The 63,220-nt window shown below is 34.2% G+C and overlaps 3 protein-coding genes across 3 annotated transcripts; all 3 read right to left on the bottom strand.

Annotated features, from left to right (window-relative positions):
• Positions 1-11,400: 11,400 nt before the first annotated feature.
• On the bottom strand, positions 11,401-12,122 carry LOC133284364 (NDR1/HIN1-like protein 1). Its single transcript, XM_061481365.1, has one exon. It carries the CDS (start codon positions 12,061-12,063, stop codon positions 11,401-11,403), a length of 663 nt encoding a protein of 220 aa, XP_061337349.1. The 5' UTR covers positions 12,064-12,122.
• Positions 12,123-34,548: 22,426 nt separating this feature from the next.
• LOC133284366 (NDR1/HIN1-like protein 1) lies at positions 34,549-35,190 on the bottom strand. The gene has a single exon (XM_061481366.1). It carries the CDS (start codon positions 35,188-35,190, stop codon positions 34,549-34,551), a length of 642 nt encoding a protein of 213 aa, XP_061337350.1.
• Positions 35,191-35,893: 703 nt separating this feature from the next.
• Positions 35,894-43,120, bottom strand: LOC133284363 (serine/threonine-protein kinase Nek5). Its single transcript, XM_061481364.1, has 14 exons — positions 42,736-43,120; positions 42,549-42,615; positions 42,362-42,427; positions 42,152-42,198; positions 42,004-42,049; positions 41,805-41,885; positions 41,663-41,705; positions 41,489-41,538; positions 39,602-39,683; positions 39,475-39,524; positions 39,159-39,232; positions 38,623-38,674; positions 37,901-38,533; positions 35,894-37,816 (listed from the first exon to the last, which is right to left on the bottom strand). The coding sequence occupies exons 1-14, from the start codon at positions 42,831-42,833 to the stop codon at positions 36,092-36,094; spliced, it is 3,114 nt and encodes a 1,037-aa protein (XP_061337348.1). The 5' UTR covers positions 42,834-43,120; the 3' UTR covers positions 35,894-36,091.
• Between the last annotated feature and the right edge of the window lie 20,100 nt (positions 43,121-63,220).

Here is a 63,220-nt window from a genome sequence, read left to right as displayed (position 1 = left end):
TCATATTGCTAAATTTTGAAAAATCAAAGTAGAAATTTTTTGCGACGCGCTGGGCGTGAAAACGTCAAACCTGACCGTTTTAGCGTCCCAAGAGTTCCATCATTATGAAACTCTCTGGTTGTGCGCGCTAAGACATTCATTATGAGCGTTTTAGCGTTCACTAACAACACCAATCCATGCACTCTGGCCAACAACGCTAAAACGCTCAGTCTAACCGTTTTAGCGCTGTGCTGCACAAAGTGTGCATTTTTCTCTGGACAAGGACGCTAAAGCGCTGGTAAGTCAACGTTTTAGCACCCTGTCACTAATTCGATATAACAGAGTTCCTCTTCTCTTTTACTCTTACATTCGTATACTTTGCCTCTGTTTTCCACAACGCACTCCTTATCTCACATTTGTATCTTCCATCTTCGTAGTTTCTTCCACATCCTCTCATCAACATCACGGTATGTAACTCATCTCATTTCCCTCCATCACATATCATATCTGAAGCATGCAATTATTGGGCATTTTCTAGGGCATTTCACATGTTGATTGCCTATATCATTCGTAGGAGATACTGAAGCTGAGCCTACCCCACAGTTTGATGCTCACTTTTGGAAAAGTGAGAAACATGAGAAACGGTATACTGACAAGACTTCCAAGAGGCCATTTGTGAGAGAAAGAAAATTTGTTCTAGAACAGGATGAATATCCTCAGTTTCAGTCTCAGCTGAAGACCAGGGATTGGGCAACTTTTGGAAGAATATTGGGTGATAACAGTCCTAACACAGCAAGGGAATTCTTTGCTAATGCATTTAGTGGAGTTCAAGGAGGCCAGAGGACCTTCACTAGCTGGGTGAGGGGAAAGAAAGTGAAGTATGATGCTCACACCATCCAAAAGCTGCTGAAGATAAGGTTCTGTGACTATATCCACAATGCCAGTTGTGAGTTCAGGAGAAACTGGCAGAATATTGAAATTCCACCAAGGAGGAGTGACCCAAACTTTGACACCTGGACCAAGATGGGGGCAGCTGAGCCTATTTTGCAGACTATAGCCAAACCTGGTGAAACTTGGGAGTTAACCAAGGATAAGGTTGCTCCTAAGTTGATTTGGTTGAGGCATTTAAATGGTGAGGCTAGAGTCTGGTTTCACTTTGTAATCTCAAATGTCATGCCCTCTTCCAACCAGGCAGAGGTTATCCTGAAGAGAGCTGTCCTGATTCACACTATCATGACAAGGGCGAAGGTGAAACTTCCTATTCTCCTTCAGGACAGCATTTATGATATGGCTCACTCTGACAGTGACTCTGCTGCTTTGGGTCACTGTTCTTTGATTCAGTTGCTTTGTCAGAAAGCTGGTGTAGATGTTACTGATAATGGGGCACCAACTAAATTGCACCCTACAATTGATGCCGCAATGATAACAAAGCAATTGAAGATAGGAGGAGGGGAGGTCACAGGATTGACTCTTGGTAGGAAATCTACAACTCAGAGTGATGATGAATTCGAAGAGAGGCTAAGGTCAGGGGAGCAATGGACGGTGAACACTGACTTCCGAATGAGACATTTGCGCAGGTGTCTCCGGTTTATGCAGTCCATCCAGCACTCATTTCAGACATATATGGTGACGATGTTGAAATCTATATGTGAGGCTCAGGGCTTAGATGTCATTGATTACCAGCCTGTTGTATACCCTCATTCTGATGAGGAGGAAGCCTTTGAGGCAATGGCTCGGACTCACTATGCTGATCATGTGGATGGAGCTGCGCTTGCTGATGGTGCTACATCTTCCCATGCTGCACCCACTCCAGAGAGACAGCCTGGTGTTGATGCTACTACCACAGAGACCACTGCTGCTGCTGCTGCTGATACTGGTGCTATGGATGAGGACAGGGGTATTGATCCTGAGTACAACCCCTTGCCTACTGCTGATCCAGGCTCATATTTGGTGTTTAGTGATGATGAAGAGTCTACTGACTAGACTTCTCATTTTGTTTTTATACATTTTCTGTTTTTATGGTTTTATTTTGGATATTTTTAGTTGCTTGTGGTATTATTTTCATTTTGTATATTTGTTAGTACATTGCGATTCTCTGTTTGAATGATGCACTTTTGAAATAGTACTGATGCTATTTGTTGATATGTGAATGTGTTTCAGAATTTGTCAACTGCTTTTTAGATTTAAATTAGTTGCTGGGGACAGCAACGTTTAAATCTGGGAATGAGGTGTGAATGAATGACATGATTATGGTGGTATCACACAGTTGATGATGACACACAGTTGATGAGCCACAAACAGGGAAACATCTCAATCCTTTCTTTTAAATTCTTGTGAATATAGTTTTAGGTAGTTTAGGAAGTGTTTTATATGTACAAAGGTTGGATTTAGAGTTGAGATGATGTGAATTTTATGAGGATAGGATGATCAAAGTTTTACATGATGGATTAAACATTTTTGATGCAATTTGAAATCCTTGCATATGTGCTAAATGATATGTTTGCATGACTCATGTTATGTGAGGAGTAGAGAGATCAGGTTGATGTATATAGAGGAATTCAAGCATGCACTCTGAACTGTGAGACATTGAGCCTATACAGAAAATTTTTTGTTCAGAGAGCACTTCACTGTATGAGTAACTCTAGAACTTGCCCTGTTTCTAACTTGAAATAGTTCATGGTTTGTAAAGTAGAGCTCATTGAGGCATTTTTCTTTTGAACCAAATTTTCTTATTGCATGGAAGCCTTAAGCCAAAATTTTTGTGATAAAACTAAGAGCCCTGCACTTATTCCAGATCCTAAATTTTCAGATTATATGTTCAGATAAGGGGTAAGGAGGAAAGCTCTGTAGGAGAAAAGTGTTTCTGCAATGAACAAAAATATTAAGTGTTGGAAATTTGGAGAAAAAAGAAGAATGCAATAAAAAAAAGGGAAATGAGGAAGTAAAGGCACAAAGTGCTTGGTTTGGAAAAGGAAAAGGAAAAGAAAAAGGAAATGAGGAAAAAGGGAAATCAAAACAACACAAAGTGTTGAAAGTTGGAAGAAAAGGAGGAAGGAAGTTCAAGAAAAAGAAAAGTTGTAGAAAAGGTGGTGAAAAGAGTAAATGAAAAGGAAGAAGAGAATGAGAAGGATTAAGGAGTACATAGATAAATTCAATAGTGATCCTCCTCTTATCTGAATCTGATACATCTATCTAACCTTCTGCAACATCAAATCCTACCTTTAGCCAACTACGTGCCAAGCCATTTTTCCTTCTTCTATACAGAATCCTATTCCTAGTCAAGTCATACCACCAAAGCCTCTTTTGTTCTGCTTATGAATCACTGTAACTATGGAAAGTGAGAAGATGGGCAAGCTTATAGTAGTTTGAGTGCAGTGGAGATTGAGTGATGAGTACACCCTTAGACACTAGAGTGCAAGAGAGTTTATTCTCACAATTTTTGAGAAGTTCCAAGTGAGGGGGTGTTTTGTGTTGAAGGTCTCTGCATTTCATCTTACTGATCTGTTGAAAGTCATTGTAATGAGGTTAAGCAAGTCATAGTAAAAGATAGATTGCTGGGTTGTTAGATTGTATCTTGGAAAGTTGATCTGTCATATTTTAATTCAACCTCATAAATTTCACGTGTAAAGAATCTCAAGTCTTTCTCTGTCTTTAAAGTTATTGCTGAGGACAGCAATATTCAAATCTGAGAATTGTGATGAACCCTTAGTCCATCATGGTTTTTAGCAGGAATTAGGATCAAATTGTGTGATTAAATGATGAAAAACAAGGTTAATGTCCTAAGATGTCCTCAATTACAAGTTCAAGAGCTTTATTGGAAATTTGTATGATTCTTGTAGGAAAAGCAAGCTTGAAAGACAACTGGAGAAGGAAGAAGATTCTGAAGCTCAAGAGGAGAAAAATTGCCTAAGTGTTGAGCGCTAAAACGTCCACACTGAGCGTTTTAGCGCCCTGTTACAGGAAGAGGCCAAAACTTGCTGGTGATGAGCGCTAAAACGTCCACACAGAGCGTTTTAGCGCGATGCTACACTAAGAAGATGAAAAATTGCTGGTCTTGGGCGCTAAAACGGCCTGCAATATGCGTTTTAGCGCCCTAAAGTGGAAAAAGATTTTGGTCTTCACCGCTAAAATGTCCAAATCAAACGTTTTAGCGTTGGAGTCAGTTAAAGTTAGTTGAGCATTCACCAAGTTTGGACGCTAAAACGGTCATTCCTTAACGTTTTAGCGTTGAAATCAGTTAAAAGCAGTTGAGCATACGTAAAGCATGGACGCTAAAATGGCAACTTATGGACGTTTTAGCGCCCACATCAGTTTTCTGTTTTTAATTGTAACACTATATAAGGCAAAGCCTTGACATTTAGATCAGAATCTGGGGGATCCGAACTCTCTCTCTCTCTTAAACTTAGTCTGACTTCTCTCTAAATTCTCTTAGTTTTTGTATTAGGATTTCCTTGTAATAGTTTGGAGATTGAAGACTTTCAACATGGAAATGAAGTTTGTTTCTTCTTCTCTTATTTATTCCTTAGTCATGTCTGAGTAGAGTCTTTGTAGTCTGAATGCAATGGAACTCCATGATAATATTATGTTGATTTGATCAATATGATGAAGTATTTTTTATGTGTTGATTTGAGATTTTCTGAGTTAATTATTTTTATCAAAGAAGTAGTATAGAACAGGGATGTTTATATGACTTCTATATTTGATAATCTCAACATCAGAATTCTAGTACTCAAGGGATTGATGCTAGAATTCTGATGTAATCTTAAAACCTTAGTAATTCATGCATGTATTAAGAAAGAGATCACTAAGGGATTGGGGTTTCTGATTAATGTATCTATCAGGGTAGTAAGGGATTACACCTTGATGATAAGTAAAAGGTTGATTAACATCACATGGAAAGGAATTCATCATATGATCAATTTTTATTTGGGTTATCATGGAGGAAAGTTGTTTTCCGACTACTTGTTGTTTTTATTAATTCCTAATCCATATTTACTTTGTGTCAAATTACTTACAATCAATTTTCTGGTGACAAATTATTCATGATTTTTATAAACTCTTATTTGATTCAAATTAGTTTTCTATGGTATATTGGTGTTTGAACACAATTCCTCGTGGGAACGATCTTTACTCATCATTTTATTACTTGTACGATTAGTGCACTTGCTAAACGTCCAACACTTCTCTGAGCGTGAACTTATACAAACCGTTCTTGAATGATTGCCTGAAGATTATGGTTCGTTCATCACCTACTTCAGAGGAAGAGACTCAAGCAACTTTGAAGATCTAGAATTGCATCCCCTGGCTCAAGAAGCCATGATTGCAAAATTTCAATCGAGTTCTCTAAGCCTTAGCTCCGTTAATGCAGTTCACAGTTCTCCTTTGTTCGCCCTTATTTCATGTGTTCAAGAATAGGGGAACACCAGACAGAAAGAAACTTTGCAACGATGACCGTATGACCAAGGAAACAACTTAGGAGGCTTAACTCAGCCAACGCAAGGTGGCTGGCATGGTGGTCGCGACCGGAATCGTAGTGGCAGAGGCGGTGGCAGACCTCATGTTACATGTCAACTCTGTCGGAAAAGTGGTCATGAAGCCGTGAACTACTAGTGGAGGTTCAATGCAAACTTTACATCTCTTCAGCCAACTCAGGCTAACTTTCCGATGACAACAAACTATCGGGCTCACTTTCCAGCTAATTTTTCGGCAACAACAAACTTAACTGTTTCTTGAATTCCCGCATGTCAAAACTAGAATCTGTTAGTTGCAGTACCTGGATCCGAGCAATCTCAGGCCTCCTGCTCTCAACCTGGATCTCCATATGCATTTGCTGCATCCACCAATTGCCAATTCACTCTTGATTGGTATCCTGATTCAGGTGCCTTACGCCATGTCACTGTTGATCCGAGTAACTTGCTGCAAGGATCTTATATGATGGGCCATAACAAATCTATGTTGGTAATGGGCAAGGTTTGTCTATCACTTCTGTTGGTGGGCAAAGAAACAATCTCTTGTAGCCCGCTCTAGTGCTGAGGCTGAGTATAAGAACTTAGCCCATGCTGCAGCTGAAATCTTGTAGGTGCAATCTCTCTTACAAGAGCTGCAGTTTCCCATCAAAACTCCAGTCATCTATTGTGATAATCAGAGCACATTAGCGCTTGCACATAAGCCAGTGCTACATTCTCAAACGAAACACATGGAGCTTGATATCTTTTTTGTTAGGGAGAAAGTTTTGGCCAATTTCTCATTGTTCAAAAACATTCCTGCCCCCTTACAAGTGACTGATACTTTCACTAAGCCCTTGTCTGCCTCCAGGTTTGCAGAACTCAGAGACAAGCTTAAGGTTTTTGATCACACAATATTGATCAGGCCTCCTTGAGCTTGAAGGGAGAATATTAGAGTAGCTCTCAATGTGTTATGTAATATGCAGTTAGCTTTTGTTAGTTTAGCTCAACTTTTTATGGATTCTATTATAATAGATCCAACTAATTATTCTTCTGATCACTGGTCTATAAATAGACCATCTATGTATTTTCTCAACAATTTTATCATTTTAATCAATTACACATAGATCAGTTTTCTCTCTCAATCTCTCTGAGATTTCTCTCCTTTCTTTATCCCATTACTCTTTCATTTAAATAACAGTGCTGAAGTAAATTCATGTACCTCCCCTTCACTGCATTGCTGCAAATACTTATTTACAGCAGGATATTTAATCATAACTTATGAATTTATTGCTACGTACAAATATTAAAAAGTTAAATTGAGAAATAAAAACAAGAGTATATACCCAAATTGGTCCCTGACAAAAAACTCGGTATCCAAATTAGTCCCTAACAAAAATAAACTAGCTGGGAAGTCCCCAACAAAGATGAACAGGTCCCACGTTAGTCCTTCTGTTTGTCCAAAATTGACGGTGTCAATGACGGTGCTGAGGTGTAACGTTAATTGAGATGCTGAGTGCCACGTTGTATGTGGAACGACGTCGTCTGAACATAGGATACCCACGTTGCTCAGAGAGGTTTTCACTAAACGAATTGAACGTTGAGTTGTCTCTCCCTCTCATTTTCATGAAGGAACGTCGTTGTATGCTTTAAGGTTCTTCCTAAACCAGAAAGAAAGGGGATTGAATCAAAGATTGCATGTTTAAATTTGAGAATTAATTATTTAGGGTTTACTGAGATTGGGGTTATCTTGTATTTTGTGCGTTATTTGATCCATTAGTTTTTAGGAGATGAATATTTCATCTGGAAAGAGGAGCTCAAGCCCTTATAGTTCATTTGGGTCCAGAAGTGAAAGAAGGAGAGCTGCTCCATTGTGTAAATATGGGAGGCACAGTGTTGTTTACACCTCCAAGACCATTAGAAACCCAAATAGAGCATTTTTTGGGTGCCCCAATTTCAAGGTGAGGTATTTTTTTCCATGCATTCTTTGTGTAATTTGAATGTTATTAACAATTTGGTGTTAGGAAAAGAAGCCACACTGTAACTTTTTTACATGGGTGGATGATGCTACATCTGATACCATGGAGCTGGAAGATTGGAGAATTAATAAGCTGGAGTTGAATGTAGCTGAATTGGAATTCAAGTTGAACTTTTTGGACATGAAGCTCAATGATAAATTGCAGCTGGAGGTGAATGACCACAAAAAGAAGATTAATGAGCACTATATAAAGATTGATGATCTATCAATGAAGATGCAGGCAGAGTTTGAAAGGGTGGAGAAGGAAATTAAGCATGTGTGTAGGTGTGCAAGGGTGTTTGCTGGATCCATTATTGTTGTGTTTGTAATATGTATATATCTTGCCAGTAGGATGGAGTGAAACAAAAAGTATGGTTCTGTTAAGATTTGGTGGTGTATGTACCATTACATGGTGTATGTACCATATAATGGCTTATGTATTTGAAGTTATGTGTATTGTTACAAAGTGTTGTATGAACTTGATGCAGATTATGTTTATTGGAAACAATGTATGATGGTGTGAATTATGCACAAGTTAATTCTGGTAATCATGACTGATATCAGCATATTGGCACAAAGTGTTGTATGAACTTTTGCAGAGTACCAAAATTGGAAACAATGTATAATGGTGTGAATTATGCAGAACTTAATTGTGTTAGGTATAACTGATATCAGCAGGAACAAGGGGAAATGAAATTGCTGGGGTGTTAATATGAAATGTACATTCCTGATAACAGAACTTTAGGAGGGACTGAAAAGGACCTCGATAAGATTGTTAGGGACCATATGGACCTAAGAGTTTGAAGACAGTGACTAAAAAGGTCCTCGATAGAAAATGTTGGGGACTTATAAGGGAACTTAATTGGTGATGGTTTGCAAGTGTAGTGAATGCACACATGACACTTAAATGGTCACAGCTAACAGAACAAAAATACCATTGTTGACAGAAACCAGAAAGTGTATTAGCAGACAGATGGTGTGGATCAAAAATTAAAAAATGCACATGGTAGAGAGCAATGACAGCAAAGACAGATAGTAGCAAGACATTTTCCATTTATTTCATCAGATCCTAGTTACAAGTACATACCATGGCCAACATGCCAAAACATCATACTGACATAATTCCATTAGGACCAACACAATAGTGTTCCAAAAAAACAAGGTTTTCCTAATAACTATGGCCATAACCAGAGGCATACAAAAAAAACCTACTGACATAGTTGAACAGGGCCAATACCAAAGTATTTCCAAAAAAATGGTCTAATTACAATTCCAATAAATTCCTAAATCAGAGGCATCCAAAAACTAATGGATCAAATAACGCACAAAATACAAGATAACCCCAATCTCAGTAAACCCTAAATCATTAATCCCCAAATTTAAACGTGCAATCTTCGATTCAATCCCCTTTTTTCTGGTTTAGGAAGAACCCTAAAACATACGACGACGTTCCTTCATGAAAATGAGAGGGAGGGACAACTCAACGTTCAATTCTTTTAGTGAAAACCTCTTTGAGCAACGTGGATATCCTATGTTCAAACGATGTCGTTCCACATACAACGTGGCACTCAGCATGTCAATTAACGTTACACCTCAGCACCATCATTGACACTGTAAATTTTGGACAAACAGAAGGACTAACGTGGGACCTGTTCATCTTTGTTGGGGATTTCTCAGCTAGTTTATTTTTGTTAGGGACTAATTTGGGTACCGAGTTTTTTATCAGGGACCAATTTGGATATTTACTCTAAAAACAAAATACACAGTCTATATGTAGACCTACTTAAAAAATAGAAGACTTGTCAATAAGGGTGGACACAGTTGGTTAAGGATTTGACTCATACTCCACAAGGGCATGGGTTCGAATCTCGCTGGCCGATGTGAGGACTTTGTTGATGGGTGATCTGCAATCCCTCTCAAAAATCCTCAAAGAAGTTGGAAGGTCTGTCCTGACCTTAGTGAAATACCAATGTCTAACCCTACCTAAACTTTTATATATAAAAAAAAATAAATAAAAATAGAAGACTTTGTCACAATATCTAAGAACGATTGTCAAAACCAAGAGTAAGGCTTAAGCAATAACTTTTAACTGTTGCACGCGCCGATGTAATATAACAATTATTGATAATTTGGTTGTTTATCATGGTTGGTGATCATAAGTCACGAGTTTGATTCTCACCACCTCTATTTTTTAGTGAAATTAAATTAGCTTAAGATAGATAAAAAAAAAAAAATATTGTACATGTAGTATTCACGCTTCAAAGTCCAAAAATATTCTTACATAAAAAGTATGTTAGTGAAATATAATATAAAAATCATTAATTCTTTTGAATACATTATAAAAATCATTAATATACCTTCACTTACAACATAATATTTATAAGGTGCATGTCTTCTAAAATGATCACCCATTTAAAGAGAATGAAGTTAATGTTTGAGAGTTCCAAACTCCACCTTCGCACCAATTAAAGACCTACCAGGCCACGAGTTAAGTGGAAGTTGGTGGAACGAGTTAATTCATCTTTCCTTTTAGAATCTGCTGAAACTTACTTTACATAAAGTTGCAGTCAAAGAAACCACCATGAATATTTCTCCTTACATCTCATATGCATTTAATCATGTCTATCTTAACGAAGGACTTAAAAGTCTTTCAACAATGACCTCTGCCATTGTTTCCCTATGCCATGTGGTCCCAAAAAAAGAGTAGTGCATGTATGTTATTTATATGCGGAATATATTTGATTATTAACGTTGGCTTAAACATGATCTTTAGGTATTTTTAGTAAATTTTGAACCCCTACATTTCTTATAAATTTTCCTCACATAAAATTTACTTGGTCGACTACACATTTTATGATTTTCCATCTCACGTCTAAAGAAACAATAAGCGTGTATATATATATATATATATATATATATATATATATATATATATATATATGTTTTATTAGATCAAGATATATACCTTTGCAATTAATCGCTTGCTCTATTCATATTAATACGAGAGAATAGAAGGAGGGAAATGATAAGAAGAGCGAGCACAACAATCAAAGTAAGACACATGTTGTTGCACTAAAAATTAAATACAAGATTATGGATTGTGATCATTGTTGAAGTCTGTTTAAGTCACAACAATCAAAGTAAGACACATGCGTTGCACTAAAAATTAAATACAAGATTATGGATTGTGTTCATTGTTGAAGTCTGTTGTGTGAAGAGAGGACATGATCCTAAAGCTATGGGAGCATTGATGAAACTAATTAGTATAACTACAATTAAATATGTAAAAAAAATTACTTTCAATGAAATTATCATCATAAGTCATAATAGAAAACAAGGGATCCAATGCGTGCTTCCAAAGAAAAAAAGAACCTTGGTCAACTACATAAACAACCTATACCAAATTTCCATTGAATTCAAGTCAATCGACTTTAGTCACACTCTTATATATGTTTATAATATTTAAAACTGGAAGAAATTGAAATTAATTGATTAATTCACATAACAAACACAACCTCAAAATGGTAGTATATTTTTACGTCATATTGTGTCATAAGAATTCAGGGGGGGAACTCACACAGGTTTCTTAAAAGATAAAAAATTAAAATCAAACCCCAAACTAAATAAGGTCGAAGCACTTGCATTAATAAAACAACCAAATTTTCAGTATGCATTCATATCCGCAACCTTCCCTTTCATTTTCGGATTTAACTGCATCTTCCATGAAAACCCCATCCCTATAAGAAAACATTAATTATATATCTCATTTCCCTAAAACAAAAAGTGAGATTTCGGGTAGATTATTTCATATAAAACTTAAGGAGACTTTATCCAATTAATTAATCCTAAAAGAAATTAAATACAATACTAACAACTAATAGAGAAGGGAGAAAAAAAGAAGATACAACATTAAGAACTAAAAATTCTAACAAACAAAATCAAATTACTTTGCTTATCTCACTAAACATCAACATTGCAACTTTGCCAAAACTGAAACTTCACCACCGGAGACACACCTCCGATCCCATTATTCCGATCACCGGAGAACCCAATATTCGCGGGACAGTTCACATAAACATGGTACCTCCCAGAGACCCAAGTCCCCACCTTCCACTTGACCCTACCGTTGATCTTAACGTTGACCATAACAACTCCAGCATTCTGGTCCTGCTGCAGAGAACTCAGCACATACGGCGACACCGGCACGGAGTTACCGTAGAGAAACGGAGACCAAACGGTGAAGTCCTTGTGGCCCTGATAGGTGTCCGGCACCGCCGTGGCGAGTGAGATCTGTTGGCTCCGGTACGAGACATAGACATCGAGTTTCTGGTAGTAAATGCCGATGCGGTCGTTAGGGTTGTGAGCTGAGAGCGTGACTTGCATTGTTATTGTGAGTGTGTTGGGTGTGGGAGCGAAGGGAGAAGGTTCGGTGGTGGTGGAGGAGAGGTTGAAGGCGTAGACGGTGGCGTCTTGAAGCATAAAGCGTGGTTTGGTGGGTCTGAGGATGATCCATGTTAAGAAGATTATGAGGAGTATTAGGACTATGAAGGCGATGATGCCGGCGAATATGCTGCGGAGGAGCTTGCCGTCGTCGTGGTGGTGGCCGCACTCCTTGGAGGACATTGTGATAATTGCTCAATAACTTCAAGAATGGTTTCGTATAAATGCAAAGGCCAAATAATGCAAATCTATATATGCGTTTAAGTCAAGGTTGTTGAATCTCAATACATACAGTGTATTTTTTAATATTTTTATATTGTGTATAATAAATCATTTCGAATCGTAAGATATATATTAAAAAATATAATAAAAAATAATTTAAAAATATATATTAAAATATATATTTAATTACTTTCTTTATTAATATAAATTTTTTAAATTGATTTTTGAATTTAAATCACAAATCAAATCTTTATTTTATTTTCTATTTTAATAATATTTTTATATGTATATTTTAATTTAAATTATAAATCAAATCTTTATTTCTTCTTTTATATTAAAAATTATAAATTTTGATTTAATTTTTGTATCGTATAACATATGATACAATATCATATAATATACGATACAGTATCGTATTGTATGATACAATATCGTATTATACGATACGAATATCTTTCTAATACACCTACGATACATATCATTGTACTTGTGAATCGTATCGTACGAATTGTGTATCATACGATACTAATAACTATGGTTTAAAGTTTCGTAGCAGATAAATTTTCCTCCTACACACATAAATCTGTGTGGGGCCATATGAACCCATGTAAGAAGAAGGAAGAAAAAGATAAAACATAAGCATATACTTTTATATAAGTGTAGGAGATAAATTTATCTCCTTCAACATAACAAACACTAAACTATATATATATATGGGTTTGTTTTTTCTAAAGTTACTTTAGATACCTTTATCTAATGTTCGCCGAAACGACGTCGTTTTGGGACGGAAATTATGGTGTATTTGTAATATTAATTTATTTCAGGGTTATAATAGTCTTTATCATTCTATTTTTTTAATTTTTCAACCTTAAAACTACGTCGTTTCGGTGAATATTAGACAAAATTGTCTAAAGTAACATTAGATACTTTTTACCCTATATATATATATGAGGTAGGATCTTTTGACACTGGTGTCAAATTTGAAGTTTGACACCTCATCTGAGAGCCGTTAGATAAAAAAAATCAATGGTATTATATGTTTACAAATCAGAGTCGTTGATCTTTTTTGATCTAACGGCTCTCATATGAGGTGTCAAACTTCAAATTTAACACCGGTGTCAAAGGATCCTACCTCTCTATATATTTATATTTATATATTCATATATATACGGATAGGATCCTTTGACACAGGTGTCAAATTAAAAAATTTGACCCCAAATCTTAACCATTGATTTCTGTCAATCTACCAGTTATAATTTATTGGGACACACTTATTAATTAATTATTAATTTCCAATAAATTACAACCGTTAGATTCCTGAAATCAACAATTATGATTTGGTGTCAATTTTTTTATTTTAATACCGGAGTCAAAGTATCTTGCCGCATATATATATATATATATATATATATATATATATATATATACTTTAATGTTTCTAAAGTGAATGTAGATAAGTTATTTACATTCGCTCTCAAAACGACGTCGTTTTGGGTTGACAAATAAAAAAAATTATAGTGAAAAAGACTATTATAACCCTGAAATAAATTATAATTACAAAAATACCTTGATTTCTGCCTCAAAACGACGTCGGTATGTGCTCAATATAGATAAGTTATCTACATTGATTGTAGAAAAAGTGAACATATATATATATATATGTATATGTATTAGAGATATATAAAATCATTAATGTAGCCTCCCCCAACTGCTCAAGTTTTTGGGTTGAATTGATTTTTTACATGGTATCAGAGCCTCGGTGTCACAGGTTCGATTCTCATCACCCCTATTTAATTAATAATTAATTAAGTCTTGGAGTTTTTTAACACATGTAGGTAGTAGGCCTCTACATTGTCCACCCTTCAAACCTACTGGACTCTCGTGTGAGGGTGTGTGTTAGGTGTTGTGACATGACAAATAATAAACCATATATATATATATATATATATATATATATATATATGGGTTAAACTAATCTCATCTTACATGAAAGCAGCGTGACTCACTTTTTTTGTCAGCTGCAGATAGCAGCTCTCGTATCCTGTAACAGCCCCAAACCCTGTAGCAGGATATTGTCCGCTTTGCCCCGCGCACAAGCACCGTCGAGCTCACGGTTTTACGTTTCGGGTTACCCCCAAAAGGCCTCCTACAAGGAAAGGTATCCACACCCTTATATAAGGCATGCTTCGTTCCCCTCTCCAACTGATGTGGGACATTACATCCTCCCCCACTGGGAATACAGCGTCCCCGCTGTACACACCGGTCCAGGGCCAGGCTCTGATACCAAATGTAACAGCCCCAAACCCTGTAGCAGGATATTGTCCGCTTTGCCCCACGCACAAGCACTGTCGAGCTCACGGTTTTACGTTTCGGGTTACCCCCAAAAGGCCTCCTACAAGGAAAGGTATCCACACCCTTATATAAGGCATGCTTCGTTCCCCTCTCCAACCGATGTGGGACATTACATCTGGTATCAGAGCCTGGCCTTGGACCGGTGTGTACAGCGGGGACGCTGTATTCCCAGTGGGGGAGGATGTAATGTCCCACATCGGTTGGAGAGGAGAACGAAGCATGCCTTAAATAAGGGTGTGGATACCTTTCCTTGTAGGAGGCCTTTTGGGGGTAACCCAAAACGTAAAACCGTGAGCTCGACGTTGCTTGTGCGCGGGGCAAAGCGGACAATATCCTGCTACAGGGTTTGGGGCTGTTACATATCCTGTTTTTTTTTTTTTAAGAAAAGCAACGAGGCTCACTTTTTGTGTCAGCTGCTGATAGCAGCTCTTTGCAGCTGCTGCAGAAAAATTGTATATATATATATATATATATATATATATATATATATATATATTGGAATAGGATCTTTTGACACCGGTGTCAAATTTAAAGTTTGACACCTTGTCCGAGAGTCATTAGATCAAAAAAGATCAATGACTCTGATTTGTAAGCATGTGATACCATTGATCTTGTTTGATCTAACTGCTCTCAGATGAGGTTTCAAACTTTAATTTTGACAACGGTATCATAGGATCCTACCTATATATATATATATATATATATATATATATATATATATATATAAGTGTGTGTTGTGCTCACTATTTACCAATTCAGAGAAACGTTTCTAGTTTCTAGCCGAAAGTTTGCATTATATATTGGCAAACAGGAAAAAAGAAAAGAAAAGAAAGTATCATTTTCAACAAAAACTAATGAGTTTGCTGTTAAGGCTTTAATATATATAGGTAATAAAATTCTGTAGTGAAATTAGTTATGTTTAAATTGGTATTTGTTCAATGTAAGGATGAGATTTAATTGAGGTCGGTGTTGGAGAATGACTTTGAGTACCGGTGTAAAATAGCGTACAGGCTGTGGTTGGTGTTCTAGACGCATATAATAAGTGTTATGAGTTTTATCCATTAAAAGGTAAATTTTTTATAATAAAGGGTTAAATCTTACAGGTAATTTCTTTTGAAATTCTAATCTCCTTGTGCTTATACTATCTTCATTAGCTTATGTCTTCTCTTTATTTGCGACTGTTTCCTCTATAGGCACGGCTAATTTATGGATCCGATGTTAATCATGATTTTCTTAATCGAAAATTTGATATTATAACCAGTGTTATTAAAATTAAAACTGACCCAGTCATTGATCCGGTCGAGGTACTGGGTTATTGGGTCGCTGGTTTAACCAGTAGGTCATTAGTTCAACCACATGACCCGATAATTATATTCAATTTTATAATTTATATTAAAAAATTATAAACATACTCAAATATCTAAATAATAATAATAAAAATATCAAATATTTAATATAAACATAATGAATCACATATTATTATCCAATAAAAGATCAAATAAAAATATAATGAACGTGATACGGAGCTTTAGGTTCAGAAAACAAAATTTCTAACCATAAATTAATTCAAAATTTTCTGCACAGTACATAATTGAGATAATATTAGTGTTGTAGGTACATAACTTATGTAAGTCAATAAGCAAAAAATATTCAAATATATCAATTACAATTTTTTTTGAAAAGAAAAATTGGAATTTTTTTTTGGGACCGGGCCGGGTCATCGGTTAACCAACCAGGTCACCGGTTTTTATGAAAACAGGCCGGTTCGGACCGGGTTGCACCGGTTCTGATACATGGCAGACTCGTTGCTTCAACCGAACCGGTTCTCGGGTCGACCCGGCCGGATCGGTCCGGTTTTAATAATAGTGATTATAACCTTATCTTTGAGGTAAATGTTAAACCAAAGTGCCTGTGAAGACAGTGGAGGGACCCCGAAATAATAATTTGGAAGTATTGTGTAGGAAATGCCAATTATGATATACTGCTGTGGTTAAACTAAATTTAATTTTTAAGGAAAATGTTATTTATACATTAAATATATGAGAAAAATATCTATCCTTTTAAATGATATAATCTTATATCATTTTAGATTCTAACCGTTGATTTCCGTTCATCAACGGTTATAATCTATTGGGTCAAACTTAATGGGCCAAATTTATTATTAATTAATTAATAATTTTGATCCAATAAATTATAATCGTTGATGGACGGAAATCAACGGCTAGGATATAAAAGATATAAGTTTATATGCTTTAAAATGAGAGATGTTATTCCCTAAATATATATTATGTTTTTTATTTTATTTTTTGCAGGTTTAAGAGCCGGATCAGATGGTTTGGCTATCCTGAAAACTCGTATTCAAATCAAATCAGTTAAATTCAATAAATAAAAAAATCGTCTACAGTTAGAATTATATTTGTTGGCCTTGCTAAACAGTATGCAAGAAATGCGCAAGTATACGCAGTCATTTACTGTGTTAGAATCATATTTGAAACCTCAATATAATTTCACAAGGATTTTTTGCGTTTTTGACTTGACTAAAACTTGCCATTGCTTAAAACTGCATTTCTACTAAAAAGAAAACAATGATTAATGTGATAAACAGAAAATAAAATAAGCAAACAAAAGATCAAAAGTTCATTTGGATTTTCTGATTTAAATTTGAAAACAATTTCTTAATGCACAAAATGAAAGAAATAAAATAAAATGAGAAAATTATTTTTGGACTTTTCGAATTGATTATATTTTTGCAAAGATTACTAAAAAATTTAACTGAATTAAAAACAAACAGATTTAACAAAGTTTTAAGAAATCTAATTAGAAAAAAGGGTTGAGTTCTGATTCCTTCCCCACAGCCCTTAGTGTTCAATTGCTTAACAAAATTCTTTCACAACTGTTTTTCAATTGGCAGACTACTATGACTTTTTAATCCTTTAAAAATCTTTTTCTCTTTTGTTCTCACACAACTTATCCCTAAGCATGTGAGACTAAAAGCTTGAAGCTCAGGTCCTTTTGGCCACATGGAGGAGTAAAATTCATCTCTCAATTACTCCCTCAAATAATCCCTTACTTAAGTCCATGAGCTCCACTCATTTTTCAGAGAAATTTATTTCCCAATAATCTTCTCCTAAGCAAACATATTCCATACGGCCAAAATGGAATAACATTGAAACATATAAATCAGAGTTGAATTAAATAAATTAAACATTAATACCAGAAAAATAATTAACACCAGTCACTGTGGTTGGGGTTCAGTCACCCAACCCTTAGAAAACTTAGCTCAAATCCATATGGATTGAGCTCAACTACATGAATGAAAGGAAAAAATAAAGGAAATGAAATGCAGAAAGCTAAAATCACAGAACGAGTACTACCCACCGGGATAGCCTTGACACTGTGGTCAAAACTAAACAAAATAAACTAAGTTCTTACAATACAAGAAAATGCAAAAACAAAATAAAAATAGAAACGAAGAAGAAGAAAAATACAGAAGAAGGTGAGAGAGTCTTTTTTTTCGCACCCGCTCCTCTTTATAACATCTCTCTTACACATGCATGGGCTTGAGCTATTCTATTAGCATCGTCCATGTGTGCTCCCTTTTCACTAATCGTGTGATCCTCCTTAATGCAGCACTCCCACGGTTTGCATTCCAAAACGCTAACAAACCACCTTTTGTAACAACCTCACCTCAGCATAACAGATATGATTTTTTTTTTCTCGCTTTGCTGATTTATGAACGGTTTGGGTAAAGTTATGGGTTAGGAAAAAATGAGTGGGTGAAAGAATGGCTTAATGGCAGAGGGATTTAATGGAATCAAGGTTAGTAGCGCTGATAGTTTGGTGTTGGTGGTTGATCAAACGATGAGGTGAAGTAAGATGGGGTTAGGGTTTGATGACTTGAGAGTGTTTTTTCCCAATTGTGTCCAACACTGCCTTGTATTTCTTTCTTCCAATCTTTTCTCTCTCTGTTGTTTATTTGGGCTTTTCTGAATTGACACAAGCTCATTTGCTGTATTTTTTCTTTTGCTTTGGTAGACCATCTCTTTCACTTGTCTTTTGGGCCTGAAACATCAAAAACAGCCCATTAACTTTTTACTCCACATAATTTCAACTCAATGTCATTGGGGTCAGTATTACACAAAAGGTATTCTTTTTACCACATTTTCATATCAACAACCATATGTTTTAAGTCACATTTCATGGACTCATTAACTATTGCCTTTTTAAAGTTATAACATGTCAGGTTACAAATAATTTAACTTTGTTGATGATATTCTGTAAATTTTTATTAGGAGAAGGTTATACTTACAACCTATTTTCTTTACCACCTCTTACAACCATATATCTTAACCGTTGATTTCTGCCAATCAACGGTTATCATTTATTGTGATTTAATAATTAATTAATAAATTTAATTTGTGAAAATCTTAACCGTTGATTGACGGAAATCAACGGTTAAGATATATGGTTATAAGAGGTTGTAAAAAAAATAGGTTGTAAGTATAACCTTTCCCTTTTTATTATTTTACATCTATTATTAAAGGTTTAATATATATTTTGCTTGATCTTCTTTGTTAGTTTTTTTTTTAATTTTATAAAATTATCTACTTTCTATATTAGTATTGTGAATTTCGCATAAAAAAGATTAGCAACGCACTTTTTATTATTTTTTATTTTTTACTATTAAATATAATTTTATATATGTTGATTTAGTTAAATAATCTAAACATACTTTTTATTAGTGAAGCTAATACGAGATTTCACTTAAAAATAAAAAATATTAAAAATATATTATCAACACATCCCAAAATATACAATAAGATCCAGCTGCATAAATTAATTGCAATGACACTAATTTATTTGGGTATTGCTTTAATGCTTTATGCACTCAAACCCAAAAACAAAATAATTTCGGACCGCGGATTGCTATCTAAAAAAATAAAAGCCATAGCCTTCAAGTTTGCAAACTGCGATTGAATTGTTATGAAGCTGAATTTTAATATTCGCAGTCATTTACTGTTCGAACTTTAATTTTGATTAAAAAAACCATTCAGTTGGTGGCATATTATTAAGCTAGTTGGATGGTTTTGATTCATTAATTACGATCATGCTGGATGTTGGTGTTGATTAATACAATTACTATAGTTAGTAATTTCGGGAACAGTGAAAAAAAGATGTTTGACTTTGGAAGAGACATGACTTGATGCATGAGTCAATAACGTAGGATCTTTTTTTAGCTCTGATATTCAGTCGTCAGATTTGATTTGCAGTAATTCCATCATATACATTGTTAAGTTCCATGATAGGTTAAAGCAAATTTTTATTCTCTATCTTTCCTCTAATGAAAAAATTTAATGCATCCATTATTTTAATAAGAAGGTAGTTTTCAGGACTGTATTATGAGAATAAGATGCTGGAGGAGGTTGAATGAAGATACTTTCAGATTTCTAAAAAAAATGAAGATGTAAATTTTAGTAACAGAAAGTCATTCCATGGTTAAAAGTGTCATTTAAAACAAGCTAAATTTTTTGTACTTGCTTTACGCACTTTCAGGCCATACATATTAGGCTTAATATCAAAGCCCACATCTAGAATCTTCTAAAAGACTCCTCCATCAGCATGGGATTCCCTTTCCCCTTCCTTTTTGCACTTATGCCCCTGCACTTGGACAAAGATTCAGGAGACCTATCTTGAAAAGGTTCCACATCCCCTCTTTAAATACTCCCTTCATACATTGAATGTGCATCTTCTTCTCTAAGCAACTCAAGAGCCACTCTGACACACTCTCCCATTGCAGTATATTTGCAAAGCATCATGGGAAACTCATGTTGAGCCTTGGTCTTTACCGTTGCTATACATAGTACCCTTAAATTGATATACTTCATCCTCTACACGACACATTTATAAACTTTACGATTCACTTAATGAGCTATCTGGGTTTATCCAACTTATGTTAGATCAAATTTAATCTAATATATTAAGTAAAATAGAATAGGTTATGTCTAAAAAAAAAATCTCATTTACAAAACAAGCTATGAATCTATTTTTACAAGGGTTGACTTATAAATTTATATACCGATTTATATTATATTATTTATTTTAATTAAAATTAAAGTATTAAATAATTTTAATTAATAAATAATAATATTTTAATTTAATTTTTCTAATTCTTGATAGATATTGAAGATTCGATAAATTTAAATAGGTTAACAAATTTGTATTAGATCTTTTGATTTTTAAATATAAAATCATACCAGACTTATAATTTATCTTACATCAAATTTTGTGATATCAAACTCGAAATATTTTACAGAAAACTAACCTATTTAGACCATAATTTAATGGGGAATTGTTTTCTCATTTAACAAACTCATTTTCCTACACTCACATATTGAGTGGTGGGACCTATTTATATTTTTTTTCTCTTCTCTCTCCTATATATGTGAATGTAGGAAAATGAGTTTATCTTATATTCAACATCAATATCAACCACACTTTTATCCCAAATTAATTGGGGTCTGTGGTAGATGAATCCAAATAAAAGATACAAAAAGGTTGAAAAAAAAAGAAACATACAAAAAAAAATAGAATAATACATATATTAAATGAGATAAATAATTTCCTAATTTAATATGATCTAACCCATTTATATCCTATGGGAAAGTAAGGCTTCCTTGGTACAAATAGTTATGGTGGTAATTTTTTAATTTTATTTTTATTTTTTTAGGTATTTTGCTATATTTTAAATTGAAACAAATCTGAAACTCTGTTTGATCATCATGTGTATTATTAGCTAGAGTTTGGTTCACGTAAAAGACACTCCGCACTCCACAGGTGAGCGGCATTATTGTGCAAAAGAACACAGCAAACTTATGATGACACCTAATTCCACTGTCAATCTGTTAAGAGATTATTATTTCAATCAGGAAAGGAAATTCATGCAAACTCAAGCTACATCGTCTTTGAGCCGTTTATGAGATTAATCTCGAGTCAGGATTTAATCACAGTTAAAACTACTTACCCCTCTTCAAAGATATATTTGACGGTAATCGAATCCAAATTTTCTATCTACTATACTCAACCTGTATTGTCAACTAAGCTAATACGATCATAATATTCAATTATGTAGTGTTGTTTATAGAGGAGTGTGGGTGTGGGTACAAGTACTATCAACATTTGTCCATGGTCTTCCTATCATATTCATCAAGGACCAAATTGTCTACTCAACCATTTTTCTTTTGCTGTCACTGGAAATGAAAGGGATAGAGTCAAAATAAAAGAATGTTTGTCAAAATTTCCAGTCACAGACAAGTCTAGACCGAAGTTACCTCTGTTGAAATGAAACCCAAGATTGGAAGATGTAAGTGCAATATTTTTCATGGATGCTACCACTCCTAGTCCAACACATGATGAATGAAAGTATATGAATCCCATAGTTGTTTTGCTTAATTAAATATTGGATGCACTAAAGTTACTATTTCTAATTTCAGATTTTGGTCCACCTATAAAATTAGATTGGACAGGTAGCTGAGAAATTGGGGACCATGACATCCTTAGAATAGTCATGGTCCACAATTACATTCATGATTTATTGTTTTATAGTGGTTGGAAGTGGGTGATGGTTAAGTGTTCAAGACATGCAACCGCTTGGTCCCAGATTTAAATTGTCTTCCAAGGTAGATAGATACATAGGCCTTTCCAATTTTTCTCAATCAGTGTCTTTTGCTGACAATGTCACCATTTTACTTAGGAGTCTCCCTTAAAGTTGACTCTTTTTCTCACAGGTGCATTACTGAGTGTATATGCATGTGAAAAGCTAAGAGCCTCCATCTCTAATTCAATGTTATAGACTTTCAAGTTTTAACTCCATGATGTCAAATTAGTATCTTGGAAAGTAAAATATGAGGCCTTTTTGGCCCACACAAGCTAAGGATATGCCTTTAGAAGTAGAGTAGGGTTAAAGATTCTTCTGATATTTGCATCATATCTATCTTCCAGATCCTATTTTCATTTCTTCTTCAATTACATTGAATCTTACGAAGGAAGAAAAGTGGTAGTACAATTTTCTTGGAGCCTACACTTTGTATATCCTATCAGTCAAGGTGACACCAGATACTCTTCTCTTCGTAGAATGATTCAAAATTACAGGGAAGGGACAAAACCCAAAAGCGATAAAGGAATAAAGCAATAGACAGTCACATGATCTCTTAGTACGTACAGTAATGTGAGATTCCAATGGCCAAAAATCGTAAGTTAAAGGAGAACAAAAGCAGATGATAAAAAGGAAGATAAGGATAATTTCAATCCTTAAAGATAAGCAGATGAGATTTCAATCCAAAACCATGACCTTAAAGAACATGGTAAAACTGGCTATTTTATCATGGGATTTGTAATAAGATAATTTCATTTCTTTCCAATATCTGGGGTATAAACCACTGAGAAGTAGCCAGAGTTGTAATCGGAGGGAATAACAGAAAAGAAATCCAAGATCAATTCCTTTTAGCAGAAAAAGAGCACATCATTATATTAAGGGACAAATTATTCTTATACCGATCTAAAAATAAGAAATTTCATATCAAAATTTGGTCATTGATAGTTTTAAATAAAATCAACGATCAAAATTGAAAGTGTAACTTATATCAATATAAAATGGGATGGTTAAAATACAAGAAAAAGAAAAAGCCGAGGAGTTGGGCCAACCTTGAACAACTAAGATAAAATGAAATGCAATACCAAATCCCAATGGTTACCTAGAAGATGGGTACATGCTACTAGTCAAATGTAGCCCAGCCCAATTTCAAAGTAGGTGTCTTTTGCGTCTCTATTGGCTTAAAGCCCAATTTACATGGAAGTTGTTATGTTATGGATTTCAAGCGAAGACTACATTAATTGTTTTGTATATTATGGCTCTATGTTTTTATGGAGGTGTTTGGAATAGGAGATATTTTTTTTATTGGGAAAAAAAAGTTATAGAGAATATGGCGGGATTTTTTTATCTTGGCAAGTTCCGAAAAGATGTTTGGTAGGCCAAAATTTTTGTCAGGAAAGTTGAGTTATTATATTAATGCTATGTTTGGTTGATTGTGAAATATATATGAGAATGTGAAATAAAATTACAAAAGTACCCATTGTGTTTGAAAATTTGTTTGAAACCTACTTTTTATGATAGGGTTGTCTATGTCCAAAGATTTTTAAACGTTCTTATGCAAGATTCTCGATTTTGAATTGCATTTTTTTTTTGTCAATCTCTAGTTGAAAAAATTATTCATGGCAAATATTTTATATCAATATTTTTTAACTTAGCTCATACCAAACATGATAAACATATTTTCTCCAACCCACTTTTCTAAGCATTTTATCAAAATCTTCATACCAAACACCCCCTATAAGTAAACCCCCTTCTTTGGCTTTGGACCATAAAATTAAGGGCTTTACTTCTCTCATGTTATAGGAGAGAAGTTATATTATGTTGTGAGATAAATTAAGTCAGGCCAACCAATTTTTAAAAAAAGAAAAAAGAAAAAAAAAAAGTGAGACACATCTTTTTATGTGAGTGTAACATGAGAGATGAATTTTATGTAATAAGGAAATAATTTCCCTAAAACCAATATAAATGATGAAATAAAAGCTACAATATTGGAGTACATTGATTCCACTATCAAGAAAAGTTGAAGCTTCACAACAGAACAAGTCTAACTGACAGATAGATGTATTAAGAATGCACGATAAAAAGATCAGTCAGCCAGTTCTGACAAACATGGAATGGAAATCCATGACAATATAATGAAACCAAATTTACATGGCCTAGCTAGAATTCCCAGCTATTGCCTCATTATTGGGCCAAGAAAGGTGGAAAATGAAAATCAAGATTCAAGAAATCAAGGAAAAGCAAAAGAATTGCTCAACGAGGAAGGGAACTGCCACAGCAGTTGCAAGAAGAAGGATCAACAGAACAAACAGGACAAGTCTAAACTTGTGAACCACATCACTGTAAACATCACATGATTCAAGAAAAGAGTGGACAACAGTGGTTGTGCCAGAAGAACACAACTCAACCTTCACCTCTCCACAATGGCCTTGAAGCTTGTCCCTCATAGCTGGCCACACTGGCTGCATGTATCTTGCATTGGCGTTGAACCACAAGTCCAAGTACACAAACCCACACAAAGTTCCATGAGCCTGCACCGCACCATGATCCACACCCCATTCATCAACCATCAAAGACACATTGGGAAACTTTGCTTGTATTGCAGTCTTGGTGGGTTCATGTTGCTGGAAAGAACCAAGAATTGAAAAAGTTGAGAGCTTTTCTTGGCGATGAAAGAGTGAGACATGAAGAGAATCATAGTAGATGCTACTTCCCAGAGAGTTGGAGCCATCAACAAGAAACTTCACACCCAAGCTGGCTGTGAAGTGGTTCTCACCCGTCACATTGAGAACCGAAGAAGAGGTTGAATGAAGGGTGAAACCAGGGGTGAGTGGAATGAAGAACAAGGCGATTGAAAATGTAACAACCAAGATCATCCATTCCCCAAGAAATGCAAAGAAAGCAGTGGCAGCAACATAGGCACGGTTCAACGTGGAATCATCAAGGGGATAGGCATAGAGAGGTGCCTCCTTCTTGTGATGATCCATGATTGAAAGATTTGGTGAAAGAATGAGAAGAAAGGATAACAGAACACAAAGAAAACGGAAGCTAAAGATAAAGCTAAATGGCTTTACATGCAGAGGATCTTAGAAAGAAGAGAAAAATGAGCCTAGAATGCCTTGAGTTACATGCAGACGCCAAATATATGGTTAGGGGTTGAAGGGCCTTCATCATAATTCAAGATCTTGGTATATATGATTCACTAAACGAATCCAACTGATAACTATAGTACTATACTATGCGATGTTCAATGCAATTGCTGTATCTCCTACATACTGTGTAATGAAACCAATATTGAGATTAGAAAGGCATCATACAAATAAAAAATATATAAAAAAATGAGGACAATCAAATAAATACATGCAATAAAAAACTTAAATTAAAATAAAATTGAAATAAAACAAACTTGATTCAATTAAGTTGCGTTCTCTTATATTTTTCTAATAATTATGCTGAGTTCTCTTCTACAAAAAAACTAAACACTCATCAACAATGTAATCTAGCACCTTTTATTTATATAAAATATTTTGCTAGACTATTGAACTTTTTTAAGGCTTGACTTTTAACATAGTTATAAGCTATGTTGTACCGACACTGGTACAAAATACGAGATACGATACGATATGACACTTTGACATATTAATTCTAAAAAAAAATTATTAAATTTTGACACGTTGAGACACATTTTGATATTAAATAATATTTTTAATTTATATAGTGTATATTATATTTAATATTCAATAATTTAATAAAAAAATAAAGCTAAACTTATAATACTCATCAATTTTTCCAAGAAACATAAGATATCCCCAATATTTATATTAAACTCAATAAAATGATAATCATAATCCAACGAATCTAATAGCTGAAACTAAAAACACAACACAATGCAACCTTTGAACATTTTTTTTAGTCTCTGCAAACATGTCAGAGAGTGTCGAACACGACACATTAAGGTTTTCAAAGTGTCTGTGCATCATAGGTTATAAGACAAAATATATGGGCTTTTTTTTAAAACTCATTATTGTTATTGCTTGTTGGCTAATAACCATTAAAAACTAAGGCGCTTCAACCCTTTAGTAAAAACAATTAAAATTATAGCATAGTCCAGGGCAGGGAGAATTATTAATAATGGACTAAATAAAAAATTATAATAAATAGATTCAACATTACATCTTAATTCAAAACGATAAATCAAAAATTTATATCATCCTCATTAGTCCATTTGCAATTAACATTGAACTTTGTTAGTTGAAAATTTTCCTTAGTTTAGCAGTGTAATTCTTATTGGAAATGAGCTGAATACAACTGAAAATGCAGGTAAAAAAGACCCAAATTGCAAAGAATGGGCCCAATAAGGTATTTGGGTTGATAATGGCATATTTATAATTTATGTGATATTTTCTCTCTACTATTTGAACCAGGATGTCACAATTGTAATAAAGAAGCTGAGATGGCAAAGTGAAAACTGTTGGATGCTCTTTTGATCTAATGGACTAAAATGCTTGGAGAGTTAAATTAAGTCTGAGTCTTTGAGTTGTAAAGACACTTAGAAAATTTTGTTTTTCCAGTTCTCATAATTTTTTTAGCGCTTTTTAGTTTTTCTTTGCAAGTTTGAGTTTGAGCTTTGTAAGTTTCTTGCACATGCACAAGAAAAGACATCATTCTTGAAAGGATTTAAGAGAAGGAATTTTTGCATGCATGCTTTTGGATTTGCAGTACTGTGGTTAAGCTTTTCTTAGTTATAGCAATTTGAATTTGAATAACCAAATTGGTCTGTTACCTTTAACTCTGCATTATTTGTGATCTTTGTGAATGAAAAACATGGTTTCTATTATGTTAATTTTTAATTTTGCTTTAATCTTCAACATGCATTGCTAATTTCTTTTTCTAGAATTCTGATGAAGATGACAAGTACCCATTAATTGATTCAAACTGTTATGCATGTTCTTGATGTTTGATTAGTGAAACTTTCTTGGTTTGAGTTCCATGGAAATGGACTTAACATTTCTTGCATGAACTATTATTGGAAAATTTTAGTTTGTGATTTTCATTAATTCAAGATTTCAAGTTTAGGAATAATTTGGGAAAGAATTTGATTATAAGTCATAACTAATCGATTCAAGACTAAGGGATTAGTATGAATCAATTTCAGAATTGAATTTGGCAAAGTTTAGTTAAGTTCTACAAAAATAAAATTCCATTAAGATAGTTGCTACAACAGTTAAAATACAGGCATGCAATTTTTAAGGGGAAGTCATTGAAATCAAAATTCTAGAATTTTAATGTTGATTCTTACTCATTTGAACGTGCTCTGACCATTCTTGGTTTAGTTTACATTTTAGAAATTAAAATTTTCATTGAAAAAATAATCACATTCACCTTCAAGAAAACTGAAAAAGAATAAATAAAAGAGATTGAATTTCCCATTCCCTGTGAATGATACTTGAATTCTTTTTGGATTGTATACTTCACCAACCAACAAACTTCATCACAATTAGAAACCAGGAAGACTTTTTACACCTGAGGAGTTTTGGATGGGTGATTCCTTTTGCCCAGTTTGCAAAAATGGCGAGGAAGACTTATTGTTGTTTCATTAAAGCTATTTGACATAGGATTGTCCCTCTTGAAAACTCGAACCGATTTTTTGGGTCAGATTGACTGGTTAATGTTAAATTTAAATCAGAAAGTGGAGGGGCATTTAACTCCTCGTGGGTTATTGTCTTTGGTATAACCGTATGGATGGCTTGGCTGTGGAGAAATAAAAGCATCTATGGTTCTACATCGGTGGGAAATAGGCACAATGTTAAGGTAATTAAAGCTAAAGCAGCCGAAACTTTTAATGCCTTTCTCCGTGCAAGATAGTGCTGTCTCTCAGAGGAATTATTCTGATGCTATGATTAGTTGGGTTCCCCCAGAGAGTGGTTGGGTAAAGCTCAACACGGATGAAGCATCAAAACATATTAATCCAGGTAGTGCTGCATGTGGAGGGATTATTCATGGGTAGGGAGCATTGGCTTGCTTTATTTTCTTACCGAGTGGGTTACTGTAATGCAATAACAACTGAATTATGGGGTATTCTAAAGGGGTTGCAACTGGCTTGGGAAGGAGGTTGGAGGAAGGTTATTCTTGAAAGTGATTCAACAACTACTATCACTTTGCTCACCAAAGTTGGTGATGCATCCTGTGAGCCTTGTGGCTCGGATACGAGAATGACTGTCAAAGAGGTGGGCAATATGGCTGGAACACATCTACAATTAAGGAAACATTTGTGCGGATGGGCTTGCTAATCTCCCTCTTGAGTTCCCTGACCAAGATGATTACATGGTTTTTCATTCTCCCCCACATGGAATTAGATGATTATTTATTTCAGTTCTGTCCACAAAGCTAGACGTATTCTGATGTAGTTTTCTTTTTCTGTCTAGTTGGGCTTGTGGCCTTTACTCTACTAAAAAAAAGAAAGCAGGATTTAATTTTAGCATCGACATTAGCGGATGTCTGCATGTTAAATGAGTATTTAATGTCAATAATTCCAGGTGAAGAGAAGGTATATCGTGGTTCATATAATATCTGTAAATTAAGCAGAAGGGAATACAAATCTTGAGAAAGAAACATTTTCTCCATAAATAATTAATGCTTTTTCTGGAACTGAACTTCCTAACCATAAATTGACATTCAAAAAGGAGTGCTTGTCATGCTTATGAGGAATATAGATCAATTAAAAGGGTTGTGCAATGGGACAATATTGCTTATTACAAAATTTGGTGAACATGTTGTTGAAGGAAAAATTATTTTAGGCAATAACATAGGTGAGATCGTGTTAATTCCAAAGATGAATATAAGTCCTTCTAATTACATATACCTTCTAATTTTCGTTGGTTGTTTGCTTTTCCATGACAATAAACAAGAGTGAAAAGTAAAAAGGGATTAAAGCTTCTCATACTTGACGATCATGACACAGTTGCCAATATTATAACAAATATTGTGCTCAAAGAAATTTTTCAAAGGTTAAAATAAGTTAATTTGTCTTGAACTATTTTACATTAATTTACAGAATTTGCTATTTCACTATAATATGTAATGTACATGTAATTTTACTGATTATTTAGTTCTATTTATACTTTTTACTTACCACTGTTCCATGCGAAGGCACGATTCATAGACTAGTTTAATTTTATTTGCAGATCGAATCTTATGTGTCAAATAATAAAAAATGATTTGATTTTTAAGATTCTATAGATTTCATTAGTAGTATTTGGTGGGAATTGATTTAATTTGAAATTTATTTTTATAAATTAATCATCTTATCCTTACTAAATAGCCTATTTATTAAAATAGAATAGAATAAATTTATTTTTGAGGAATTCCAAAACTAAAATTTAATATCTATATCTATTCAAATTCTATTTTTGATAATAGGTTCTAAACATAAAATTTAATTTTAATTCAAATCATTTATGCAGGTAAAGGTCCAAACTAAGTGTGTGAACATATAAATAGAGGTGTAAATAGAATTGTGTTATGCTAAGCCGTGGTCTAAATAAGTCAAGTTTAAGCAAAAATTTGTTTAAACTGGTATGACTTATTAGTCTGGCATAGGTTAAATTATAAGTATGATATAACTTATATTTAAAAATTGAAAGGCCTGACCTTGATCTATTAATTTATTTAAATTTATTAAGAATTAAAATACTTATTAAGAATTAAAATAAAATAAAATAAAATTGCTTACCAAAAAATAAAATATATATATTAGGCTTTATAAAAATAGATTAATAGCTTCTTTTTTGAACAAGTGTTTTTTCGGCCTGCTGAATAATCCTCAGCTTTGGATGCATAAGAATTCATACATAAGACATATAAGTTAGTATGGTATTTAATTTTTAATTAAAATGTGTCGGGGAAAGAAAACCATTGACTATAGCTGCACCAATGAGACGAATACAATACTGAAAATCTTCACTGATCACGAGAATTGCCTATTTATTTGGTCATATCATAAGTCAGGTCAAAGAAATAATCTAACGTCGTGCGTGCACTAGACATGATCCTACACTGCAGACACTCATGAAGTCACTATCAGTATAGATACTTTCGTCTTTGATGCTACAATCAACATCTAAATTAATTTGCCATGTTAACATTTCATATAAAGTGTTAAATCTTGTTCTTACTGACATTTTCACCATGAATTTGCCATATGGGTTCGAAGAGCCCATGCGACATAGTATCCCGATGGAATATTCTCAATGACATTCATATAATTCGTAAATGAATATCTCTGTCCTTGTAAGTACTCACCCTTCATTATTGTCAGGCCCATTATTTGCATGCTGATGGGAAATTTTACAACGGCTACTAGCCTACTATGACCAATGTCTCGTGATAATATAAATAGACTTGGAAATGATCAATAACCAAACTCGCGTGCTTGTTTGGGTTTTTTATGGTAATATTTAGGGTATTGGATTGGCCTTGGAGTTGGGCTTCAGAGACGCTGAAGTTAGAGAAAGAGAGCCTGTTGATATCAAAATTGAGATTGTTGGGTCGTAGGAGAACCCAAGATATGGCTATGGTGGCAAATGAAAGTGTCAAAATTGAAGCAACTGCGATGACCATGAAACAGGTATCAGTGAATTTTTTACAAGGAGGTGGGTTAGTTTTGGTGGTGATATTAATGATGGGAGATGGAAGGTTGTTGCCGATGGCATCACCCATCGAGTGGAAGAGAAATTGGGTTGATATATGGATGGGGAAGGTCATGATATGAAACTTATATATCAAAAGAGAAAAAACATGTTTGGTTTAATTTTCGTAAAAAGCTATGAGATCATAGCAAGTTTGATGTTGGGAACAAAATGAAGAATGTTTTCCAAGAAGATTTACAAAGGCCAGCACAAGCCAGCGAGAGAAACTCAGAATGTCAGTTCGATCGAGGGAAGGAAATTGACCAAGGTTTGGATCATTACTTCATGTTCTCAAAATCAATATTTCTTTAATATAAGACGGATCATAAGTATTGACTTCAAATTGATAATTTCGTGCTAATTTGTTATTGAGATATAATAAAAAAATTATTGATATGTATTTATTTAACAGTTAAATTTTTTGATTGAATTAATTATTTATTGATATTCTTAGCATAAGTACAGGTCTAATGCATTGTCCACTCTTGTACTTAAAAAATTGTTATGAAAATGGATCGGTTTAAGTTAAATATGAGATAGAGAAAAATAAAGAGAGAATAAATGGCACGCACAATACACAAGTATTTAACGTGGTTCGACAGTGTGCCTATATCAGGGGGTGAAGACAGATCAAAAGTTCCACTAAAGATGAAGTAGAGTACAAATGTGGAAGCTTAATACTCAAACCCCAAACTCCAATACACCCAATAATTCTCACAAGGATAACACACAAAATTGGGTACACAAAAAGAAACTATACAAAGGGAAATTTTTCTCTCACACACTTGATGTGTTTCTCTCACACTCTGATGATCTTTCAATGCTCTCCAAATGCCAAAAAACTAGCCCTATATATAGATGCAAAACTCAAGTGTGGAAGGATGCAAATATCAGCTAGATTTGCGGCTGATATGGTGGCTTTGTTGCTGCCTGATACAACAAATGCAGCTCCCACCATTTGATTTAACAATTGCAACTTCCACATGCAAAAGTTGCTGCTGACATCACAATTCTCCCCCTCTGGCAGGTGTAATAACCTTAAATTGAATAATTCAAAATTAAAGAGTTATTATGAGCACCTAAGGATCATTAATGAGATGAGAATGAAATTAGAGGAATTTTGATATCCATATTGTGGGTATTCTGAACAGATGAATTTTTGCCTGTTATTTTTGACTGCTAATGCAGCAACAGACAGTAGAATAACCCTAACCGGGTGAATCTGAGTTAGAGAGTTATTATAATAATATCAGTATCAAAGATGAATTTAGAATTCAATTTTGTAAAGATTGACACCCATATCGCGAGTCTTCTGAGAAAGTAAGTTTCGACCTAATAGTTTGTACTGCTGATGCAGTAACATGTATCTGATTAACCCTAATCAGTGAATCTGAGTTAGAGGATTATTCTAAGGATATAATTATCATAAATGATAAGAGGATCTGATTCCGTGAATCCTGATACCCATATTAGGGTATTTTGATAAAATCATTGTTACCGGGTATTTTGTACTGCTGTGACCACAGCCGGTATAGTTCTGAAATGAGAAAAGATGAGAAAAGGGAATATAATTCCAATATATGCCAAATAAGTCATAATTAGACCAATAATGTAAAGTTAAGAAAGTTATGAAGTCCGGGTACAGTTAAGGATACCCGTAAGGACTACATTGTAGTTAAACAACATTAAGCGTATCTGTGAGATACGAATTAGATTTTTGAGTTAGAAACATGTTAATTAAACAAATTTAATATTAATTACTTAAAGTTGGGATCTTGAGGGTTTTCAAGTAAAAATTTGATAACAATTCAAAGAAAAATTACACTAGTGTCACTAAATGACAGAAAGTCACTTAGGTGACATGGCAAAACCCTAAAGACTTAAGTAACCCTTCCCCTTCATTCCCATCAACTGCCCACCTTCCCTCTCTTTAGGTTTTGAGTTTCAAATTTTCTCCACTTTCCCTCTAGAATTTCACCACTTAAACTTTATCAAAATCTAAAACAGCCTTCACTGTAAATAATGATAGTTATAGTAGAATGATGGTTTTTTATTTTAATATGTTTTGTTGGAAATAGTAGCAAATGAAAGGGTGATTTATAAATTGATATAAATAAAAATCTTAATAATACTAAGTAAGAACATATATTGTAAAAAAAAGGAAAAATAAATTTAAAATAATTTAACGAATAAATATTGAAATATATATACATGTTTTTCTGCACCTTGCCTGGATGTGATTTTATTAAAATAAGCTTATATACAAATGAATATGTAATTAAAAAAAAAATTGAAGGTTGATTTTTCAGCATCTAATTAACTCAACCCCTTATCCCACGCCAAATCAAAGTGTTCGTTTAAGGGGTCATATATCAGAGACGCGAAAAAGTGAAAGGCAAAAAGGAAATGAACCAAATGCAATAGGATTCGAATAGCTTAAATGGTAATAGTGTAGAATGCTTTGATACTTGAGTCAAACTTTTTAATTTGCCACCACATTTTAATGGTTGATTTTTGTCAATTTAAAAATAATAATTAATAAATAAATATAACCCAATAAATTATCATAATCAAATTGGCAAAAATCAATGGTTCAGATTAATATTAAACATCATGCCCTTTTTATAATTTGTAAATTGTAATTATAATATATGAGGATAATAATAAGTAAGAATAGATATTGTAAACGGGGAAAATAAATTTAAAATAATTTAACAAATAAATATTGAATTATATAGACATGTTTTTTTGCACCTTGCCTGAATGTAATTGGGCTTGAAGACAAGGGAAAATTTTATCAAAATAAGTTTATACACAAATGAATATGTAATTAAAAAAAAAAAAGGAATTGAAGGTTGATTTTTCAGCATCTAACTCAATCCGTTATCCCACGCGTAATCAAAGTGTTCGTTTAAGGGGTCATAGATCAGAAATGCGAGAAGGTGAAAGTCAAAAAGGAAATGAACCAAATGCAATAGGATTCGAATCGCTTAAATGGCAATAGCGTGAATGATAAATAGGATTTATAATTTGTAAATTGTAATTGGCTTGCACTCCACCAAAATCCCTCTTGCCTCCTTCGTGGAATGCCCATTATGAACGTACAACTTTTCATGATTGCAACATAATTCTTTTTCACTTTTCTTTTCTTTTCTGGAGTGCAACCTTGAACTGAAACATGTTATTTTCAAGTATATGAAATAATAAATAAAATAAGGTTAATTTTCAATGATGAGGTATATTAACTTTAAAAATATTGTTTCCAAACAACTTGTGGTCTAGATTCTCCAAACTCCTCTCCATGAGTTACCCGGAAACTTTCAACTTTCAAGGATCGACAATTCCACAACAGCACCCAATTTATAAGAAAATAAATAATTAAATAATACATCATGAAAATTCAACAAACAAATTTTATATTACTCTTATTAAGCGAAGGTAAACAACTTTCACCCCCCAAAAATAAAAATGTTGCACTACGCTATGGATCATGTACGTGGTAATCCTTCCCTTTTCTTCTTCCTTTTGTTGTTATTCTTCTCATTTACCCCTTACCATATTTGCAAGAAAGTATTATAACAGGAATATAATATTATGCCTACTTTTTTACATATCAATTTTATAGATTCCTTTCTAAATTCTAACACAGTTAAGACCAGAATCTCAAGAGGAAATAGAAAAAGTGAAGATCAATTAAGATTCTGATCTAACGGTATTGAAAAGGAGTAGATAATAATGAAATACGTTCATATATCATAATTATGTGGGTGCTGTGATCTTGGTAACTATGTGGCAGTCCTTCCCTATACCCAAAAGCTTGCCGGTGTCTTTTGGAGAGGAGAACTCCACATAAAGGTCCACACATGAAGCATTCAATAACTTTTCCCTGCTTGGCCAGATACCAGCTTCAAATCTGACTCTAAACCCCATCTTCAAGTTAAAATTCACCACCCCTTTATTCCATTCCTTAACTAGTCCCTCAGGCACCACCACCTTGGATGATTTCCTAACCACACCCAACTCAACCTTCACACTCTTGTTGGTCATTTTCTCTATATATATCGGTTGTTGCACTGCATCCACCGAGAGCATGACCTCACAATAAAACACAAACACCTCAAAACGGTCGAGAATCACTTGGACTTTCTTGTTTTGGTTTCCTATGTTTAGTTCCACCTCGTACTTGCCTCTAAGCTGCGAACCAGAGGCAGTGAAGTTGGTAACGGAAAGTGACATCACCCGAAAACTAGGGTCATGAGGGTTCATGACAAGCCAAGCTATGCTGATGATGGCCATGCAGATAACAAAGATGAAAACCACCATCCAGATAAGTTCCCGCACAAAGGGCCTTCTCCCTCTCGTAGTACTGCCAGTAGGAGTGTGCTCCTGCTCCATGTCCATTGGTTTCTATTTTGGAACCAGGGTGTGTCTTATCTATGATGCTAGCTAGTAGCTAGTAACTACTAACTAGTAGTGGCCAAGTGCAATTTTGGCACAGTGCTGTTATTGTCCTTTAACAGCAGCAGATAGGTCTTGTTATGAAGGTGAAGATGATACAATGATCAAAAGTGAAAAAAAGTATATATGAGGAATGGGGATAATTAAAGTAATAACAAAAACACATAAAACATAAAACAAAACGCGTAGATATATATATATATGCAATCCCTCCCCAAGATAACAAAAACGATACTTTAGAAAGGTTCCACGATGGTACTTGGAAACTTGGTGGAACTGAGAAGTAGGGGGACAGCACGTAAATTAAGGACAAAGTGCAAATTCGGCCAACTTTCCAAGAAGAGCAAAAATGATGTTAGTAACTAATGATGGTGATATTGCAATTTGTCTCTATCAAAAAGATTCTTTATCTGCTTTGTTTAAAGTTATAGTATAGACAAAGCATTGGAATCTGATTGCTAATTGGCGTATGGTTTGTGTTTCTATGTGATTACTAAGTAAACTCATTTTATGTCTTTTGCTTTGGTCCATTTAATCATAGCAACTCTTGGGTATTTAATTGTTTTGGGAAAAACATTGAAGGTGTACTTACATTAATATTTAACAACTATGACGGGGCACAGAATGTCCATACAATTAATCGTAAGTTGATGTTATTAATTTGTATGGTCACTATTTACAACAGCATAAAAGCATTGAAAGAATTACAATAATGAAAAAAGCAGCAACAAAGCCAATTTTGTTGTCTTTGAAAATTCAAGTGGTACTTGAATAGCTATGACTATAAAAGCAAGTTTTAATACATTAAATGCAAGTGAACTTGTCATGTAGGAAGTAAGGTACCTCATGAACTGCGTCCACCACTTTCCTCAAACATCATTCCTTTAAGACTCTTGGCTAACCAAATGGCTGTTTCCCTTGGGGAGACCTTATCTTTACCAAAGGGCTTTAGAACAACTTGAAGTTCTTCCAATCTATTTTGCTGCAACAACTCTGCAGACAATTCCAAGAGCTCTTCAAGTGCCTCTGCTCTCTGCCTGAAAGATTTCACATCCAATGTTTCCTTTGCCGGTGGTTTTTCTTCAGTCATAGGAGTGGTACATTTACTGAGCTCAGCTGAATCAGATTCTGAAACTAAAGAAATAGGATTACTCACATCTTGTTCCTTAAGGCCAGGGTGATCAGAAATACTTGATTTCATGCTTGAAGCATCAGAGAAACTTGAAGATTTAAGGACAGGAGGAGTGCTCGTGTTTCTCATTTCCAACTGATCAGAAATATTTGATTTCAAGCTTGCAGCTTCAGAGCAACTTGAAGATTTAAGGGTCAAAGGTGAGCTTATGTTTCTCTTTTCTAAATCATCCCTCACAACGTTGATGAACTTACCAACATCCACATTTTGAACTCCCATCTCCACAGATTCCTTCAATGGCTGCTCACTCCCAACGCGGTAACTACTATGGCGTATAACATGTATGACATCATCAAAGGCTGGAGGAAGATGACCAGTATCCGGTCTTTCTGGTGCTGCATTCTGCAAGACAGTTCCTTTCTCTTGCAAAATTTTCTGGCTTGATAGATTAGCAGTGGTAATCAGAGGAGCAGTTTCAGCCACTGGGGATAGTCGCTCCCTCACTGTGAATTTATCATCACCAGTGGACTTACACATGAGTTTTGGCTGGCTCAATATAATAGGCATATCATTGGGCTTGCTTACTGCACCAACTTCTTCACAAACAGACTTTTCTCCAGAACTTGGGGGTGGATGTTTGAGAGACTTGGTTAAAGTCATTTCCTTGGAAATATCTTGAAGATCTTGGATTTCTATGGTGGCTTCAGAAGGGTTGTCTAGAGGCCCATCATCACACTCAGAGGCAGCAGATATAGTAGTCTGATTTATGAGAAGACCATCTTCAGAAGCAAACATTACCTTAGAATCTTCAACATGGTGATCAAGAGTTAAACTGGAACTCACTTTCTCATTACTACTAATAGTATTCTGAAAATTCAGGGAAACCTCACAGGCTTGCTCAGACACTTTTTCAACCATCTTACAATGTGAACAGGTTGTAGGTTGGCTGCTGTCTGGACATGATTCCACACCTACAATGTGGGTTACACTCTCATGATCAGCAATTATCTGTTCTCTCATGTCAATAAAAGTCGTTGCATCATCAACAAGTTCACAACCTTGAATGGAAACTGAAGATGAGGCAGAATTACTGCTGTCTGTATATCCTTTGGAACTTCTTTCAAAAGCCTTCTGAGCTTCTCTTTCTCTAGTAATCTGTCTAGAACTATGAGGCACATTGCCATTGGTCAACAGACAATGGCTCATCTCAGGCTCCTGTGTTATTTTATTTAGAACTAGCTTCCCAGTATCATTTGGAACATCATGCCCAGCCAGCCTCATTCGTGCTGGAAATGAAGTTCGTCTAAGTAAGGTTGGGGGAGTCCTTTGCCTTGACTTGGCAGGAACTCCATCTCCTTCTACTTGTTTGATAAGACCAGATGGTGGAGTCAAATCATGTCTGGGTTTAACTTTTGGTGAAGATTCTGTCATCAGTAACTGCAGCATGTAGAAATAAGTTTCAATTTAAGAGGAAGTCTTTGAAAATAGCTGATACTTTGATAATTTCAAATGGTAACGTACCTGGTGCTTTGAACGATGTGATCCCTGAATCCTTTTTGCAGAATCAGTAGTTGCCTTTGCTAGTGCAACATTTGGTGACTCTAAATTAGGCTTCAAACCAGGAGCAATAAAAGTAGGCTTAGGCAATCTGGACAATGTCTCTGTATTTATTTTCTGAGTTGGTACACCACCAGCCTTTACGCGACTTCCTCTCATTGGAGAAGTTGTTTCTCTAACTTTTCCCTCCTTCAATGCCATCATTATATTTCTAATTGTTTTTGGCTGCTTAGCTTCAACATTAGAACACTGTTCATTGTGAGATGGTTTCATCACCTCTTGCTCATCTGTTTTGGCTTTGGCATTGGCATTGCTAGACCCATTTTCTTCCTCACTTGGCAGGAGATGCTCTGAGCCATCATCATCAATTGATGCTAGATCTGTCTCGGTGGCTTTGTTATTACACTTTGGCACTGCTGTTGCAATGTTTCTCTCATTTGACATCAAACTATCTCTGTCACTACTTGAACTACAACTGTTTTCACTTTCAGCCATACTTTTCCGAGGATAGTTGACAGCAGAAATTGGAGGACTGAAAGATGGACGATATTGATCAACATAAGGTTGCAAATAAGGGTGCTTTAACACCTCAGATGCCTGTAAAAATATAAAGTGACGTTGTTTAGGAAAACTAATGATGGTAAACCATTGTCATTTGTCACATTGGAAATAAATTTGTTCCTTACTGTTGGTCGATGCTCAGGATTTTTTCTCAGCATGCCCTTTATTAGTGTTTTCCTGTAGGTACAGGAGTATACAAAATAAGATTTCCAACCAGCATAGATAGAAAAATAAGAACAGAACTAGTTAAGTAAATTAATATTTCTTATCCACTGATGCAAGACAGCTTTAAACTTTTCCTAATGCCAATGCAAGCCTTCAGTTTTCCATAAGATTGACCTATTTGGTCCTTTCTGTGTGAATAGCAGAGACGGCTTAAGATACATGGTTTCACATACATTGTTTTTAAGTGGTTCTGGAAGATCTACAGTTCAGATTCAATGAAGATAATAAAAAAAGCCAAAGGCATTCTTGAGAAGAAACTAAATTCGATCTGCACAACAAAGTGCAGAGTACAACAAGGTCCTCAAGTGCACCCAAGCACACAACAGAAGCACATGTGCGCGTAGTAGCAACTATATCTTGCTGTCATAAGCCTGACTTCATCAGGAGGGGTAATAACAAAAGACTATTAATATTAACAAAGCAGATAGAAACTTACAAGGAAGGGGAATAACATGGAGGTAAAGGGCCAATAGAGGAACGATTTATCTTGCTTATCAATCCAGCCATATCCTGAAACATGATTTACAATGCCATTGTTAAAAACCCAAGAAATAACCCATGGTGAGATACCTCCATATACATAAATATCTATATAAAAACAGAAACCTTACACAAAAACATAAGTTTGCTAACTTTGATGCAGCAGTGAGACATTATGTTCATTTATAACATGAAGATATTTCATTAAATGAATTCACTAAAGATTACAGCCTGCCTATAACTATTCTAAAAAAAATCAGAAGAAATCTTACAAAAGCTTTAAAAGCAGGGCGATGAGCAGCCATCTCGTATACACAGCATCCTGAACAACAAAATAAATTTTAGCTGCAGCAAAACCAAATCCACAAGTATCATATACTTGTCTCGTAAAATATATACCTAGTGACCAAATATCAGATTTGAATCCATACGGAATATCTGCAAGCAGTTCAGGACACATGTAATTGGGAGTTCCTACCACCTGCATAGAAACATTTACAGCAATTACTAATGTATTTGTAAATAAATATAATGATATAAATTGAAAAGATGGTAGCAATGTCCTATTATCAAAGCTCTAGAAGATGAACATTATTAAAATATGAATTTTATCATCATAAAATATGAGAAATAGTAAACAAGTTTACAACAGCATAGTCTTCCAACTGAATCAGCCTAAATCTCGGAAAAACTCTTGTCTTCCTATCAATAAAAGCAAAAACACTTGGTCTTACCTATCAAATTTCAAGCAAGCTAGCCAATTCAATTCACTCAAACAACGCTCAATTCCTATCTCCACCTTCTTCTTCTTCTAAAAAATATTTTAAAAAGAGGAGGAAAATAGAAAAAGCTTGCTGAGTAGTGACTACATCAAAATGGAGAGAGGGAAGGGTATGTTGCTGAAGATTGCTATATAGCTATAGAACAAAGCCATTAGCCTACTTTTGAACATTCTCTGCCACCACTTACACATTGGGCATCAAATATCGTTCCTATTAAACTAATACACTTCTAATTATAGCGTCGGGTATAGCTCATACTTCGCAGTTAGATAACGACTCCTGTTGGTAGAACGCAGAGAAAGCCAACGGGCAGTGCCCCCGGGACCGCGGACGCCTGGTACTGATCTGAGCCTTTGGCTTATTTTATTTTCCTATTTTCTTAGTATTTTAGGCTTGGACCCATGAATAGCTGTTGTTGCTTAGGGTTTGTAGTTCTATTTATATTCACCTTGTAAACCGAGTGACTTGTCACGAGTGCGGTGAGGAGAATATAATGCAGATATGCTGGACATAGCCTACATTGGGTGAACCAAGGTAAATCGCTATCTCTCTTTTTCTTCCCTTTTCTCTTTATCGATTGTGTGTGTGATTCCGTCGATTCCAACATATAGAGCATGGACTCGGTTTTAAAAATTATAACGAAAAGTGCAAACACCAGAAAAAATACTCAAAATATTCTTCAAGAGAAAAAATTTAAAAATTATATAGAAGAGGAAACAATAGAAAATAATCTAGTTATAAGTGCTCATAAAGGTAAGAAAAAAATAATTGATAGATTTTAAGGCTAGTATCTCTATGGATTTTCCGCCCCCAAAATAAATAGGCCAGTAGCTCTACTTGTCCAGGTTTGATGCCAATTCTGATTCAAGCAGATTTATGTTTTGCATGAAACAAATATTATTATCCCTTTTTTTGAGAAAAAAGAACTGATTAAGCAAAATTCTATCTAGAAGCCATGGCATACTTTCTGTATGCTTTAAAATGAGAAGTGTTTTGGTGAGAGTCTAGTTTAGATAGACCAAATAAATGAGTGGAAGATCTAAAGGAAGAAATAAACTTAACAACAGGATAATTTTAACTAAACATAATTAAGAAGATATTATTAGTCCACAGCTCGGCCAATGGAGGTACGAAAAAACTCAATAGGAACTAACAACAATAAAGCTTCCAGTTGTCATGAACAGATAAAGTATTAGGGAACAAAAACTAGGAGATGCCTAAAAGAACTATGTATGATTATATGTGAATTAGAATAGGTGTCTTCATAGTATGAGTAACTGTATGTGTCCACACAAGACCGAGAAAGAGGGGTATGATTTAAAGACGAAAAACTCCAAATCTGTAAGTCTGCTTATCAGCATATGGTGTTAGCATGCAGGATTCATCAATGCTATGGAAAATTGACAGAACAAAGTCTGGCATGAATACTTGCATCTTTTAAACAAATGGTTTGGATATAACGAAGGCAGAGAAGAAAGCAACAAGTTCCCTATTTCACACATACCGAAGAAGCCAAATCATCTGCTTTTAGTGTCTTAGCAAGTCCAAAATCCCCTATATGTCAGAAAAATACAGACAAATTCAGGATGAAGACTTAAAAATTTATCTGCAATATAATCAAAGATTGGCCACCAAAAATGATAGTAACTTGGTAATCAAATATGATAGACGAACTCACCCAGGCGAAGATCCTGATCCTTGGTAAGAAAGATGTTGGAACACTGTCATCAGAGTCAACAAAATCAGACTTAATATATTTCAAATGGAACAATGAAAGGCAAGAGATGGTAGGCCGTATAGTTTGTTTCATATAAGTATACCTTTAAGTCACGATGTAGAACATAATTTGAATGTAGGTATTCTACCGCCAACAGTAGTTGAGTGAACCATTTGCAGAGTTTCTGAGCAATTTCAAACACTTCCAAAGTGAGCCATAACAAAATTTAAACAATAACTCAAGATATGGGAAAACAATATGCAGATAAAACACACACACACACATCTGTGAGACAATAATACCTCCTCAGGAAAGTAAGCACCATTTGATTTTTTCATCAATTCAGCCCTGTTACACATTTGAGGAGAAAACAAGTATAACAAACTTTAAGAAATTGGGCATATAAAATTTATGAACTTTTACATGACACTGTAAATTTCATAGACTCACATGTCTCCACCTTCACAGTATCCAGTGACAATACAAACATAGCAACCCTACAAACACAAGTAGAATGTGCTTAGCTCAAAAGAATGAAATCATAATCCAGCCATTTTTAGTTTAGAACAGAGAGTGCAATATTGTAAAACTACATAACAATTTGTTGAAAGAAAATAAGACTGTGATTACAAAATACAAAAACTGAAAAGGTTCTCTCACCTTCTCAACCCATGCCTCCTTGAATTCCACAATATAAGGGTGCTGGATTCGAGCAATAAGAGCCATCTAGAATTCCCAACAGGCAACAAAGGTTAAATCTCCTCCATAAACAAAAGCAGATTCCATGCATATGAAGCAAATCAACAAGCATAGATAACCAAACAAATAAAGAAAGAAACAAATTCACCTCTTGATGAGCAGATCTTCTGCATCGTTCAGTCTGCCTCGCAAGCCTAATTTTTTTCAACACGTATCTGCAATCCATGAAAACCAAGCTTCAGTAATCAAACTTCTGAACCTACTCATTAACCAATTTTGCATGAACATACAAAACAATAGCCCCATCAACGAAATGGAAAAAAGGTGACTATTACTTCTTCTTCTCAGCCTTGTGATGAACAAGAATAGCAGCCCCAAAAGCTCCGCGACCGATCTGCTCCATGATCTCATACTGATCCATCCTAGACTCCATTGCTCTCTCGATCCACCGACACCCAATTCCTCAAACCCAAAAATCCAAAAAACCAAGAAAAACAAAAAAGCAAAAAAGAAGAACACCAGCAAAGACTAATTGCTAGCAACAAAATTTCACACCATTTCCCACTTCTCAGTTCTCAAAATCCTCACTTTTTGCAGCAAAATGAAACCATTTCCAAATCAAAATGATTCAGTCTTAAGAACTCAGAGTCCTAGCCGTAGTTCCTATCCACCCAGTGTTGCAATAAGCTTGTTCTACATTGCTTCCACAATAGATTAGAATCTTCTCCGACTCAAACACCATGTGGGTTCTTCTAATCCTTCTCTGCGCTGTGCTATGCCTTCATTACACTCTCCCTCACTACTATACCACGATGATAATAATAATGGGTAATAATGGAATACCCATGATGGTTTTTTTGCAGTATTGCAACTAAGAAGATTGAAAGTTTCAATCTTTGTAGCAAAGTTTGAAGAACAAAACAACACACAAAACACAATTACACACACTCTCTCTCTCTCTAACTCTAACTGTGTCACAGTTGAATTGAATAGTTTAGAGAGAGAAAGAGAGAGGAAGAGGGTGCTTATGGGTGTGCTTGGATATTCGCCGACAGGCACAGCTGGTCTACCAGGTTCCGAGCTTTCAATTTTTGGTCGTTTATTTCAATTTTTTATCTTTTTTTTATTTTTTTAACTTTTTTATTTTTTTGCCTTTTTTTCATCTTCTTCTTCCTTCAAAATTCAATGTCCATTAATGGCGACATGAAGGGTGTCACCTTCGTGGGAGAAATACTGTCAGTTATCTCTTGCCATAACAAGAGATACTTCAATTATCACTAACAGTTTGCGGTTTGAAATTCTTAATGCCTATGCCTTAATTGGAATTTGAAATTCATAAGGTTAACAAGAATATTTTGGAACTTTATTTAATGGATGTTGTGATTTGCGAACGAAAGTTTTTTTATTTTAAAAAAATTATTTCACTTGCTTCGTTAAAGAATTAAGCCTAGGTTAGTATTTATTATTATCCTTGATATATCTAGTATAGTGATAGACTGATCTTTGAGCTCTTTCTAATTGAGTTCAATGTAAGCCATGATTAAGTCTAATATTCAAACATAATAAGTCATCTTTACAAAAACATACATTTAAAAAAATAATAATATTTCTCATATTGTAAGAGATAAAATTATCTCCTACATAAATATAAAAGTGTGTCGAGCTCACGTGGAATCATATAAAGAGAAGAGAAGGAAAAAAAAAAATGAATTACACATATTTTTATATGTATGTAAGAGATAATATCATAAAAAAAAATTATTTGAACTTAACGAATAGACAAAACTTTGTTAACTTTCACAAACCGTATAAATAAGTAAAAACATGATTGGTTTTAAGATTGTGTTTTTGTAATCACTTAAGATTTTTGTACCCAAAAAAAAATACTTAAGACTTAAAACATTAGTTTTCATGGTTGATTTTTAAGAAGTATTTAATTAAAATAAATTTTAAGAGAACAAACATTTGAAGCATTGAACATATATTGGAAATAAAGATCAACACTTCATAGCTTTAATCTTTGTTGAAAAGTGGATAGGTTAATATTTTTCTTTATGGCACAAGAGAGGTTAATATATTTATTCAATTGAAAAAAAAATAAAAATAAAAATAAAAAGTTATCTGAAAAAAAAAGAATATTTCTGTTTTGTAATAATTGATAATACTTTTTTTAACCTTCCTTTTTACAAAAGGACGGATGAAAGGAAACAAAAAAAGGAACCTCTAGTATATATCACGAAAAATGATGGTGTCGAGTGAAATGAATGTGTGGAGCAATATAAAATGTTATTTGTTTTGGTAGACACATTGATCAGTTGTCAATATTATTAATTATTAGATGATTGTTAAGGAAGTTTCAACACATAATATCATGGTGAATAATGAAGAACGTACAAGATACATTTATGTTGATTTATAAAATAACTCTTTCATAGTCTCTTACCTTAATAAGTATTTATAAAATGTCCATCAAGCTACTAATAAAATTCTTTCCTCTCACACACTTATTTAACAGAAAAATATTTCCTCAGTTACGACAAATAAATTATCTGTATTTATTCTCAAAATGGCGTCGTTTTGGAATTAAAAAATTATAATTATAAAGACTATAATAACTCTGGATAAATTAAAATTATAAAAACACCATGATTTCCGTCCCAAAATGATGTCGTATTGGACTTACTGCGGATAACTTATCTGTAGTTACTGCATAAAAAAACGAACCCCTTATTTAATTGATTTTTTTTCTCAATCTTTTTTATTTTCGTTATATTTTTCCTCTAAAATAACCGTTTCTAGATGTTAATAGCTATTTATAATGAAGACGTGGGGGGGGGGGGGGGGGGATTTTCAAAAATACAAACACTTACTTAATAGATCATAATTATGTTATAATTCATTTATTTTTTATTTTTTATCAATAAGTACAGTTTTATATTTCATTAGGGTAGGATCAACTTATAACAATATAAAAATTTTGTTATCAAAAAAAAAAAAATAATAATAATTTTATTCTTAATTTAATTATTAACTTTATTTTCATTTAATGACTCAAATTTATCAGTATATAATGGCTCTAATTTAATAATTATATAAATCATTAGATATAAGTACAATCAACTACTAAAATTAATAATAGATCACCTCGTTCTTGAAGCTACACAAATGTAATTCGTTATTATATTTACTTATATTCTTTAGCACGTTCAAAGTTGTTACAGCAGTTACATGAATCCACACAAGCATCGCTATATAAAATGAATGAAAGTGATCGTTGATTACTCAAAGTTTATACCTGAACCAATCATAATAAAGCAATTATACAATCTTTTTTGGAAATAAGCAATTATACAATCTAATAACTTAACGCTTTAGCTTTCAACTTTTATAACTCCTCTCTAGTTTGCAGTATCTACTCAAGCCACAAAGATCCAGTTAGAAAATCTCAACTACTTATGTAGGTAATTCATTTTAGTCAAAGCATTGACCAAGATTTTTCACGTGATCATGCCAACTAATTCCGATACTGTTAATTTTTTAATCATAATAGTTTTATACATTATTCTTTTAGAAATAAATAATCTGAAATCGTATTTCATGCATCCAATTCGATAATACTAATAATCTTGATATAGAGGGAGTGACACTTGTTGTAAAGTTTGGATAAACAAAATTAATTAGAAGAATTGATAATTTTATTATAAAGAGTAATTGCTTCATCATAATAAAGAGTAATTAATTCCTCTTAATTTACTCTCTGTATTAACATGAACTCTTGATGACGCTAAACCCACTATCTTAACTTAATAATAGAGAAAGCAAAAGTACATCAAGTTCTAGGCAACCCTTTTATCCTGAGGGTGTGTTTGGTACATGAGAAATTTTTTGGTGACCGGGAATCATGATTAATGGGAATTCAGTAGAAATTGAGTTTACTTGGAATCTTACGAAAGATGTGTTTGGTTCGCCAAAATATTACCGGGAATATTGGGTAAAAATTAATGATTCCATATTTGGTTTAGAACGAAATATGACTTGGAATATGAGGTTATTTTACAAAAATAACCCCAAACTATTTTTATTTTTGTAATTGATAGATTGGGTCTAGATTTTTATGTGTATTGGGGTATTTTTGTCTCAAAATTTATTGTTGTGCTTTCCCTTTACTTGGTATTCTGATTGGTATTCCGAATTACCATATTATTTTTGGTAATCTGAATTGTGACTTTTCTTTATAAATCAAATTACCGGTAATCCTTGGATATCCGGGAATCGTAATTTATTCCTTCTACCAAACGTGGTAATTACATTTACTAAAGAAGAATTATCGGTAATCCTCTCCAAAAACTTGAACCAAACACCCCTGAAAGTGATATTTTTAACTCGATAAGTTCTTGATATTGGACCACCACCATTTCCACACAGTTCGATGAGTTGACAATGAAAAACAATGATTAGTGTATGATATACGAATAGTTGAATACGATAAAACACCAGCAAACAATCCTGATTTGAATAAGAGTGTATCCCATGCCATGGTTTCAGTGCCCTGTCTCACTAGTATCACCATGTGCTGGTTCCTTCTCTACCTTCATCACAAACGAGTGATCCTCTGTAAAAGCACATGCCCATGCACATCATCAGCATATGCACTTAAAGGGGAGGCCCTGGCCCATCCCTCCCCATTATCTCGCGTGCTATAATCAAATATCAAATTTATTAATAATGTGATAATAACACATTATTTGACAATAATCTTTTACGTTATCAAAATTCAATTGTTGGTGTGATGAAATTGGGTATGTTTCATTCGATGGAGTGTAGTATGTGAATATAACAATTATCAATGAGATAGAGGTATGGGCAAAAACACCATAGTGAGATTATTTGGTAAAAGATTTGCATTTGATATGTTTTACCAAATTAATGGAGTCAAACACGTATCTGAATGGTACAAGATCAGTCTCACACCATTGTAGTACGAGACTTGCTGCCAAGTGAGTTATTTGCATCAGTCCCGCATCATTTTGGTACATGACTATCAGTCCACGTCAGCACTAGTCACGCATTTGTTATATATTAGGAATGCTATTTTCGTTGACTGATAAACACAAATAATCATCAAAACGAGCAGATAGTATTGCACATTGTACCTAATATGGCTGTGGAAATAAGTTCAGAATCAAGTTGTCTGTGATCCTGGGAAAGGAATTGGCTCACACAACTATGATCTCCAACCCATTTACCAACCACCCAAGTGTTGTTATTCTTCAGTTTAATTGCTCTTACTCGTCAATTGCAACCTTGTTTGAGGTTCTGACATTTCATATACTACTTATCCGTAGCACTCTCAACAACTACAGCTTCTTGACGAGCCTTCATGTAGTAATATTTTATTGCAGCCTAAACATCGTGCTTTGACTCGAACTCTTGTTTGACATATAATGGATCTCCTCCTGTCTACGAACCTCGACCTAAGCCTTCAACATCCAGTATATCTTCATTGGGGTAATCCCAAATAACAGCCTCATAATATGGAATCACATTCCAAAATGATGCAACATCTGCACATTCACACATAATAGGGTATATACGACAACATGGTAACCAATAAATAAATAATAATACAACTCACTAACTAACCTGATGATTATGGAACAACTGCGGGATTAGGCATAGGGGTACCATTCTCGTGTAACATAAATTCACCATGATGTTCATCAGTTGCATCGTTATCATGGTCATTAGCCAACAGAGCATCTTCATCTTCCTTTTACTCTTCATTGTCAGGTTCTCTATCTACCATATTGTTTTTCTCTTCTCTATGAGCAACAATTGATTGTGTAGGCTGAGGTACAGAAGATTATACATAAAGTGATTGATTATTAAGGTCCAATCCACGAATCAATATTGATAAATCCTCCGGTGTATCAATATCCACGTATAACTCAACAAACTGAAACATAGAGTAATCGACGAATATTCTAAGAAAAACATTTGTGTCCTCATCATCAAATATCTCAAACCCCACACATAATATTTGCGGTTTTCCACTAGGGACTCTACCCGTCACTGAAGATATTATTTGATTTTGTTGAAGCTTCAACTTTCGATGGATCTTCTCTTTTAAATCTTCAACGGACATGCCTTGGACAATGTACATTGCTCTTTTTTTCCCTTCGAAAGTCAAACCGCCTACAGCTGCAGTTTTAGAACAATTGTAATATGTAAATGAACAAAATTAATCCATTGCAGTGGTGCTATTATGCAGATAAAACTAAAAAACAGAGGGTAGATTAGGGCTTAAAATAAGGATGGGATAAAGAAGATGATAAATAAGGTAGATAAGGTGTTTGAAAACAATAGAATACAAAATGAGAGTGATAAAAAAATGAAAGTAAATGAGTGTAAAACAACACAAATATCAAACATAGAAAGGAAAAAGGTGAAAATATGACATTGGGCTGTGATTTTCATAGCTAAGGGGATATATATAAGGGGTTTGGGGCTGATTTGAAAGGATGGATGGTCAGGATTGGGGTAGGTGGCATTATACTGTAAGTCACACACCTGAATGGTACAAGACTAGCACTGAACACGTACAGTGTCAGTTCAGGACTAGTCTCGCACCTGAGCAGTACGTGACTAGTCCTGTGCAGATCAGGTACGTGACTAGTCCCGTATTGACATTGTACATGTTTAGTGCTGGTCAAGCTGACATGGAGTGATAATCACGTACCAAAACAATGCGGGACTGATGCAGACTGCTAACGTGGCTTGAGTCTCGTACCAAAACGATGTGGGACTGATGCAAATAGCTGATGTGGCTGCAAGTCCCATACTACAATGATGCAAGACTGACCCCCATATTATTAAGGTACATGTTTGACTGCATTAGTTCGGCAAAACTTATCAAATATAGTTTAACTAGGTAAATCTTTTAACCAAAAGTCTTATATTGGTGCTTTTGCCCAGAGATATGAACTTCAACTCAATGAAGATGTGATAAGTTGTCGTGTAAGCTAAGAATTAGGGGGAGAGTATTGGACACAATGACTCTGTAAGATAGTATAACAATATTGATAAAATATACAAAAAGGTGTTTCTTCATTGACAAAGAGATATTTATGAGTGAAAAATATTCTCCAATAATTGATTTTTCCTTGTGAGCCCCACTAGGTGTGAGGCAAACACCATCACTGAGTGCGTGAGAAAAGTTAGACAGGGGAGTGAGATTTCCTGTGACGAGAGTATAAAAATCTCACTTTATACAAGGGTATGACCTTTGTATGAATTTTACTAACTGGCACAATCAATTAAACCTATGTGGCCAATTCAGAATAAAAAATAAATTATGTAAATATTTAATCATTCGATATAAATATTGAGATAACATTTTTACCATGGAAATTTTTTCTTAACAATTATTAGATTGGACATATTTGTGCTCCAATATTTAAATGTTGTAACTATTATTTTATTGTTATCAGGAAGGGACCTATGCCATTAATCAGTTGATTAATCAATCAAAAGTATTAAAAGGAAAAGTGAGAAATTTGTGGATTACATAGCTATTCATGGTTGGTCGTAAGTTGATAAGATGGCAGCGAGAAAAAGGCGTGTCTTCATTTTCTGTGCCAGTTATTAATTTAGGTTTAGTGGACATTAATGTGGTGAACTGATTAATTTAGGTTTAGTGGGCATCAATGTGGTGATTTGACAGCACCATAGCAACCAACGAATCCCTAATAAGTGTAAACTTTGAATAGTTGTTGTTGCATGGTCATGTATTACGTTTGCACATAATAAGTATATCTGTTAGTTAAGCTATCTCGAACCAAATTTCGTCCAAGTAGTGTTATTTGCTAATTAAAGTCTACCATTAACATTCTCTTGTTGAATCTTTGCTGCCTACGCTTTTATTTTATTTTGTTCTTTTCGCCCAAGACAATGACAAACAACCAATGTTCACCTAGAACAACTCCCCTTATATATGTGTGTATATATAGGCCATAGCCATAGGCGTGGAAAATGCACAATTAGGGGTTATGTCCTCAAAATTTTAAAAATCTTATACTTTATTCATAAGTTTTGAAATTTTAAAATAAACCCTTATAAAACATAACTTTACTTTCATTAGAATTTTACTTTAACCCACCTGCCATCCACTACATTGATTCTAGTTCCGCCTAGTAATGTTGAGTTTTATAAATATAATTGTTAATTTGAAGTTATCATGAGATAAATCTTACTCGGAAAATTTCATAATTTTGAGATTTGATATTTATTATATATCATTACTAAATCAGATGATTTAACGGTTAAATTATTTACATTTGCAATACATTGCTAGATTTGGAGGAACATATATATATATATATATATATATATATATATATCATAAACGTGGTGGTCCTCTATTTCTCTTCATCAAAACGAAGCTAAAATTAAGGCACGTGACAATGGCGGGAGAGGGAGAATAATATAGATATCAAGTTGAAAACAACACGCAGGACAAGCTGGCAGCAAAAAGATGTACGCATGCACATGTTAGTGTTGCATCAACGTTCATTATGAAACTAGCTGAAAATGGTAGCAAAAAAATATCCGGGACCCTTTAACACATGGCACATTCAGTTTCCTAAATAAAATATTATATGTATCAAGATATATATATGGATCAAACAAAGTTATTTGAATATGAAGTTAGTCTAACATTTCACTGAGTTTCGGCCACATTGTGCAATCAATAATTTGAAGTTTTGAAGGTGTTCTTATTCATTTAGCTAGTACAACCATTTTTTCTATAATGATAAAGGACCTAAAGTCAAATGTCTTATTGGTTCCATTACACAATATAGATGTTTCAATAGCTTAAAAATATTAAATTTCTAGATATTGACTACATTTTATTAAGAAAAGCATTATAAACACAGACATATATATTGTATTGTATATTGTAATAATTAAGTTGGTCAAGTGGAAAATCAAAGTTTTGTTTCAAAATTCGCATCCGAACTCTAGATTAGTTCCATAGGCGGCTCAAAGAGCCGACCCATGGGAATACTAGGAGTTCTGATTCGCCTCAAAGAAGTAATTATGATCAGTTTTTAAAAAAAAAAAGTTTTGTTTGGAAATTTGTGGCAAATCAAAGTTGGAACTTGGAAGGCACTCCTCTTAATTTCATGTGATTACAATAATATTAAAATTCGTTGATTTTAAAATATATATATATATATTAAAGATGTAACATAAATTATTTATGTGTCTTTAATTAATAATATAATTTTTGAAAAAAATGAATAAACAAAAGCATGTTGACAGTAAATTCTAATAAAGTGAAGAAACAGGAGATTTTAAAATAAACAAAATTACTTTACAGGAATTACGCATTTGATACTCAATCATAATATCTACAGATGTACACATTTGAGGTGATCCCAATCTTATAAAAGAGATAATGCCACCTGTCCATCCTGATGTAGCAATAATGGCTTTGCCTCATCATTCTTAATTTCACGATCACCTTCTTTTATTTTCTTTCACGTGTCATACCTGTCATTTTTAAGATGCAGCTTTCATTTATTTATTTTCTTCTTTTTCTTTTTCCACTCTCTGTTATTGCTCTCTCACTTGATCCAATATGTTTTCCCCCCTACGTCATAGACACCAAAAGAAATGTAGTGCTCTTAGCCCATAAAATTTGGGGTGTTCCTTTTCACAAATCAAGAGGGTAAAATGGGAAAAAAAATGAGAGGGAAAAAAATAAAAGAAAAAATTTACTCATATGAGAGGGACCACCAAATAATAAAATGGGCCTGAATCACTTAATTATTTTTCCCTAGACACATAGATATGGCAAACATACCATCTCTCTTTCATGGACTATAATTTCCGGTACATTTTCAAAAACAATTGTTGTCGCAACGTTAACTTCTTTTGCAAGAATAAAGCCTTACTCAGATTGATTATATATATATATATATATATATATATATATATATAGGTAGGATCTTTTGACACCGGTGTCAAATTTGAAGTTTGACATCTCATCTGAGAATCGTTAGATCGAAAAAGATCAATGGTATCACATGCTTACAAATCAGAGTCGTTGTTGTTTTTTGATATAAAGGCTCTCAGATGAGGTGTCAAACTTCAAATTTGACACCGATATAAAATATATATATATATATATATATATATATATATATATATATATCCTACCTCATATATATATATATATATATATATATATATATATATATATATATATATATATATATATCTCCTATAAAAGAACTGATATATTTTTCTATAACAAAAGAAGTGATGTCTCCAAACAAATAGTTACGGTGGGCCCCAGGTCAGATTTAATAATATCGGTGTCAAATTTTAAAATTTAACATTAAATCATAACCGTTGATTTCTCTCTTTTTCTCTCTATATATATATATATATATATATATATATATATATATATAAAGTTTAAGTTTAAGTTAAAGTAATCTATTTAAGTTTAAGTTAAAGTTAAAGTAATCTATTTAATTTAAGTGAAAATTCTAAGTAATCTATTTAATTTAAGTCTAAGTTATAAGTATCTATTTAAGTTCTGTTTAAGTTTAAGTAATCTATTTAAGATTACTTAAAGTTAAAGTTAAACTTCAATAAATTACTTAAACTTAAATAGATTACTTAAACTTTAACTTAATATATATATATGAAAAAATATTTCTCCGGCAACTTGAGATAAGTTTATCTCCGGCCATCTTAAAACTATGTCGTTTTGTTTATTTATTTTCTTATATTAATTGATTCACCTTTGAATGGTTATGATTCTCTTTTTCTCTCTCTTCCTTCATTACCACTGATCCATCTTTGTACGGTTATGATTTATTAGTCGGAAATAAAATTATCTCCGGAGAAACGATAAGCCCATATATATATATATATATATATATATATATATATATATATATATATATATATCTTGAAAATAGATTACTTTAACTTAATATATTTGTTAACGTCATTCTTATATCATTTAAGAACTTTTCATTTCAATAAATTGAATGTCATAAAAATTATATTTATAAAATTTGTTATTCCAGAATTATTTAATATTTTATTGATATATATTAAGATTAACTTAATATATATTTTCAAAATATAAAAATTTATAATAAAAAAATTGATATAAATAATAATTATTTAACAGTTTGATTGATAAAAATTATATTTTATACTTGTGTCAAATTGTAAAATTATCTATCTTTTATTTTTCTCTCTCTCTAAACTTCATATGTTTTAAAATTTAGAGTTATATATCATGTTAAATAAATGAGAAAATTTAACGTGAGATGTAACTAACTTATGAATCTCTTTAATATCCAAAAAAAAAAAAAAAAACTTATGAATCTCTTTCACTCAATATATTACTCTTTTTAAGGTCTAACTTTAGTAATAAGCTGAAAAGATTTCTGTTTTGTTTTGTTGGCTTCAAATCCATCACTGTCCATTTTGTTTTCTTCCTTCTTTGAATAGTATTAGGGTTTGCAGAAGTGTTTAACATCTGTGAATTTTTTATAGACAAAAAGCTCGACATGGTGTTTGATAGACAAACAGAAGAACAACCTAGTTCTGAAATTTGATTCAGTTTATAAGATTTCTTTTTTAGCTACACCTATCTACAATATTGAAGTTTTTAAACATTGAACTAGTTTATTGTGGTTTCTTAAACTAATGATTATTCCTCCCATAATCAAACTTTCTGTATATAAACGAAAAACTAATAATTCTTATTTGAAATAACAAAACAACCAATGAAAGGACATATGTGAATTGGGTGTTTCACTTTGACCCGCAAAATTGTGCGGCTTCGACTTGAGCGGAGGAAGGATCGCGATTTGCGTTGCACTGGTGTATCTTTTTGTTTCTAATTATGTTTTTTTTTATGAGGTTAGTTTCGTAAATTAGTTTCATATTCTCAGCAATATTTTGTCATCATCCAAATATATATTTAAAAAACTTAGCTAATATTCTTGATAATATTTTGACTTACTAAAAACTTTTTAATAACATTTTCAAAAAACTTATTTTTTCATTATATTTTCAATAATCGTGACTTCTGGATAAAAAAATAAAATAAAATTCATATACCAAACTCCCCTGACACTCACAAAGACAATCGCATTCACCAAACTGTAGGTTCAAATTTCAAATATGCAAACATTTAAAATTTCAAAAACGATACAATGATAAATAATAAACTAAGCTAACCTGAGTTAATCTAACATACTGTAACTAATAGTTAAAAAAATATTCATCTTCTTTATATAATAGTATAAGGGATATATTACATTTACAAACTATATTATATTTTCAAGAATATATTTTCAACCGAGTCTATTCTCAAAAATATATAGTTGAATTTATATAAAAAAATTTATAAACATAACATTTCATATAACACTGCTGTAACAAATACAATATCATAGGAAATTGAGATTTAGCTTGAGCCTGTAGTATCTTCAGAAATTAAGGAGCGCTAAATTGTGTGGGATTATCATGTTGCTCAATTGTCTATGCACAATATATGTTCTCGATTTTTACCACTATCATGTTGCTTTTGCCTAGGAATTGAACTAGAGACCTTTCAGTTTCAACAATTTATTATTTGGACATAGTCCACTTAGTAATTGTGCCACCCCTCGGACTATGAATCTGTTGCTTAGTTCTTTAGTTATGGATAATACGATCACATAAATAAACAAAAACGTTAAGGGGGCGTTTGGTTCAGGAAATTTTTTTGGAATAGTAGGGAAATGAGATAGATAGAGAAATGATTGGAAAGATAGATAAAGTGAGATAGGTAGAAAAATGTAAAAAAAAGTTGTTTGTTGGGAAAAAATTTTACTGGGAAAATTAGGTAACTTTATGAAATCAACAGTGCATTAAAAGTCAGACAACCGGTTTTTCGAAAAATCCCACCTTCAAATTGGGTTTCTAAACAGTGCGGATATCTATGTTTCTCATAAATCCAGACAAATTGGATAGATGGGTTTTTGGTAAAAAACGTTGAAACAAACATGGTATTTCTAAAAGCCATACTTGAGAAAGATAGATATCCGCTGAAAAGCTCCCAACCAAACACCACCTAAAAGAATCAAGTGGTACATACATAGTCTTTGGGCTTTGTATTGGAATATGGCAGGCCTGAAGGAGAATCCTTAGCTCCACCCTATCTTTCTTGACCCAAAGAAACTTGGGTCGAGCTTTGAGAAACCGAGACACTATTGCAATTTGATTAAAATTTAGCTTCTAATTGTACCCAAAAAAAAAAAATATTAGCTTCTAACAAGGTTTCAAAATTTTCTAAGCTCCTTCCAGTGTCTTCGTACCCGTAGCTGCTGATTGCCAAGGATTATTTGATGCTCCTTTATTTAACGTATATCTTTTTTTTTTGAGGTAGGGAAATAAAATAAAATAGAATATTATGCTATTTTACTATGACAAATATGTTACAATTCTTGGTATAGAGCTACCAAGAATTACCCCAGAAAACGAACTTGAAAAAGCAAAAAAACAACACCAGAATTTATACTTGGTTCAGAAATTCTTTGTAAAAGAATTTTCTACATCCAAGTTGGCCAGAGAAGGTCAAACGCCCTCTAGCATGCACTAATATTCAGAATAGAAATAGATACAAATATGTTCAGCAGTTTACATATACCAGCAGCTAACACAACATACACTGAACATGTAAAAACAGCGCTACTCAAAATAACAGAGAAAAGAACCTTCGAGACCAGAAAGTACATGCAAACAAAAAATTATCAACAGTTGACAGAACAAAAGAAAGGTATCACCGAATCAGAGAGCAAACACCAATGGATTTGTGTCTTCAGCTCTACAACTCCACGGACCAGACTTCACCAGCTAGGAACGCCTCCAAGCTTCACCTTCGTTCATTGTTGACAGCATCTTCTAACAATGCTCCGATCAATTTATGCACCTTCTCACGAGGATCACTTCTCTCCAAAGAGCCAAGATGAGATTCTCACTCTTTTTCCCTCAAATCTCCCTCACACACACTCGACAAAACCCTACCCTTTCTTGATTTGGAAAAACTCGAATGAACAAAGAGAGAGATAAAAGCACAATCTGAATAATGCATCAAATCTGAATATTTCCACACACTGACGTCGTTCACATTTTTGATATGTATACCACCATTAAAAGAAACGCAGCGTTTTAATTTTTGTTGACATAATACTGCCAAATGTGAATAATAAAGCAAAATCGTTTTGGGCCCCAAAATAATAATGCCATATTCATTTTTGGGCCCACATGGCTTAAACAAATATTATAACAAGTTCCAGTATATGTACAAAACAGATTCAACGATGGTATAAATTCAACAATGAATATATCATATATAAACAACATGATATTACAAATTTAGGAAATACTCATAACAAATCTTCACCTATTTACTAAACATACAATCAAATAAAGTGCACACCAGAGTTTTTCTGGCGTTTAACCCAAGGCCTATGCTATGCATGCAATTTAGGGAGGTTTTATTTTTAGCAAATTTAGAGCCTCCCTAAATTTACTAAGAGGAACAATCTTAGTCAAAATATCTGCAGGATTGATTTCAGTTGATATTTTATTCACACTAACCTGACCATTACTAATTATTTCCCTTTATGAAATGCAACCTAACATCTATATGCTTGGTCCTTTCATGGTATGCACCATTTTTGGACAAGTGTATGGCAGATTGAGAATCAGAAAATACCTTAGGAGGTCCTTACCTAAACCCAACTCAGAGACAATTCCATGCAGCCACATTGCCTCCTTGACAGCTTCTGTGAGAGCCACATAATCTGCTTCAGTTGTGGAGAGTGTCACAATGTGTTGCAAGCTTGCCTTCCAGCTCACCACATTTCCTCCTACACAGAAAACAAAACCAGTTAGAGACATTTTTTTGTCAAGATCAGCAGCATAGTCAGAATCACAATAACCAGTAATATCACAATTAATTGAGTTTTCAGCAGTATAATGAATGCAACAATCAACAGAGCCACTAAGGTATCTAAGTAACCATTTCACAGCATTCCAATGTTCCTTAGATGGTTTACTCATGTATCTACTTACAACACTAACACCATATGCAATATCAAGCCTAGAACCTATCATGGCATACATTAGGCATCCAACAGCATTAGAATATGGAATATTGCACATAAAAGAAGCCTCATCCGAGGCTAACTCACCATCTACAGCCTTCAACCTGAAGTGACCAGCAATGGGAACACTTACAGGTTTGGCCAGGTACATGTCAAAGGTCTTTAAGACCTTTTTCACATACTCAGATTGAGAGAGAGTCAATTTCCTCTCATCTCTTGTTCTTATAATGTCCATGCCAAGTATCCTCTTGGCTGGACCAAGGAATTTCATCTCAAATTCTTTTTTCAACAATGATTTCAGATTATTAATTTCATTTATGTCCTTAGATGCAATTAACATGTCATCAACATAAATCAGCAAATAGATAAAACAATCATCATGCAGTTGTTTAAAGTACACACAATGATCAAAACTACTCCTATTAAAACCTTTGGACAAAACAAAATCATCAAATCTCTTATACCACTGCCTATGGGCTTGTTTTAACCCATAAAAGGGACTTTTTCAAAAGGCACACTTTGTTCTCATCCCCCTTTTTTATAAATTCTTCGGGTTGCTCCATGAATATGAGCTCTTCAAGGCTGCCATGCAAGAAGGCAGTCTTGACATCCAATTGTTCCAATTCTAAATCATGAATTGCAACAACTGAAAGAATGAGCCTAATTGAAACATGTTTCACAACAGGGGAGAAAATTTCATTGTAATCAACCCCCTCAACTTGTGAAAATCCCTTAGCAACAACCCTTGCCTTAAACCTGGCAGCTTCAACACCTGGGATTTCTGGCTTCCTTTTAAAGATCCATTTGCATCCAATCACCTTCTTGTTCTTTGTACGCTCCACCAAAACCCAAGTCTTATTTTTCTCAAGAGACTTCATCTCTTCCTTCATGGCTTTTAGCCAATGAATTTTAGAATCCAGCCTCATAGCCTCTTGGTATGAGCTAGGTTCATTAAACTCCAGCACATCTCCTACTTGGAGTGCAAATGCTATGACATCTACATGTGCAAAACGACTTGGAGGTCTTATATTCCTCCTAGTCCTATCCCTAGATAGCAAATAATCCTCTAGATTATCTCTATCCACTTCCACATCATGCTCCTCAATGGGAATGTCATTCCAATCATCTTGAACTTCAGCAACAGTGTGCTGTTGTTCATTTTCAGCCACATCAAGTTGCTGCCCAGTGTTGTTGGGCAACTCCACCTCCAACTCAACAGTCCTAGGAGGATGCTCTTTGTCACTAAGCTTGGATATGTCTTTATAGAATGTGTTTTCTTCGAAAATCACATCTCTACTTATGACACACTTCCTTTCAGCTATGAGCCATAGCTTATCTCCCTTAACACCTGAAGGATAACCAACAAAGACAGATTTAACAGCTCTAGGACTCAACTTATCTTGTTTTACATGCATGTATGCAAGACAACCAAATGGTTTTAAGTGTCCTAGACTAGGTGGCTTACTAGACCAAAGCTCCATAGGGGTTTTAAGTGTCCTAGACTAGATGGCTTACTAGACCAAAGCTCCATAGGGGTTTTAAGACCTATAACAGTGGATGGGCTCCTATTTATAAGGTAACAGGCTGTGGAAACAGCCTCTGCCCAAAAAGATTTAGGGAGACCAGATTCAGCCATCATACATCTGACCTTATTTAGGATGGTTCTATTCATCCTTTCAGCCACCCCATTTTGTTGGGGAGTTTCAACACAAGTTCTGTGCCTCTTTATACCATGTTCATTGCAAAAATCAAAAAATTGATTATTGCAAAACTCAAGCCCATTATCAGTCCTTAGAACCTTGACTTTCTTATCAGTCTCATTCTCTACAAGGGTCTTCCAGTTCTTGAAGCTATCAAAGGCTTAATCCTTTTGCTTCAAAAACATGGTCCATACTCTCCTAGAATAAGAATCCACAACCGAAAGGAAATAATGGCAACCAGAGAGAGAAGGGGGAACATTAGGTGATCCCTACAAATCAGAGTGTATGTAATCAAGGACAGATTTAGAAAAATTTGAAGAACTAGGAAAAGGTAACTTGTGTGTTTTTCCTAAAATACAATTTTCACAAAATTCAACACAAGTTACTTTCTTATAACTTATAATGCCTTGTTTACATAACTCAGACAGACCCTGGTTGCTAATATGACCCATTCTCTTATGCCAGAGAACAGATTTATCATCCTTGGCTGCTGTTATACAGCTTTCGGATGAGATAGCATGGCCCTGTAATCTGTACAGGCCATTAATCAACCTTCCTTTCATTAAAATTTTATTACCCTTAAGAACAGTGAGTGAACCTTGCTCACTCTTGAATAACAGCCCACTTGAGTCAAGCATACCTAGAGAAATTAAATTTCTCCTCAAGTCAGGGACATACCTCACTTCTTTGAGGATTATATGGCTGCCATCAGCCATTTGGAACTTGATAGCTCCAATCCCTTATATTTGACAAACCTGGTCATTCCCCATGAGGACCTTTCCACCCTTTTAGAACCTTAAATCAGCAAGTCACTCCTTCCTAGGTGTCATGTGAAAAGTGCAACCTGAATCCATGAGCCATTCAGCCTCAAAACCCTTATTAGACACCATAAGGACTTCAGCACCCTCACACCCACTAAGTAAATTTGCATACTCAGTTTTAGTTGCTGACTTTGCAGCTCCCTTATTATTTCAGGGCAATTCTTCTTGATATGCCCCTCTTTATGACACAACCAGCAAGTAAGTTTACCTTTTGGCTGCTCCTTATTTTTATTACTTTGTGTGTTCTGGTTAGGTTGGGATACATTATTGTTTCCCTTCCATTTATTTTTAAATTTTCTCTTCTTGTTCCCTTTACCCTTCACAACCAGCCCCTCAGCATGAGACTTTTTATGTGAGAGTATTTCAACCTCCCTTGCTCTCAAAGCTTCAGTTATCTCATCTAAGCCCATTCCTCCTTTGTTGTATTTTATAGCATCTTTTACACCCCTATAAGAATCTGGAACAGAATTCAAGAGGATCAAAATTTGATCCTCACGTGAGACAGTTGCCCCAGCATTATCCAGATTTAAGGTGAGTTTGTTAAACTCATTAAGATTGTCCTCCAAGCACTTAGAAGGATCCATCTTGAAGGAAAGAAATTTCTCCTTCAAAAACATCTTGTTTGGGGCAGATTTGGTTTGATAGAGAGCCTTAAGCTTTTCCCAAAGCTCTCTAGGATTAGTTATCTTACACACTCGCCTAAGGACACTATCAGACAGATTTACAACAATTAAACTATGAGCTAAAGCCATTAAATATTTTAGTTCCTTAGGTGTCAGGGAATCAGGAAGATCCTTTTCAGGACCAACAGCATCCTCACACTTCTGTTGCACCAAGACAACCTTCATCTTGATCTTCCACATGTTAAAGTCACCCCTCCCATCAAACTTCTCCACCTCAACCTTGGTCATACTCATCCTCTTCAGCTTCCAACAGCAGAAAGCACGAGGACCAGAGGGAAAAAGACAGAAAACACGAAACAGAAACAGAGACTGACTAGAAGAAAAAAGGAACCAAGAACCAAAGCTCTTGATACTACTTGTTACAATTCTTGGTATAGAGCTACCAAGAATCACCCCAGAAAACGAACTTGCAGAAGTAGAAAACATAAAGAACAACACCAGAATTTATAATTGGTTCAAAAATTCTTTGTAAAAGAATTTCCTACATCCAAGTTGGCCAGAGAGGGTCAAACGCCCTCTAGCATGCACTAATATTCAGAATAGAAATAGGTACAAATATGTTCAGCAGTTTACATATACCAGCAGCTAACACAACATACACTGAACATGTAAAAACAACACTACTCAAAATAACAGAGAAAAGAACCTTCGAGACCAGAAAGTACATGCAAACAAAAAATTATCAACAGTTGAAAGAACAAAAGAAAGGTATCACCGAATCAGAGAGCAAACACCAATGGATTTGTGTCTTCAGCTCTACAACTCCATGGACCAGACTTCACCAGCTAGGAACGCCTCCAAGCTTCACCTTCGTTCACTGTTGGCAGCATCTTCTAACAATGCTCCGATCAATTTATGCACCTTCTCACGAGGATCACTTCTCTCCAAAGAGCCAAGATGAGATTCTCACTCTTTTTCCCTCAAATCTCCCTCTGTAACACCCCGTGTATACCCGAAATATTAACATTACATCGTATTAAGCGGTGCTTAATTAAAAATTACGGAATATCTTTTTTTTCTTCCAATTATGACGTCATATACTTAGCCAAGTTGATTACTTAATCAATTTCATAAAAACATCGCCTGTATGTAAATTGCAATAAGACATCTACTGATATACCTCAATATATAAATAAAGTGTGTATCTAAAATCACAGATCTATAACTCGTAGTCCGGACCATAATAATGATACATTATTACAACTTCAAATAAAACAAGACATAAACAAGACTATGTGTCATGGACAATCCCCATGCTCACCAAATCAACAGCGTCTCAACAAGATGATATACAATCATAAAAAGAAGCTAAAAGCATAAAGAAGCATGCATAACCAGCATCCAACAAGTCAACATAATATAACAGCAATATCTAACTCAGCTCCGGCCTCCTGCCGCCTGAGGTCTCGACCTTACCCGATCCTAAAATAAGCGCCCCAAACGTGGGGTGAGATCTCTAACAGAAATCTCAGTAAGGCAAGGGGACCTCAAGGATCTTCTACCCCAAGCTCACTTACATGTGCAATATAAGTTCAAAAGCAATTTAACAATATAATTTCCAAAATAGTGCAATGCAGCAGATAATCATGTCATGTGGGTTATAACTATTCTACTGATCAGAGAAATGCAGGAATACGTCTATTACCCACACAGTACCAGCCCATGTTGTATCAGCCCATGCTGTACCCACCCCCAAAAGGCCACCCCATGGTTTCCCTTTAAGGCAAACACCACATAAATATCATACAACAATTCCACTTAACAGCTCCATAGCATTTCAATAAAATAGTACATGAAAACACATCATGCATATAACCATCCCCCCATGGGAAATGGTGGAACCAACAATAGCTAAATCGAGGACACGAAAGCTTACCTTGCAAGCTCACTATCCAATGCCAAGAGTCCACACGGCTCAAGTCCAACACAGCAGATCAAAATCTGATATGGACCAATAATTATATCAATATTCACATTCTAATATTTTACCATGATAAACTAGACATCTTGAGGTTTCCAACTATATACTTCATGTCTTAATCGAAGTTGTATAACTCCGGTTATGATTTACGCAAGGTGACTGCTGCAAACAGAATTTCCAGCAACCAAAACGCAACTTAGAATAGACACTGCGATCAAACCACTGATCCAATGGCAACGAAAATTTACAGAGTTGTAGCCCTATGTGTTAGCTTCATATAGGTCCAGACTATACTCAATTTGGATCTTTTTAGCCCAATATATCAAATATTTACTAAAATAGGTTTGTTGCTGTCCAGACCAAAATATCGGGATATCTCCAACTGAATATCGGGATATCAGATATCCGGATATTTACAACTAAATATCGGGATATCACATATCCGGATATTTACAACCAAATATCCGGATATTTCGCGTCAGAATGCAAATTTTGCATTTCGCG

Source organism: Gastrolobium bilobum, unplaced genomic scaffold, assembly GCF_033153095.1.
Source record: "Gastrolobium bilobum isolate Gb01-03AN ecotype WA unplaced genomic scaffold, APGP_CSIRO_Gbil_v1 utg53876, whole genome shotgun sequence".
In the NCBI taxonomy this organism is placed as follows: domain Eukaryota; kingdom Viridiplantae; phylum Streptophyta; class Magnoliopsida; order Fabales; family Fabaceae; genus Gastrolobium; species Gastrolobium bilobum.
This window is presented reverse-complemented; position numbering and strand designations above follow the sequence as displayed.

Coding starts and splice junctions, on each gene's coding strand:
- LOC133284364 (XM_061481365.1), bottom strand. CDS start 12,063: ATGTCCTCCAAGGAGTGCGGCCACCACCACGACGACGGCAAGCTCCTC.
- LOC133284366 (XM_061481366.1), bottom strand. CDS start 35,190: ATGGACATGGAGCAGGAGCACACTCCTACTGGCAGTACTACGAGAGGG.
- LOC133284363 (XM_061481364.1), bottom strand. CDS start 42,833: ATGGAGTCTAGGATGGATCAGTATGAGATCATGGAGCAGATCGGTCGC. Junction 42,050..42,151: donor TACTGTGAAGGTGGAGACAT/GTGAGTCTATGA, acceptor AATGTGTAACAG/GGCTGAATTGATGAAAAAAT. Junction 39,684..41,488: donor CAGATGATTTGGCTTCTTCG/GTATGTGTGAAA, acceptor GTTTCTATGCAG/GTGGTAGGAACTCCCAATTA.